A 72,089-nucleotide genomic window follows, 5' to 3' on the forward strand; every position below is an offset into this window, starting at 1 on the left:
TCATGCAAAAATAATGGATTTCTTTTTACTACACCTGATATATGCTCCTCTTGTTGCGCGATGAGCATTTGATGGTATAAGGCCTTGAAAGCCTTCAACATCTTCATTACGCCACTTTCCAGGAACAATATCGCCATCCTGTGATTCCGAGTCCACAAAATTGGGTGGGCAATAAAAGCGATTTCCTGTAGGTAATGCATCGTTTTCTGTTTTTAAAAAGTTGTGAAGACAAACACATGCCATGACAATCTTGTCGATAGTGACAGGGTTCATGCAAATGGGTTTCCTGAGCACTCTCTATCGTGAAGCAAGGATGCCAAATGTATTTTCAATGGTCCTTCGGGCTCGAGATAGTCGATAATTAAAAATTTTCCGAATTTGACTTAAATTTCGACCAGCATAAGGTTTCATCATGTTATTAGTTAACTGGAACGCGTCATCTGCAACAAAAAGCAAGATGTTCTTATTTCGCTTCCAGATAATTTTGCAATTCCTTGTGTTAAGTCCAGCTCTTGATTTCGCAGAGCATTGCAGAATTCTGATCGAGAGAACATTCCTGCATCGTTATTACTACCATAGGCACCGATGTCGACCAGAGTGAATTTATATTTATAATCACAGACTGCCATCAGTACGATACTAAAAGTCTTTTTGTAATTATAGTATAAGCTGCCAGAGTTTGGCGGAGCTTGTATCTGAATATGCTTTCCATCTATGGCTCCTAAACAATGTGGGAAATTCCAATCCTTCAAAAAACCATGACAAATATTAATCCACTCTTCTTGTACTGGAGGTCGAAGATAATCAGGCGTTAAGATTTTTATTAAGACGTCACACGTTTCTTTTATGATTTTGTATGCTGTTGACTCCCCTATGCGGTAAGCAAAAGCGATTGATAATACTTGATCTCCCGTTGCAAGATATCTGTAATAATTAGAAAAGTAGTTCAATCATAAACATGAAATGTATGTATTATATGTAGTTCGCTATATTTGCTTTTATATAGGTATAGAATGAGCTGAAGTTTGGAAAAAAATCATACCTAAGTGTTATAGTAAAACGTTCTTCCACTGTCAAAGCTCTGACTCTTCTTAGTTAAGAACAGTCTCATTTTTTCTAATAACTTATTAAAAATTGGAAGTGTTATCCTTGTATATCGGAAGAACATTTGTGAGTCATCTTTTATTTCTTGAAGTAGGTCTCCCATCAGTAATCTCCCATCAGGATGCCTACGATTAATAGGTCGGATCTACCATTGACGATTCAACCACTTTCCAGATTTTTTCCTCCGTAATGCTATCAAACCCATAGTCGCAATCAATAGTCCTGTAAATAATATATCCTCTTCTGTCATTTGCCAGTGTTCAACAAATTCCTTCAATAAATGACCTGAAAAATGGTTTTATTTATACGTATATACAATTACTTCTGTGCAATGTTCCTTTACAAGATATACGTGACTTAGGTTTGTTACTAAAACTGGCAATTTTTTTCCTAATTGTCATTGAAAGAAATATTAATAGAACACCTTACTAAAACAAAATCTAAATGATGCATTTTTTTTTATAAAACACTCTTTGTTATCAAAGTGTCAATGATTCTAATATTCATATATCTAAATACATTTTATATTATTGTAAAATTCGAAATTCAATAAAAAAGAAGCATACTTACTGTTTGGTGGAATGGTACTAACGTTGACATTTCAGGTTAAACTTTACGAAATGCAAAGGAATCTTTCTGCATTTTCCATTGGCTGACTTTTATGTTTTACGCTAACTGTGTGTCATGGACTTTACGTTTTACATCTTAAGTTTACGTCTTACGTTCTTACGGAATTTTATATGTGATGGCCTTAACACTGCTTACTGCCATTGGCTGCATTCAGCAGACTCAACAGTTGGACAACATTACTAGATTTTCCACTGAATCTCGCTCCTGATTGGTAAATACTTCTGGGTCTATGAAGAATCTAAAAGAATGCTCCAATCACAGACAATAATCACTAAGCGCTCTCTGATCACTTTGTTCTACTGAACGCGGCCATTGTAGACCACGCTTTATATTTAAGCCGTCTTAAGGCTCATCTACATTAGCTGTAAGAGTAAGGCCTAGTACACAATGCAAAGGCATAGGAAATAGGAACAGGGAATGGGAACATGAAATAGAAACCTGAATATACTGTATAATACTGAAACACAATTGTCTCCTACGTTAACCAATCATTTGCTGTTGTGCTTATGTGCATGTGCTGAACGAAAATCTGCCTACAATAATATTGAAACCGAATTAAAAAGTTTTATTATTTAATTTCGATTTTTGTCAGACGAGATTTAAGTAGTAAAGGGAATTGCTTTCTACAATCATTAAAGTCGTAAATATAACATAGATCAACATGAACAAAGTATTTAATTATTATGCATTTTTTGTGTTATATACATCATAATATTTATTCACTTTTTTTATAGAACAAAGATAATTTTATGTTATTTCTGGTTCATGTGCAAATATTTGGATTATATCCCATACAGCACAGAAGTTGCAGCAACATTGCTACAATGTTGCAACAATGTTGCAATGTTGTAATAATGTTACAATGTTGCAGCAATATTGCAACAACGATGCTATAACTTCTGTGCTGTACGGGATGCCATTTGGAAAAGAAGAAAATATAAGCGTTGGATCAATAGGAGATGGTGGGTGCGACCCATAAACACAAGACGAGAAGAATATGGTGATTTTACAACCTTTTTTGCGGAGTTGAAGGAAGATTGTGATCTTTTCTTTCGATATACACCAGAGCTCGGCAAAATATGCACGCGACGGCCGATTTTCGACTATCTCTGCCCACCGCTATTCCCTTTACTTCGCCGCTCCGCGCGCTGCCTACAAGCTGCTCGAGCTTCAGGAGCGTGTTTCCAATAGTTTTCACGTCACCCATGAGGTACTATTGTTGACGCGTTTTTTTTTAAGTGGTATCCCCAGCAGACCTCTTCATTTTTCAAAAATAAAATTTACAAAAAATGAGAAGTGTTTTTCTTTAAGCGACGATTCCTTACCACGTCTTATGCGGCTCGCTACATGCAATATCCAAATTGACGTTTCCACTCTTACCAATAAAAGACGCCGAAAATCGAATTGAATATTCTTCATTTAACATATTTTATTTCGCTTCTGTTCAATTAGTTACGGGTTATAGTCATCAGTGGATTAGGCTTACTGGGGATACCACTTAAAAAAAAACGCGTTAACAATAGTACTTCATGGGTGATGTGGAAAACTATTGGAAACACGCTCTTGAGACTCGAGCGGCTTGTAGGTAGCGCGCGGAGCGGCGAGGTAAAGGGAATAGCGGTGGGCGGAGATAGTCGAAAATCGGTCGTCGCGTGTACATTTTGCCGAGCTCTGATACACACGAATGGATGTCGAAACATTTTATGAATTACTGGAAATGGTGCAACCTTATCTACAGAAAAACAGTTTACGAGAACCAATTTGTCCAAAACAATGGCTTGTGATTACACTTAGGTAAGATAGATATATTATTCTAATAATACATTATAATAATAACAAAGTACAATATTCATTATTATTTAAACAATTTTATCATGGATATCTGGCTAGTCGCGACCAAGTATTGTCATTAGCTCTCGTTTATAGAGTAGGAATGTCTACTGCTCATAAAATAATAAAAGAAATCTGTGAAGTTATCGCCAGTGTTTTAATGGGAGTATATATGAAAACTCCTTCAGAAGATGAATGGAAAGATATGAACAGAGATTTTTTAACTAACTAACTGCGACGTACTTGATTGTTGTAATGGAGAAGGGGTTGTTCTTGGCATCGGCGAGGTTGATTGTTATAATGGAGAAGGAGTTGTTCTTGGCATCGGCGAAGTTGGTCGTGCAACGGAGAAGGGGTTGATCTTAACATCGATGAAATTGATTGCTGTGACGGCGAAAATGCTGGTATATGCAATTTTACAGGTGCTGTTGGCTACAAACAATTTAATAAGTAAGAATAATAATATGAATAATAAAATAGTAATTCAATGGTAACAAATGTATAGTTAAGAAAATTATACAAATGATTTATCAGAAATAGAAATAATAAGAGTATACGGCTTTGGCCGATAACACACTCCCCCTTCCTGGGCTGGTGGGGGGGGGCCTTGGGAGCAGTGGTTGAGCTGCACTAGGCGACACACAGCAGTTATGTGTCCAGATGCGGCTCCCCTCTCCCCGTCCCTCCGTCCCCCATAAGTCCTGTGGTGCGTGGGGGCCAAGGCGGACGAGGGCCCCGTAACTGGGGCCAAAGGGGGTGGCGGTTTGGGAAAGGAGTAAGGAATGAGTTCTCCCGGCCGCCAATCGCTTCCCCCTAAGATAGGCATCCCCCTGGAGTTTTAGTCGGTGCGAGTCCGACATAACCCACGGGCTCCTATCCAGGGTCCGTGGGTTATAAGAGGTTTCTCCAGGATCACAAAAAAAAATAGAGATAATAAAAATAAATACCAGAGACTTTTATATAAAATAGGACTATTATATTGTTAAAATATACTTTGGCAGTATGTATTTTAGCACTTCCCGTGGGTGCCACCTTGTCGTGGTGTCCCAATGATGTACAGAGCTGTACCGGCGGGGGTTTCGGCCCCTGGCAGGTTCTACCATGCCGGAGTGGTCTGTACGGAGGGACTGGACCAAGAGCACCCGACCGGGCTGGTAGATCAGCCTGGTCTATGACTAGACTGGTCATAAAGCGAGTGGGAGGAGACTATCACCTCTGGAGGAATTGCACGCCGGTGCTCCGGCAGCCGACAGGGGTGACCTCCTCAGCACTCGCTTCGGGAAGCGGACCCCTCTCTCTGAGGCATTGCATGCCGGTGCTCCGGCAGCCAAAGAGAGAAGACCCCTTCCTGCTCGCCTCGATCTGTCCGTTATGGATGGATCGGAGATGGAGGGACGTACCCGCACCCAGGGCTCCACTCCATGGGGATCCTTCCCCATGGTGCCTGGGATGCGAAGGGGTGCTCCGGGCTGCTCGGACGTTTCCGAGGTCAGGGCCGGGGTGCCCTAATGCGTCCTGAGGGGTCTCACCCTTGGAGGCATTGCACGCCAGTGTTCCGGCAGCCGACAAGGGGAGGACCTCTCTCCCTCATCCGTCCCGGCCACGGCTGGGCGGATGGAAAATCCCACACCCCGGTCTGCACACCATGAGGGATTACCCCTATGGTACCCGGGGGGTGGAGGGGTGTCTCGGGCCGCTCGGACTTATTCCGAGGTCGGGGTCGAGACACCCTAGGGCGAAGAAGGGAAAAGACCCCACCTTCAGAGGCATTGCATGCCGGTGCTCCGGCAGCCAAAGAAGGTGAGCCTCCCCGCTTTCCCTCACCCGCCTGGCTTCGGCCAGGCGGAAAGAGGAACCCACACCCGGGTCTGCACACCATGGGGGCTTGCCCCTATGGTACCCGGGGGGTGGAGGAGTGTCTCGGGCCGCTCGAACATATTCCGAAGTTTGGGTCGAGACACCCTCATGCGCCATTATAGAGGACCCCACCCGCGGAGGCATTGCACGCTGGTGCTCCGGCAGCCGAAGGGGGAGGACCTCTCCCTCATCCCTCCCGGTCAAGGCCGAGCGGAGGGAGCAACCTACACCCGGGTCTGCACACCATGAGGGTTTGGAACTCCTCATGGTACCCGGGGGGTGGAGAGGTTTTCCGGGCCACTCGGACGTATTCCGAGGTCGGGGCCGGAACCCCTGTGTGCTGTGCCCGAGGGAATGCGATCGCACCGCCCTAAAGCGGACCCTCGGGCGGCGCGAGCACGCTGGATGCCATGGGGGAGGCGCTCCCGGTGGGGTGTGACACCGGTGAGCTACCTCCTTCCATGGGGCCCCCACGTGGCGGAGCTCAGTGCGGTGCCTATGTTGTCGGAGGCATGGGACCCCCGAAAGCGGTCTGGCCGTCAGAAATGGTGGTTAGGGCGCGTGTAGGGGGCGGGAGGCCAGTGCCAATGATGTATATTCCATCGGCCAGAGCCATATGCTGTTCCTCTGGGGGAACTCGGAGGCTCCCCCCTTTCCGGGGGGATGCGGGCACGCCCGGGTAGCGGAGCCACACTGGGTTGTGGGTTTCAAACCGAAAATGAATGAACCTATTATTGAAATCACGGACCTGGACTACGTTGAACAGACCCTGGCAAATTCAAGGAACACGCATGATTCGGATACCACTAGTGGATCCGAAAGGGAAGAAGTGAGTGGTTTGGTTGCGAAGGACCAACCTGGTCCTAGTTAACTTGTGAGAAGGGAGGGACTCCGCAGCGCAAGTCAACGCGGGAAAAAAGATGCGGTCCCCCTGGGATCTAGATCCAGGTCCAGGTCGCCGGTGAGGATGGATGAATCCTCGTTAGATTCTAACTCGTCTGATGAGGTGGGAGGGAAGGTAACCCCTGAGATACCCCCCCCAAGGAGGGAAATGGGATTTACCCAGGAAGGCGGATGGGGAAATAGACGTCGATAAGTTTGTAGGAAAGGTGACTAGAACTCGTGGAAGACCCGAGACGACGGGGGAATATAAGAATAAGAAGATATTCCTCGAGAAGAAGGAAGCTCTCTTGAGAGAAATGAAGGAAAGGAGGCTCTTGAGAGGGCTGGAGAATCCTTCGGAGGACTTCCGGCATTGTACCAAAAACTGGAAGTACATGGCGCAGGTCAAGAGATTGACCGACCACCTGGAGGAGGCCACGTTTAGGGATGTTGCTGCTTCTATGCTACAAGCAGCAATGAAAATATTAGGGTTCTCGGTTCGCTCAAAGAACCTCAAAGGCACATATGTGAAGGTGCTCTGGGATGCCACGGCTGCCATTTCAGCAGGCACCACTCTGATGGCCAAACGCATGGCCATGAGTGATAGCGGCGAACAACAGGTCATCCTGGAGGAGCTGCATATAGCGAATGCGCAACTCCGCACCTCACAGGAGGTGATGTGCAAAAGGATGGAGGAATTGGAGGGAGCACTGCGGGGTATAAAGGAGGCATCTCCGCTCATGGAGATATCCCCCTCGCCCCCGGTGCAGGAAGGAACTAAGCATCGCGGTATAAAGGGGGTACCGCAGCCTATTGCGGTATCCTCCTTGCCCGCGACGGGCAGCGGATACGAACAACAGAGTATAAAGGGGACACCTCAGCCCATGGAGGTGACCTCCTCCGGTTTTCGTAAAGAAAGAGGACAGGAGAAGGGTGACGGGCAAGGTCATCATGCCTCCGGCCGCAGACACGGATGAGGAGGAACCCGTTCCGGTGGGGAGAATAGAGGTTAATCCTGCACAAATTAAACCAGGTAAAACCCGCCCCATCGGAAGGGGTACAGGGAAGGGGGGGACCGGTAAAGGGGGAAATAAGACCGGCCCCAGAATAGGGGAGAATCTTCCACTGAACACTAGGATCAGGCTGGAAAAACCGAATTTACCAGAGTAGACGGCAGTAACAAGCATGGAGGACAAAGTGACTTCCATAGTGCTTCATGCCATGAACACATGGGCATCACAAGGAGGGGGCGGGTATCAGCTACTAATAAGGAATGCCCAAAGGAGGGACACCCTGATCCAGAAGGATATGAGTAAGGATAAGAAGAAAAAGAAGAAAAAGGGAAAGAAGACATCAGCAAATGGTAAACCGGTACAACAAGGACAGGGGAGGATGACAGGGCCGCAACCCTTAACTCAAACCTCCCTCTGAGGGGAGAATTCCCACCCCTTTCGCAAGAAAGAGTTGAGAATAAGGTAAGGGTGGGTCAGGAACCCTGGAATTAGGTAGTCGGACGCAAGGAAAAAAGGAAAGCCAGAAAGGAGGAGGAAAGGAAACGAAAGAAAGGGAATATAGGAAAGGAAGGGAGAAGCCCGGGAACGAACAAGAAGAGTCCCAAGAGAAAGGTCCCAAATACAGCTGCCATATCCATCACGGCTGAATAGGGACAGTATAAAGACCTGCTCGGGGAGGCGAAGAGGAGGATCAACATCAATGACCTAGGGATCTCCAAGATCAGGACTAGACAGGGTGCAACTGGTGCCCTGATCTTGGAGATCCCTGGAGAAGATAGGAACGCCAGGGTAGACCTTCTTGCTGGAAGGCTAAAAGAAGTCCTGGAAGGTAGGCAAGAATAAACCGCCCTCAAAAACTGGGAGAAATTAGATTGAGAGGGTTAGAAATCTCGACTAGTGAAGGAGAAGCAGCGGGATGCATCGCAAAGGAAGGGGGATGCAGCGTAGACGAGATCCAGACGGGGAGAATAAGGATATTACCCACAGGCTACAGGTCCCTATGGCTCCGGTGTCCCCTGGCTGTGGCCAAAAAGATAGCCGAGAGTGGGACACTGGCTATCGGCTGGACGCAAGTGAGAGTAGAGCTGCTGGACGCCAGGCCCATGCAGTGTTACAAATGCTTGGAAAGGGGCAACGTCCAGCAGAACTGTAGAAGCAATATGGATAGAAGGGCCAATTGCTACAGGTGTGGAGAACCTGGATACTTGGCTGGGCTTTACTTCGCCCCCGCCAGATGCCAAATCTGTACGGAGGCGGGTGTGCTCTTGGGACATAGGATTGGGGGTCCCGCATGTCGTCCCCCGAAAAGAAGGAAGGAAGGAAGGGGACAGCAGATGGGCGGGGCACTCGCACCGAAGCCACCCGAACCTGCTGTCCCTCTACTGAGAGGGAAGAGGGAAATGATGGAGAGGTGAGCGAGGGGAATGACCCTTCACCATCACCACCTCCTGACACCCAATCCTCAACACCCTGTCCCGCCGATCAGCGGGAGGAGGGGGAGGAAATGGATATAGAAAGGAGGGGACAGAAGCGATCTCGCCCTATAGAGAGAGATGGGAGTGATGAAGAGGAAGAGCCGGTAGGCAAACTGATTATACAGTCATAATGTCCACACGCCTCCTCCAATCTAACCTGCACCGCGCTCGACAAGCTCAGCCCTTGTTTGAGCACACTATGACTGAACGTAGTGCGGGTTTAAGAGTGGCAGCGGAGCCCTACAAAGTTCCCAGTAACCACAATAGGTGGTTTGGGGACGAGATGGGCTCCGTCGCCATAGTTTGGAGAGCAGGCAAGAATTCGTCTCCCGCTGTCTAATTGGACAGAAGAAGAGGTTTTGTGGTGGCCAGGTGGGGTGCCCTCACCGTGGTCGGGGTCTACCTCCCCCCAACGAAGAGCCTGGACCTACCGTCCTTTGGGTCCAGGCTCCAGGATATAGGGAAGGCCGTGCAACGGTACCTCCCTGGACTTGTCATCATCGCCGGGGACTTTAACCCAAAGTCAGCGTTATGGGGTTCCCGGCGGGGTGATAGGAGGGGGGAGGTAGTGGAAGACTGGGCCGTGAGCCTGGATCTGCACCTGTTGAACGAGGTTGGAAAATCGACGTTCGTAGGGTCGCGGGGAGAATCGATCATCGATCTTACTTGGGCTACTCCCGCGGCCCTGAAACGGGTGCGGACCTGGCGGGTGGCGGACGAGTTAGAGTCTCTGTATGATCATGTATTGATCGAGATAGAGCTGTCCGTCACCCCCAATGGCCTGCGGCCACAGCACAAGGATGTGCCCCGACCGGGGAGATGGGCCTTAAACAGGCTAAACAGGGAGGCTTTGGAAGTTTCCCTGATGGTCTCCACCTGGCCACAACAAGAGGAGGGGCGGGACCTAGACTCTGAGGTAATGGAAATAATGGACATTATAGCACATGCGTGCGAGAGTTCCATGCCCAGAGTCAGGTCCTGCCTCAAAAGGTCCGCCTGGTGGTGGACGGACCAAATAGCGGACTTGAGACGAAGGTCCGTCCACCTCAGACGGACCTTTAGGAGGATCAGGAACAATCCTGATTCGAGCCCTGAGGCCGTTCTGGCCGCCCGCATAGAATTCTGCAGAGCAGCTATGAGACTGCGAGAGGCTATCGGGGCGGCCAGAGGAAGAGGGTGGGACACCCTCCTCCTCTTGTTAGATGCGGATTCGTGGGGGCGCCCATACAGGATGGTCATGCAAAAGCTGAAACCATGGACGCCCCCACTAACGGAGACGCTTGACCCCTGCATCCTTGAACGGGTGATGGGGACTCTTTTCCCGTTTCGGGAGGAGTCTGCCATCGACCCATATGTAGCCCCTTCCCTTGAGGAACAGGGGGAGGTACCGGGGGTCACTGAGGAGGAGGTGGCCGGGGCCATCAAAAGGGTCAAGAGCAATAAAGCTCCAGGACCCGATGGTGTCCCTGGCCGAGTCCTTACCCTGGCCTCAGGGCATATGTGAAAGGTTGGCGCGCATATTTACGCGCGCCCTTAGGGAAAGGAAATTCCCTCCAGTCTGGGGGAGGGCCAACGTGGTCCTCCTCCGAAAGGAGGGCAAACCGGAGGATTCCCCCTCCGCGTACCGGCCCATATATCTCCTGGATGAGGCGGGCAAAGTATTTGAGAGAATAATTGCGGCCCGCCTCACGGAGCATATGTCCCGGGAGGGTCCAAACCTCAGTGACGGCCAATATGGCTTCCGAGAGGGCAGATCGACCGTAGATGCGATCGAGCATCTGCGAGTCCTCTCGGGGGCCATAGTGGATGAGGGCAGGGTGGTGTGGCAGTATCGCTCGATATTGCAAATGCCTTCAACACCCTGCTCTGGGGTAAGGTCGTGGAGGCCATGAAGTTTTATTTTGGCTTCCCGCCTTACCTCACGGCCGTCATTGAGGATTACTTCCGGGGTCGGCATCTGAATTGGACGGACGCCGACGGCAAGGTGCGTGAGAGGGGGATGAGTTGCAGGATTCCGCAGGGGTTCGTGCTGGGTCCCCTGCTTTGGAACCTTGGATACAACTTAGTCCTCCAAACTGCCCTCCCCCCGGCTGTAGCATGATATGTTACGCTGATGATACGTTCATCTTAGCCGGGGGGAAAGACTGGGGGGAAGTTATCGCGATGGCTGATCTCGCGGTGACAGGAGCTGTGGGCTCCATTCGTGATCTGGGCCTGGTGGTGGCTGCGAAAAAGACCGAAGCCATCTTTCTCCATAGGAGAGGGATGAGGCCACCCCAGGCCCGGATACGGATTGGGACGGTCAGGGTCCCGATAGAGGCCCGATAGAGATGAAATATCTGGGCCTCACACTGGACGGCACTTGGTGCTTCAAAGAGCATATAGGCCGTCTGGTCCCCCGATTCAGGATCGTGTCGGCTAAGTTGGGCACAGTTATGCCCAATACCGGGGGACCGGACTTTAAGGCCCGTCGTCTCCACGCTGGGATATTAAATTCGGTTGCACTTTACGGTGCACCCATTTGAGCGGAGACTCTGGCCGTCAGTCGTCCGATGCAAGCGCAATTGCGCAAGGTGCACAGGACGCTGACGGTCAGAGTCATCAGAGGATACAGGACGGTATCCCACGTGACGGCGACGGCTCTGGCGGGCATGCCCCCCTTGGAGCTCCTCGTGTTAGTGTATAGGAGCATGTACATTAAAAAGCGGGAGCTCCTACGCGTGGGGGGAGCTGATGAAGAGCTCGCCAGAGCTATATGTAACATGAGGCATCAGGCTCGGCAGACCCTCCTCCTTAGCTGGCAGAGAATTCTGGCAAACGCCAGATACGGGAGGAGGACTGTCGAGGCCGTCCAGCTCTGCCTGCAGGACTGGATGGACAGGGAATTCGGGATCCTGACATTTAGAATGACACAGGTACTCACCGGGCATGGTTGCTTCGGTGAGTACCTGTGTCGCATAGGAAAGGAGCCCACAGCTTATTGCCATCACTGTGGCTATGACCGCGGCTCTGCGCAGCATACCTTGGAGGACTGCTCAGCTTGGGCAGCAGAGCGCGGAGTCGCGGTCCAGGAATTAGGGCGTAATCTCTTGCTCCCCACTGTCGTTAGGACAATACTGGGGAGCGAGAGAAAGTGGAACGCCTTTGCCTCCCTCTGCGAAGCAATAATGTCGTAGAAGGAGGCTGATGAAGAGATTCGCCGACAAGCGGAAGGGCGAGAAAGGAGAAAGAGGAGGAGAGAACGCCATAGGCGTTGGAGAGGGGAAAGGAGCAGGAGTAGGCAGGGGGATCTTAATTCCTCCGAGGAGGAAGCACTAGGGGTAGTGGTGAGACCACCATCTCCCCTCCCCCTCCCTACTCCTTCCCCTCCACAAGATAAAGGGCCCTAAGAGGGCGGGGTGCCCGTCTCAGAGTGCCTGCGCACAACGGGGCACCGAGGCGACGCCCAAGAGTAGGGGCAGCGACGGGTAACGCGCCGCTGCCTCCTGTCCCACCAATGGCAGCCGGTGGGGTGAGCAGGAGGGCGAGTCAATCGCCCCCCTGCAGACATCCACCGATCCCCCAACAGGGAATCGGATGAGTGTGAGGGGGGGGGAGAGGAGATGGCAGTGGCGTTGTCACTGACCAATGCACTCATCTCCCCCCTAACGCCCACCCTTGAGTGGGCATGAAAGAGGAGGTTTTTGACCCCCTCCCTTCCTCCATCGGAGGTGGGAGTGCCCGGCGGCTAGGGCACCGTTTTCCCCCCGTAACCGCCGGGCAGGGGGGGTGGGACACTGGGCGGGGATTCCCAGTGTCCCAACTAGCCCCCCCCCCAAACGTAGGGCGGCCGGCTGAGGAGGTGGATCAGCCGGCCGCACAACATTATACACTGGCGGCGCTCCGTCTGGCCAGGAACGGAGGTTGAAGCGGGCTTCAGTCGGCTTTCCCCTTTCCTGGCCCTAGAGACGGGGCGTAAGGGGTGGGGGGGAGAGCGGTGGTTGAAAAGGAGCTTCGGCTCGCTTCTCCCCTCCTACCCTTGGGGAATCGACAACGGTCGACGTTTGGACTCTGGACCTCGATTAGCAGTCACGTGCGGCTCCGGGGTCCCGACCCAAGTCCCTTCGCAGTGCCACCCGGGGAGGTTTTAGCCGGTAGGAGTCCGGCATAACCCTGACCCTTCCCCGAGGGCCAGGATATCCATGATGGATTTCCTCCTCGTAAAAAAAAGAAAAAAAGGGTATGTATTTTAGCAGTATGTATGTTTTGAATCCAAAATAATCACCAACGTATTTTCAGATAAATTGTTATTGCACAAGGTAACTGGAGTCCAATCAGATAGAGGGAGATAGAAGCCTCCAGGAGCAACGGAGGAAGGAAGCCGGCCAGGGTGGTGAACATCACCACCAGCAACAGCGGCGGGTCATCAGTCGCGGAGGTAGGGAGAACTACTCCCTCCCTGATACCCACCCCCAAGAAACGGGGCCGACCGGCCACCACGTTCAAGGGGGTGAGAATCAGGGAGAGAAAGGAGAAGGAGGCTAAGGAGAGAAAGGAGAAGGAGCTTCTTAGGTTGGAGAGGGAGGCCTGGGACCTCTTCGACAGGGGAATGTATCGATCTATGGATGATACGCGTCCTGCCAAGGAGGTCTATAGGGACCCCGCCTCCGCCGAGCTCCTGAGTGGTGCCAGGGCATCAGAGCTGGCCTCGAAGGTGGGCTGCGTGTTAGGCGGTTAAGATGATAGCGCGGAGGTCCCGGACCCTGAAGACCACGTTCGTAGGCCTCATCAACCGCGCAGTGGCCATCTCCGAGGCGGTGATGGCCACCCTAATTGCGAGGGTGGCAGTACAAGAAGGAGAGGGCGAAGGATCCTCCGCCCTCAAGAAGGAGATGGAGGGGTTGAGGGAGGAGAATAGGAGGATGTGGGTCGAGATGAGGCGGCAGGCTGAAGAGCTGAGAGCTTTAAAGGCTGCTGCCCCGTCGACCCTCGGCTTCCGTGAGTACCCCCTCTCCCCTCCAGTTTGAGTTCCAGGAGGAGAAAGACGTACGCGGATGCCACCGGGGGCTTCACGTCGACAGAAGACGAGTTCGGGGATGCCCGGACCCTGGAAAGAAGGAGGAGGAAGAAGAGGAGGGCGGCGAAACCCTCTCCACCTCTCCTCTCGGGAGAGGAGGGAAGGAAGGTAGGGAGAGGGGCTTCCTCCGAGGAGACGCCGTCGTACAACGACAATCTCCCGGAGGAGGCCCCTCCCGCATGGTGGAGACCGGTGGGGGCAGAAGGGGCCCTTGATGCCTTCCTGGGCGCGCCGGGCCCTTCTCGTGGCGTCGGTGCGGGGATGGATCATCATAGAGTGGTGGCGGCTCGTATCGACGTTGAGAGAAGAGGCAGCTGCGCGCCTGGGGCGGTGGGGGCCTCGATGCCAACGCCGGCCCCCAGGAGAAGCACGCCAGCCCCAGAGAGGATCCAGGTTCAGGCTCCACCACGGCCAGAGGAACCGGGACAGAGGAGCGAAGAGTTGGCGAGGAAGAAGAGAAGGGAAAAGGAGAAAAGGAGAAGGAAGAAGAAGAGGGAACGGGAGAGGTCAAAGGGCCTTCCACCAGGACCCCAGGCTGGGAATCCAGGAACCTAGGCCCGACAGGAACCGGTGATGGGAATCTCGGCGAAGAGGCTACAGGAGTGGGCCCGCCACCCTGCGGAAAAAGGGCTTCTTAACGCCCTCATCCCGGGAGCCAACCAGACACAGGCCGGGGAGGAGGTCACCTGGGCAATGATGACCAGAAGAGGGAAAAGAAGACCCAGGGGGAGGCGAAGGGAGGATCCCAAAATCCTCCCACAAAGGTAGGATTTGGGAGGGGGACGCGGACAGCGGGACAGAGCAGGCCGAAGCCGCCGAAATCGGCAGCGGTAACAGTCAAGTGCCCCGAAGGCCGCTACCATGAATTTATGGCTGAGGCCAGGCGCCGGATTCTACCTAAGGACCTGGGGATCGAAGGACCCTTAAGGATCCGGAAGGCCCTGAGTGGGGCCATGATGGTAGAGGTGCCTGGCCTCAAGTCAGGACCTTCCGCCGACTGGCTTGCGGGGGAACTCCGCAAGCTGGCGGCGGAAAAGGGCTCCGGTTTTCGGGTCCAGAGGCCGGAGAAATTCGCAGCGGTGCGATTATTCGGTCTAGACCCAACAACCGGGGCCGACGAGGTGGCGGCCGCAATAGCCCGCGCTGGGGGATGCGCTCCTGCGGAGGTATCCGCGGAAGGAATGAGTGTCTCCCAGCGGGGCGTGGGGGCAATAGTGGTGCGGTGTCCGTTGGCGGCGGCCGCGAAGGTCGCCGCTGCGGAGCGGGTCCCGGTGGGGTGGACCCGTGCCGGGGTGACGGCGCTGCCCGCTCGTGCACAGCCTTCCGCTACCTAGAGCGGGGGCATGTGCGCGAGCGGTGCACTAGCGCCGTCAACCGCAGCGGTCTTTGCTACCGCTGCGGTAACCCCGGCCACCGCGCCAAGGGCTGCACGGCGGCGGCCAAGTGCCCTGTTTGCGCTGAGGCGGGCAGGCCCTCCGGTCATAAGATCAGAGGGCCGGCCTGTAAGCCCTCTCCCAAGAAGAGAAGGAGAGGAGGGAAGGGGAAAGAAAGAGGGAAGAAGGCTGGAAAGGGAGGGGTCGAAGCGGAGGATGCCCGAACCCCCGTGGAGACCCCCCCAAACAGTTCTTACAGGAAGAGGGTGTCGGTCTCGACATCCCCCGACGAGGGATCCTGTGGAGGATGTCGGCCCTGACACCCTCCCTACGAGGGGCTCTGCGGAAGAGGGAAGACTGGAGGCGGCACGACCACCGTCGAGGAACCAGGAGGATGATGAGTTGGCCTCGACGGTGGTGATGTCACAGGAGTGGTGGGAGGAGCGGCACAGATGGGACTCATCCTCCTCCTCCCAAACGCAGATGGAAACGGCGCCCTTCGGAAGGAATAAGAGGCCGGGGCGGGAACGAGGGACCAGCCGAAGGAGTCGGACGAGGACCCCGGAATCGCCAGGAGGGAGAAGGTGAGGAGGGTTGACTCTGGAAAGGAGAAACCCCCAACACACTTAGAAGGGGATTCGGTGGGAATGTCACCCCCGACTCCCCAATTAGAGATAGCCCCCCCATACTCCCCAGGGGAGGGGACGATCTAGGTAGGGACCCCCAAGCTTCCGCGCAACATGAGGGACCCGCGACTGAGGCCACCGAAATCGAGGCCAATACCCCCTCAGGGGAGACCGAAGCTGCTAAGCCGACGGAGATCTCTCAAGAGGGGGTGGAAGTAAGTAGCCCGGAGGAGGTGGCGAAGGTTAGGACTTCTCCGGGTCCTACAGGCCAACTTCGGCACCGGCACTCGAGCTCAGGACCTGTTTTCAAACAGGATCCTAGAGCTGGGTGCCGGGCTGGGGGTGGCCACCGAGCCGCACTACGTGCCGCCGAACAATCCGGGCTGGTCCGGCAGTAGTGACGGCTTGGTGGCCATGGTGGCAAATCCCGCGGCGAGGACCCCTTCCTGTGAGCTCAGGAAAAAGGGGTCCTCGTTTGTGGCGGTCGACTGCGGGCCCATCACGGTGGTGGGGGTTTACTTCCACTACCGGAGAAACAAGCAAGGTCTGGGAGATCCCGCCCGTATTAAGAGGGTCCTAGACGGGATCGGGGAGGTAGTGCGCAGATACCACCCCCGACCCGTCGTAGTTGCCGGGGACTTCAACGCCCACTCGGAAGGGTGGGGGTGCAGTCCCCGGCAGAGGGACCCTCGGAGCGAGGCTCTTATAGACTGGACAGCGGGGCTGGACCTCTTGCTAATGAACAAGTGGTCGGCCAGCACCTGTGTGTGGCTGAAGGGGGAGTCGGTCATTGATTTGACCTGGACGACTCCTTCAGCCGCCCGGTTATTCCGGGAGTGGATGGTGGAGGTGGAGGGCGAAACACTATCAGACCACCGGTATATAGTGTGGGCCCTCCGCCTCCCCAGACCTCTACAGGTGCGGGCTCCCCCGCTGCCCCGGGGAGGGGGACTTTCCCCTCCCCAGGGCTCTCAGTCGACTAGACGCGGACAGGTTCAGGACGGCCGTCCTCGTGGCCACCTAGCACTTCGAGAAGGAGCCAGGTGAGTGAGCCCTCAGCCCCCTTCTGGGGGCTGAGGAATTAGTGGGTATAGTGGCGTCGGCTTGCGACGCCGCGATGCCCCAAGCCCATCCCCGCCGTCGCCGGGTGGCATACTGGTGGACGGAGGAGATCGCGGAACTCCGCGCCTCCCCCGTCCATGCCAGGCGATGTTTATAGCGGACCCGGCGAAGAGGCGGGGATGTCACGAGGGCGAAGGAGGGCTACCTGTTAGCCAGGAAGGCCCTCCAAGTCGCCATCGCTGAGGCTAAGCGAGCAGCTTGGGAGCAGATGACGAGCTCCCTGGACGACGACCCGTGGGGGCGCCCGTACAAAAGGGTGATGGGTAAGACCCGCCCTTGGGCGCCCCCGCCGACGGAGTCGTTGGACAGCCAGGCCCTCGAGGGGCTCCTTGACACCTTCTTCCCGAGGGTGGAGAGCCCCCCCAGGATCCCCGCCCCCGAAATGGGGGAGGGGGACTGGGAGGAGGACCTGGCTGTGGGACTAGAGGAGCTCGTCAAGGCCAGGGGAAAACTCGGGGCCAAAGGGAAAGCCCCCGGCCCTGATGGGATCCCTGGCCGAGCCTGGGCTCTCGCCCTCGGCGACGAGAACCTGTCTGCGGCCTTACGCGGGGTTTTGAGCGGGTGCCTCAAGGAGGGAATCCCCCCAGCTTGGAGGAGGGCCAAATTGGTCCTCCTCCCCAAGGAGAGCAAGACACCCGGGAGTGCGTCGGCCTACAGGCCGATTTGCCTGCTGGACGAAGCGGGCAAGGTGCTAGAACGCATTATTGCCGACCGCCTCGTCCAGCACATGTCCTCGGAGGGGCCGGATCTCCATGACCGTCAGTATGGGTTCAGGTCCGGGAGGTCGACGCTGGACGCAGTCCAGCACCTCCGGGACCTGACCGTGACGGTCGTGGAGAGGGAGGGCGAGGTGTTGTTGGCGGTGTCCTTGGACATCAAAAATGCCTTCAACACCCTGCCCTGGCCGGAGATAGGACGGGCCCTCGAATACCACGGGGTGCCCGCCTATCTCCGGCGCATTTTGGCGGCTTACTTTGAGACCTCGCCTTCCCTAAAGAAGGCGGGGTTCAAGGCCGGCGCGCTATGGAACGCGGTGTTCCGCAGAGGTCGGTTCTCGGCCCCCTACTATGGAACATCGCGTTCGACCGGGTGTTGCGTACCCCTCTCCTCCCGGGCTGCCACGTCGTCTGCTATGCAGACGACACTTTAGTGGCGGCCGGGGGGAAGAGCTGGGGGGAAGCTCACCCGAACAGGGCGCGGTAATAGGTGGCGGGCGGCTCGATAAATGAGCCTTGTGGCCGGGGTGTCGGGGAGGAAATACGGGAGTAGTTCCCCTGACACCCTACATTTCCGGTTCGACAGGTAGGTATCCCGCAGGGGTTTTAGTCGGTAAGAGTCCGACATAACCCCCGACCCCCCCAAAGGATTGGGGGTATCCATGGTGGATTTCCCCTGCGTCACCAAAAAAAAAGTCCAATCAGATGGCGATTCTTTATGATAATCCATGAACTAGGAATCAATAAATGTAAATGAGGTTAATATATCTTTCACATAAAATTGCATATGTGATTGTTATCTACAATACATATAACTGGTTTTGAAATTAAGTATTAATTTACTACAGTTACACACTATAATATTCTGCTGAATACATTTGAATTTGAATTTGCAATAATTATATTATACATATATGAAATAATTACATTATAAATTATGAAATAGGCAACTTGCAAATCCTGTTATGATAACATCTTGTACTAATACTGTTACTACAAAACAAATGGTTAAATGTATTATAACAGTATACGTTATTTATTTAAAAATAATAATCTTTCGTACCTTAACATTGTTGTCATTTTGGTAATTATAGTATTGCACATTTCGAGGCTAATTTGCTAAGATATTAGATGTTACACCAACATTACTCACACTTCTGAAATCATGATAATTACAGTATAGATATAGATAAAATGAAATATTGAAAAATGTGATGAGATTATTTTGCCAAATGGTCATTTTGTCAAATAGTCAAAGTGTCCATTACACAAAAATACAAAATCAGTTGCAGACAAGAAATTAGAAGAAACTGGTAAATTCGTTGGCATCATCAAAAATTAGTGCAGTAATGTAGTAATAAAGAATAAGCCTATTATAACATATGTAATATAACAGATGCTCTGTATTGACTGAGCCTATACCCACACAACACATGATATTATTCGTATATACTATTTTCATACTAAATATATTATAGATATATCTAATATACTGAGAATATCCCCATAATATTTTTCGTAGTATATTATTTTTCATATATTTTTAGAATATACGTAATTCATCAATAATATTCAGTTCATTTATCGAATATTCTGGAAATATTCTAATATTATCAACAATATTTTAATCATTAATCGGACATATCCCTTCTACAATAAGCAATAAGACGGAAGCAAATTGACCAACCACAGTTGATTATTTAAAAAATAATCAAATGTGATTGGTCAATTTGCTTACGGCTTTTGACTAATTGCTTTATATTGTAGAAGGTCTCTAACAACACAGGTATCCAAGAAACGTTCAGAGTACGCCCTGAAGATGACCTCGGGATGTTTCTTCATCCTCAGGACGTCCCTAGGATGTTCTTAGGAGATCTTGTGCTGTCTAGAGCCATCCAATCAGAATCGGACCTCCACCAGATTCTGATTGGATGGCTTTTAATGCTTCTCTACTCCACTCTCCGCTTTCCGTGTCCATCTGAACGCACGTAGTCACGTCGTATACGAAGATCTTAAGGGTCTACAGGAGCCTACTAGAGACCTCTTGCGGAGACCCGCGAACTAGGCAAAATTATATTGCAAATTATGAACAAAATACGAAGAGAATCACCTTATATGTACGATATTTGTAATCAGGAGGAACGTCCGCATGCTCGTACAGAGCGCTTTATTGGAAAAAAGGTCTGAATAAAAATCGAATAAAAATTTTGAACGAAAGTGCATCCCGCGGTGCAGCACGAGCCTATATTTTCATTTATTACAAATTTTCAAGAACCTAAATGCAAAATCAGGCTCTGTACCGACCTAGATACTAATATAAGGAAGATGCCTATGTAAGTCTGATAAGCAAATATGATGTCTGCGTGGCAAAATATGCTACACGGAAAAATACATGGAAAGTGTAGCCTAGCTGCACTATGGTGCAGTCTATATGACCTAACCTTCCTGCCTTGCGTTCGCGCGAGCAATGCATTAGTATTAGGGTATATATGAGCAGTGCATAAGTATTGCCGTGGATATGTGCATGAATACCTTCCAGCTTCCACTGTAAAACATAAGATATTTTGTTACGTTGACGATATATGTAACCACCAAATTGATATGGAATATTCCTTGAACTATTATCGAGGTCCCTACAGAGCCAGATTTTGCATTCCGGCCATCAAAAATTTATCATATATTAATAAAGCGTGTGTCGTACGAAACATCGCAGCGAGTCCCGCGAAATACCATGTTACAAGAAAAAATATTTTACCTCTTTGCTGTCATATAACAGCACTAACTTGTTATAATATATTCCACGATCTATCCCCGAGGTCTTTACAAAGCCAGATTTCGCAATCAGGCCATCTAACATTTATCGTATATAAAAGACTGTACCGGGCATTGCAGCATGTCACGTACAATACAATTTTGGAACATGAGAAATATTGCCTCGTTAACGTAATATATATAACGTAATATACCATCAAATTGTTCGGCCGTATTCCTTGTATTATATCTAACGTCACTATAAAGCAGGATTTTGATTATTAACACACACATATATATATATATGTGTGTGTTAATAATATATATATATATATAAAAAAAAATATATATATATATATTATAAGCGACTGTACGGCATAACAATAGGTAACTGTTAACTGTTAACTCCTACAAGTAACTGTAGGAACCATTAAAGTTGTAATATTAGAAGTTTATTAATGAATTTATCTTTATTTTTTATATTTCAGGACCGATTTTGTAAATATATATGGGAGGAGGGGGGTAGGGTACCAAATTTCAAACATAACAGGTAAAAAATCTCGAAAACTATGAAAGATATTAAAAAAAACTAAAACACGTGCCCCATAATTTCAAAGAGGAAACAGAATGGCATTATCAGTTTTTTATTTGGAGGGCATTTTCAAGATGAGTTGAAGGTCAACTTAATTTTTTTAAGTAGTAAACCCAATTTTTTATTATATTTTCTTTTTCTATCAATTAATTTTAACAACTTTTGTCTGAAACATTTTTTCATTTGTCTAATATTTTTTGAAATATTTAATATTTAAGGAAAACTTGGTAACTTTTCCAACATTTAACTTACGATATCTCGCTAACTATTCGTCGAAAGAAAAAATAGTATTAGACTTTTTTTACTTTATTTACTATCAAGAATATATTATTATAATAGTGCTCTAACTTTTGTTAACTTATAGACCTTTGGAAATTTCAGAATTATTACATTAACAAAAGTTAGGACACTATTAGAGTAATACATTATTCTTGATTATAGTAATATATTCTTAATAGTAAATAAAGTAAAAAAGTCTAATACTATTTTTTCTGTTGACGAATAGTTAGCGAGATATCGTAAGTTAAATGTTGAAAAAGTTACCAAGTTTCCATTAAATATTTCTAAAAAAATATTAGGCAAATAAAAAAATGTTTCAGACAAAAGTTGTTCAAATTAATTGGTAGAAAAAGAAGATATAATAAAAAATTAGGCTTTCAACTTAAAAAAATTAAGTTGACCTTCAACTAACTTTGAAAATGCCTTCCAAATAAAAAACTGATAATGCCATTCTCTTTCCCTATCGAAATCATGGAACACGTATTTTAGCTTTCTTTAATATCTTTCATAGTTTTCTAGATTTCTTACCTGTTACGTTTGAAATTTAGTACCCTATATATATATTTACAAAATCGGTCCTGAAATATAAGAAATAAAAATAAATTCATTAATAAACTTCTAATATTACAACAACTTTAATGGTCCCTACAGTTACTTGTAGGAGTTAACAGTTAACAGTTAACTGTTGTCCCGTACAGTCGCTTATAATATATATATATATATATATGTGTTAATAATCAAAACCCTGCTTTATAGTGACGTTAGAAATAATACAAGGAATACAGCCGAACAATTTGATGGTGATATATTACATTAACGAGACAATATTTCTCATGTTCCAAAATTGTACGTGACATACTGCAATGCCCGGTACAGTCTTTTATATACGATAAATGTTAGGCGGCCTGATTGCGAAATCTGACTTTGTAGAGACCTCGGGGATAGATCGAGGAATAGGTTATAACAATTTGGTGCTGTTATATGACAGCAACGAGGCAAAATATTTTTTCTTGTAACATGGTATTTCGCGGGACTCGCTGCGATGTTTCGTACGACACACGCTTTATTAACATATGATACATTTTTGACGGCCGGAATGCAAAAACTGGCTCTGTAGGGACCTCGATAATAGTTCAAGGAATATTTCATATCAATTCGGCGGTTACATGTATTACGCCAACAAGGCGGAATATCACTTGTGAAATTGTATTCGCGTGATCCACTTTGACGCTTGATGCATCTTTATTTATTTATAATAAAAGTTAGACAGCCCGATTGCAAAATCTGGCTTTGTGCGGATCTTGGGAATAGTTTTAGATATATGCTATAACACAATATCATGATGATATATTACATCAGTGAAGTAATATATCTCATTTTGTAAAATGGTATTGTACGTGATCCGCCCCGACGCTTCATAAATCTTTATTTATTTATGATACATTTCTCACAGCCTCACTGCAAAATCTGGCTCTGTAGGTTTCTCGGGAATAGTTTAAAAAAGATGCTATAACAATTTGGCGGTGAAACATATCGTCAAGGAGGTGAAATTTTGCATCTCCTACAATGATTTTTCAACTGATTCGCTCCAACGCCTACGTTGGAGTACGACGGGCGCTTTATTTATATATTATAAATTTTTGACGACCGGATTGCAAAATCTGGCTTTGTACCGATTTCGGGAATAGTACGAAGAAGATGCTGCAACAATTTGGTAATACGTATCGTCAAAGAGAAATATTGCATCTCGTAAAATGATATTTCGAGTGACTCGCAGCGATGCTTGGTACAGCGGACGCTTTATTAATGTATGATAAATTTTTGACGGCCGGATTACAAAATCTGGCTCTGTAGGGTTCTCGGGGATAGTTCAAGGAAGATACCATAATAATTTGGCGATTATATATATTGTCAACGAGGCAATATATCTGTTCTTGTAAAATTGTATTCCGCCTGACTCGCTGCGATTTGGTACAGCTGACGCTTTATTTATGTATAATAAATTGTTGATAGCCTATTTGTAAAATCTAACTCTGTAGAGATCTCGGAAATAGTTGTAGGAAGATGCTATAACAAGTTCATGGTCATATATTACGTCAATAGGGCAAAATATTGCTTCTTGTAAAATGGTATTCCACCTGACTCGCTGCAACTCCTGGTATGGCTGATACTTTATTCATATATTATAAATTTTGGACGGCCGGATTATAAAATCTGGCTGTGTAAGGTCCTCAGGGTTAGTTCAAGGAAGATGCTGTAACAAGTTAGGAATTATACGTATCGTCAACGAGACGAAATTTTGCATCTTGTAAAATAATTTTTGGAGTGATTCGCTGCGATGCTTGGTACGGCGGACGCTTCATTTATTTTTCATAAATTTTGGACGGCCGGATTGCAAAATCTGGCTTTGTGGGGATCTCGGGAATGATATAAGGAACATGCTATAATAATTTGGCGGTGATATATAACTGTTAGCTAGACAAAATACGTCAATTTGTAAAATGGTATTGCACGTAAGTCGCTGCGACGCTTGGCTCACTCACCCAAAAGCCTGAAAAGCATTTTCTCGCCGTGTATCGGCCGGGGAAATGCCCGAGTGAGTAAGACAAGGACAGTGCGATCGATTGTTCGTCCTTGTCAAACTGACTTGACCCAACCTTCCTGCTCTTGCGCTCGCGCGCACGGTGTTGGTTCGCGACCTCGCCGCACGAGGCCTCCAAAGTCAACGCTGGATTTGTCTCTGGCTCCTGTAGATCCTTAATATAAGGTAATAATTATATAATTATTTTATTTATAAAATAACATTATATTTTATTTATTTATATATTATTTATATATTATAGCTAGTATTTATATATTATTTTATTTATAAAATAAATATTATGCATTAATAAATTTGTACCTCAATAGCTATTTTGTTAAATAGGCCAATTCGTTGTATAAAATTTTATATTTTTTTCAACCTGTCTTTCAGGGTTATGTGGCACAAGAATAATTAACTTCAGGTTGTTACACTATTTTTCCTATTTTCTTGATAGTTATAAGTTATTCAGACTGCGTCTCAATTTTCTTCCTTAATCCATATAATAATGTTGCGTTTATCTCTTATTCTTTTTTTTCCTTAATTCTTTGTCGTACTTAACTTTTTCTTCATTATATTTACTGCACCACTATATCATATAGTCAATATTCTCTCTTTCATATCTACAGTCACACTTAGTGCTATCTATATATACTCCTTTCTGTGAAGAGACTCATTAAAATTATAATGGTTAGCTCTTAACCTGTTGATGAAAGTAACAAAATATCTTTTTTCGTTGAAATTCCTAAATCATGGTTACTTCTCTTCTCTGTTATAAAATCTCCCAAAATATTTAATATCTTTGAATCCTGAGTCTCTAATAAGACTCTTTTGTGTGTTAGACCATATTTCTTGTTTAAAAAAAACTCTTAAATCTTTAAAACGCACTGTTTCTAACAGCACAGATATCCAGGGAACATCCTGCATACATTCTAAGGATATAGCAATATCCTTAGAATGTTCTTGGGACATTCCCAGAAGTTCTTGTGCTGTCAGGGATTATATTTTCATTACATGGTTCCATAGCTCCTTCTTTTACTAACTTATCCGTTGCTTCATTACCCGGAATCCCGACATGTGCAAGAGACCATATGAATTTTATAGTCTTGCTTTTTGTTCCTAAATATTATAAATTTTCCTTTTAATTTTTGTAATATATCTACTTTCATAAACGTTAATAACATTGTTTCCTATATATTTAAGTACAGATTGACAATCTTATAATCTTATAATCTTATAATAATAATAATAATAATAATAATCTTATAATAATAATAATAATAATAATAATAATAATAATAATAATCTTATAATATTATAATCTGATGATATATAATAAAACATCCATGATCAGATGATATGTAACAAATCTTTTGTTATTTTTAGTATCCCAACAAAATGATTTTCCACAAGATTTGTTTCACAAGCAAACGAAGCATAATATGCAAACGGAGAATTATGTAATTAATAAAAATTACGAAAATTTACCGAGCACAAGCAAGCAACAAACTAGTGATCTAGACATTGGTAATTGTCAAGGTATGTTAGTAACTTTTATATATTTGTTATTTGATTTGGAACATGTGATTCATTTTTATCTGAGAATGCTTTTGTGGAAATGTTTCCGACTGCAGAAGTAAGCAAATATAAATAGAAGCATTATTATTACCTATTAATAAAACATGATCAGATAATATGTAATAAATAAATCTTTTGTTATTTTTAGTATTGCAACAAGATGATTTTCCACAAGATTTGTTTCACAAGCAACCGAAGCATAACATGTAAACGGAGCATTATGTAATTAATAAAAATTACGAAAATGTACCGAGCACAAGCAAGCAACAAACTTAGTGATCTGGACATTGGTAATTGTCAAGGTATGTTAGTAACTTTTATAAATTTTTTATTTGATTTGAAACATGTGATTCATTTTTATTTGAGAATGCTTTTGTGGAAATGTTTTCGATTACAGAAGTAAGCAAGCATAAGTAGAAGTATTATTATTATATATTAAATTATAATTTTACATTATCTCGACAGTTTATTGTTATCTCTTCTTTATTCAAATTTATTGATTTTGCGGCTTATCAATATATTTATATAAGAGTGTAATATTTTTATTAATTCATAGGAACAGAAAATTTTCACCGATTTGTTGTTGAAACATTAATATCTTTAAAAATGAAAGTCAATGCAGTAGACAGAAATGTAAAACTTCTTTTGCATAAGCGGTCAGTTCCTACTATTGACACAGAAGAAGGGGAAGATGACATTTTTCAGAATTTACCAGTTAAAAGTGACAATGAACTTGAAGTAATAGAAACAAAGTTAAAGAATGACTCAACTTATAGAAAAAATATGGTACTTTATATTTGTTTATTATTCAATATAGCTGTTAAGTAACGTAATAAAAATCACAAAAATATAGATTAAAACTTAAGTTGTATTTTAACACTTTAATTATATAACTATTCATTATCATAATAACAGGAAAATATTCGGAACATTTTACATATTTTTTTGACTCGATTGGAAGAGAAACTGTTGTTTAATAGACATATCTTTTTATTTTAACGTATGCTGTAATAATTTTTGTCGTGCAATTTCTTACTTTTGACATAATTAAATAAAGATAGTCAGAGAGGATCCATAGAGTCATAATATATATAAATTAATAAATGTCATTAGATGAAATATTGAATTAATATTAACTCTGTACTTACATTTCAGATTAAACAATTGGTTCGAGTTGTATGCGAGGATTTAAAAACATCGTGTATAAGATTAATGAGACAAATCTTCAGCAATGAATTAGCCATGGAATACAGCTAGTATGGAGCGAAAAAGAAAAATGTCTTCAGCAACTTACAATTGTGTAAAGTAATTATATGGAAGTAAAATATACAATCAGAATATATATACAGAATTGTAAATCTTAGTTTTTAATTAATAGCATAATTGATAATTATTTAGAAGAAGTACGCCGCCTCCGATTTTGCTAAAATTCACATATTTTATGTATTTTCACGTGTAGAAGCTGAATCTGAATTAAAAATCATTGCTCGGCTCTACAAAACGAGAAAAATATTGTTTAAGATAGAATATGATATGTTAAGAAACTTGTCATTGCAGGGTAAAGTCTGTTCGTTACACTTATTGTATTAGTGTAATGCAGTATAACAACTAATGAAAATACTTAAATTAAGAATATTTATATAAATAATTTTGTCACATGTCACCTTGCATAGGGGCCTTTGCTAATCTTTTCAGAATTTGTCATTTTAATGTATGGTAGACTCATTGATTTAGTAAGACGAAGATTTAAAGATATATTCTTTTATAATTACTGTACATAAAATAGGAATTATTTTGTGTACAATTCAAAATAAGACCTATCTTGTGTACAATAATTATAAAAGTTTAGTTGTATACTGCGCTACACTAATACAGTAAGTACAACGAAGAAACTTTACCTCGCAATGACAGGTTTCCTAACCTATCATACCTCTATATTTAACAATTTTTTTCTTGCTTTATAGAGTTGAGTAACTATTTTTACTTTTGGATCCGGTTTCTACGAGTCAAAATATATATGATACGTGAGTTTTAGCAAAATCGGAGGCGATATGCCTTTTCTAAATAATTTCCAAATGTTTAAACAATTAAACAAATATTTAAGTAATCTCTTTATTTATATATTTACATTAACATAAAATTTTTCAATTTTCTTTTAAGCAACTTAAATGAGAACAGATATTTATTTAAAGAAAACATACTCTCTCTCTCTCTCTCTCTCTAATTACACTGATTTTTAAGTATTATATTCCAGGTGTGATAAGAAAGTAGCATACAACTGCAACAGACGAACAAATTTCTGCTCCCATCAAGATCTGGCCGGCTCATGCAAAGGAACGTGCAAATAAACAAGAAAATAATTGAGTTAGTTTAGATTTTACATATATATATACAGGGTGTTTGATAGCTGATCATGCAAACGAAAGTTGGAGATAGATTGGGTGTAGCCGAGAAGAAAAGTCATGTATCATAATGTCAAATTGCCAATAGTTATCGAGTTATTAATTAAAACATGTGAGCCAACGAGCGCGTAGAGAGCGGAGGATGGCCGCAGTAAGCACGTAGACATTTGATACAGGCGGAGTCAGTGAGTGGCGGTAGGCAAACGTGCGCGGCGAGGGGCAACGTAAGCGACAAGAGGCGATCGCGCGCGACGAGGGGCGAGCGAGCTTTTTCTTTATAGCTTTTTCCTTATAGCTTTTTCCTTATAGCTCGCTCGCTCCTTGTCGTTTGCGCTCGCTCGCTCTTCGTCGCGCTCGCTCGCTCCTCGTCGTTCGCGCTCGCTCGCTCCTCGTCGCGCGCGTTCGCCTCTTGTTGTTTACGTTGCCCCTCGCCGCGCGCGCTCGCCTACCGTTACTCGCTGACTCCGCCTGTATCAAATGTCTATGTGCTTACTGCGGTCGCCCTCCGCTCTCTACGCGCTCGTTGGCTCACATGTTTTAATTAATATCTCGATAACTATTGCCAATTTGATATTATGATACATGACTTTTCTTTTCGGCTACACTCAATCTATCTTCAACTTTCGTCTGCATGATCAGTTATCAAACACCCTGTATATATAATTTATGAAGAGTTATAATTTATACAGTTTATAGTTTATAAAGGCAGTACAAGTTTGTCAAGAGTTCATTTATATGTATATTTATATATGTATAAAGAGTTCATTTATATGTTAAACTAATTTAAAAAATATATATTATAACATACACAGGGTGAGTCAATTAAAGTGTTACAGACTTATATCTTGGAAATGAATAATTTTAGAGAAAAATGTTTCAGACAGAAGTTGTATGGTGTCAAATGGGACATAAGAAGGTATCATTGATTAGACCTTGATTAGCCATTTGAAGGTTACGTGAAGGTCACCAACAATTTTTCAAATAGATAGCCCTACTTTTTTTGGCATATTCTTATAACGTATTGCAAGAGCTTCCCAAAACACTACAACAAAGTATCTTTTTGTTAAGTACATCCCGAGTAATAAAGCTTCAAAGTTGCAGTACCGCCGGCATTTGCATTATCCCCCCACTCCGCGGTCTCCTCTTGCGAGAGGACCTCTCTACAGAAGGAGGCCGCTGCATCCAACGCCTCCTCGCTCCCGCACATGGCCGCAACCATGCGCGGGAGCGAGAGCTCCCCCCTTCGGCACCTCACCACCCCTTCGAGGACACTGCGCTCCCCGTCCCATGCCGAGCATGCGGACAAGGTGTGATGCGCCGTGTCCTCGAGAATGAGGCAGTGGTGGCATCGAGTGGTGGGCTCCTTTCTGATCCGGTGCAGATACCGACCGAAGCAACCGTGTCCGGTCAGCATCTGCACCAGGTGGAAAGTTGTTCCATGTCCCCTCCTGCCCGTCCATTCGGACAGGCAGGGGCGGACAGCCGCGGCCGTTGCAGGACCGGACACCTTCGGATCCGACAGTTCATCCTGCCATTTCCGAATGGTCCGGTCCCTGGCCTGGAGTTTCAGGCCCTTCAAATCCCTGGCCGTTAGCGTCCCTTCCCCGCGAAGCTCCTTCACCCGCCAATAGAGGATTGCCCTCTCATCGGCAAGGAGCTCCACGGGCGGGACACCGGCCAGGGTGGTCGCCATCATATATGACACGGTCCGATACCCCCGGATCGCCCTTATTAACACCGGCCTCAAGGCCTGCCGGAGGGAGCGTTTTTCCCTCCGGCAGACCAAGAGGTTGGGCGCCCATATGGGCGTCCCGTATAGGGCGACCGAGAGCACGGCCGTGACATACAGGCGGCGTGCCATTCAACCCGGACCCTCCTGGGTGCGCATGAGGCTGGCTACCGCCAGACCCGCCTTGCGCACCCGGGGGGCCAGGTTCCCAAAATGGGGCCCGAAACTCCAGCGACTGTCCAACGTCAGGTCGAGATATTTTATCGTCGGCTCGACGTGGACGTGGACGCCATCCACAAGGACCTGGGTCTCCGGAGGCGCCCCTCGACCTCGGCCGTAGAAATATACGGCCTCGGTCTTTTGGAGCGCCACCGAAAGGCCCAAGTCCTTTATGGTGCCCACCACCGATACCAGTGCCGTCTCCGCGCGGAGGCGGGCTTCCCCCTAGTTCTCCCCCCGGCTACCACTAATGCGTCATCTGCGTAGCAGATGACGTGGCAGCCCGGGGGGAGCGGAGTTCTCAGCACCCGGTCGAACGCGATGTTCCATAGCAGGGGGCCTAGGACAGACCCCTGCAGAACACCGCGCTCCATGGTGCGCCGGCCCTGGACCCCGCCCTCTACTGGGAAGGCGAGGTCCCTGCCCCCGAAGTAAGTCGAAAGGATACGCCGGAGATAAGCGGGCACGCCGTGATGCACGAGCGCCCGCCCTATCTCCGGCCACGGCAGGGTGTTGAAGGCGTTGCTTATATCCAAGGAAACCGCCAACAACACCCCGCCGTCCCTCTCCACGATCGCCTGGGTCAGGCCCCGGAGACATTGGATTGCGTTCAGCGTAGATCTCCCGGGCCTGAACCCAAACTGGCGGTCGTGGAGGTTCGGCCCCTCCGAGGACAGGTGGTGGACGAGGCGGTCGGCAATGATGCGCTCGAGTAACTTGCCCGCCTCGTCCAGTAGGCATATCGGCCTGTAGACCGACGCACTACCGGGTGCTTTGCCCTCCTTGGGGAGGAGGACCAATTTGGCCCTCCTTGGGGAGGAGGACCAATTTGGCCCTCCTCCACTCTGGGGGGAATACCCCCTCTCTGAGGCACCCGCTTAAAACCCTGCGCGTGGCTGCGAACAGGTTTTCCTCGCCGAGTGCGAGGGCCCAGGCGCGGCCAGGAATCCCGTTGGGGCCAGGGGCTTTGCCCTTGGCCCCGAGCCTTTTCCTGGCCCCGGCGAGCTCCTCTGGACTGACCTCCAAGCCCCCGTCCCAGTCTCCCTCCCCCATTTCTGGAGGAGGAATCCTGGGTGGGCCCCCTTCTGCCCTCGGAAAGAGGGCATCCAGGAGCCCGTTGAGGGCCTGGTGGTCCATCACCTCGGACGGTGGGGGCGCCCAGGGGCGAACCTTCCCGGTCACCCTTTTGTAAGGGCGCCCCCACGGATCGTCGTCCAGGGAGCTCACCAATTGCTCCCAGGCCAGTTGCTCTTTATCTACACCGAGTATGTCTAACGAAAATCTGGCAGTTTTTACTGAAGGTTTGTTTTTGAAAATTTACTTGTTATTTTTAACTATTGTTTTTATTATAATACAAAATGTATTAATATAAAAGACAGGTTTGATGTTCTAATGTCTTATTATTGGTATTTTAGATTATCCCATACAGCATCGGTAGATTCTGAGTATATACTCAGTATATCGTGAACGTAGATTGCGTATATTCTACGAATATTCGAAATGTACTACGATATTCTGAGAATATACTGAGGATGTTCTAATGTATTCCATAGAAGCTACTCAGTATATACTGAGAATATCTTTTAGTATATTATCAGTATATCAACAGAACGTTTTGAGCATATTACTAGAATCTACTAAGAATATCTTTTGGTATATTCCGAGTATATTTATAGTATATCAAGTGTAGTAAAAAGAAATCCATTATTTTTGCATGAAATTGAAGGCTTTAATTACCAAAGTTAGAATGATCCGATTTAGGTCAAATATGCGCCGTTTTGTTCGACAACTTGTTGCCATTTTGAAGGTAATTTCATTATGGCTCTTTCATAGAAGCCCGCGTCCCTATTGGCAAAAAATTGAGATAGTTGATTTTCACAAGCCTCTCTTGAAGCGAATTTTTACCAGCAAAATTGTTCGCCATGGACAGGAACAGATGGTAATCACTTGGTGCCAGGTCCGGACTATAAGGTGGATGCATAAGAACCTCCCAACCAAGCTCCCGGAGCTTCTGGCGAGTCACTATCGATGTGTGTGGCCTGGCGTTGTCCTGATGGAACACAATTCCTCTCCTATTGGCCAAAGCTGGCCGCTTCTGGGCGATTGCTTCCTTCAGATGGTCCAATTGTTGACAGTACAGTTCCGAGTTAAGAGTTTTGCCGTAGGGGAGCAGCTCATAGTAGATAATTCCCTGCCAATTCCACCAAATACACAGCAAAACCTTCCTGGCCGTCAATCCTGGCTTGGCCACCGTTTCCGCCGGCTCACCGCGATTCGACCACGACCGTTTTCGCTTGACGTTGTCGTAAGTGATCCACTTTTCATCACCAGTGACCAACCGCTTCAGAAATGGGTCGATTTTGTTGCGATTCAGCAGCGATTCGCAGATGGAAATTCGGTCCATGAGGTTTTTTGCATTAACTCGTGTGGCACCCATACATCGAGCTCCTTTTTGTATCCAGCCTTATTCAAATGGTTCTAAACGGTTTTTTGTGCAATCTTTAGCTCTTGGGCAATCGAAACAGTGCTTACATGACGGTCGGACTCGACAATGTCCATGATTTTATCGATATTTTCGACAATTGGCCTTCCAGTGCGTGGTGCATCTTTGACATCGAAATTACCGGAACGGAATCGACGAAACCAAAATTGCGCGTGATTGGCTGTTACAGTATCAGAACCATAAACACTATTCACATTTTCAGCCGCCTGGCTTGCGTTTTCGTCTTTATCGAAGAAAAACTGTAAAATATAGCGTATTTTCTCTTTGCTAGTGTCCATCTTTGACGCGCGCTCAAACAAAACTGAGTCAATTAATCACAAAACTGTCAGAAAAGTTTTTTTACTACGAAAACTCATCTTTCTAACGCCATCTAGTGTAACCCGATCGGACTTATACAACGCGAGATACAGATAACTAAAACCATCTATTGGAAAAATAATGGATTTCTTTTTATTACACCTGATATTTATAGTATATTTATAGAATATTATGTGATATATTACAAAATAATTTATATATATAGGGTGCTTGAAAATTTGTGGCCAAGCCAATTTGTACAGATAGAACAGGTGAAATTGAACAAAAAAGTCCTTAACTATTTTGCAAATAAATACGCAAATATTAAAGTTTAATTAATGAAAATAGTCTCCAAACATGACTATTTTTAATAATTAATAACTTAATTTTGCGTGATTTGCAATATGATGAAGGACTTTTTTTTTTATTTTACCTGTTCTACCTGTATAAATTGGCTTGGCCAAAAGTTTTTAGACACCCAATGTGTGTGTGTGTGTGCGTGTGCGTGTGTGTATGTATATGTGTGTAGGATATATTTGGGATATATAGAAGTTTGGGATAAACAAAAACAGATTTTTTATGCAAAACCAGTAAATAAGAGTGGAATAATTTAGTTTTTTTATGAAATAAAACTTTAGATTGAATAAAACTTCAGATAATAATATGTTATTCCATACTATTTACTTATTTCTGTATAAAATATCTACTTTTTATCAAAAACACTCCTTATTTATATATTGCACATATATTTTAATATATACATATATAGTATATAGGGTGTCCCATTTAACCTGACAAATCGTAATATCTGGAAAACTACATGTCGGATAAAAAAAGTGGGTAATAAAATTTATTCGTCTCGAAGGGGGACATCCAATGATATCAAACTCCCACCCCACTCCCGGGGGGGTGGGGGTGGGGGGCAACTTTGAAATCTTAAATGGGAACCCCTATTTTTTATTGCAGATTCGGATTCTACGCCACAAATACGTAAGTTTCGTCTGAAACTTTTTTTTTATTCGTGATAGATCGCGCTGTAATCGCAAAAAATTAAATTTTCTGCAATTCTCCAGAAATGATCATTGGATTGAAAAATTAAAAAATACCTGTTCAATATTTTTAAAAATATTTTTAAAAAACATAATAACCGTTATTCCCCCCATCCCCTCGGGGTAGGGTGGGTGGTAACGTTCAAATCTCAAATGAGAACCCACATTTTTCATTGCAGAATTAGATTTTACGTGGTTTTTATGGAAAAAATTTTTTTCATTCGTGATAGCGTTGAATTTTTCCGAGAAACTACTTTTAGCGTTACCCAGGAACAACGACGAGGACGTAGTAGCCTTCTGTTCCCTTTGAAGCTCTATAACTTTTGTCTGAAATATTTTTCTCTAAAATGTTCTATTTCTGAAATAAAAGAACTGTACGGGTGGTCTGAATCACTCTGTATATACAGGGTGAAGAAAACACCCCGGGACCCCTGAAAATTTCGAAAAATATACACTTTATAAAAAAATGTTTCAGACAAAAGTTGTAGCGCTGAAAGCGATCTATTTACCGATCTTAACAATTTGACCTTGGGTGGCGTCTTCAAGGTCAGGACAAGGTCACCTCGGATTTTTTAAATGGAACCCCCAATTTTTTATTGCATACTCTTATAGCCCTTCTTCAGACCTTTTCAAAGCACTATAGTTTTATCGAATTTGAATAAACTGTTCCGAAGTTATCGAGTTTTTTATAGTAAGATATCTATCCAACTATGGCAAGATCGGAGGATGATCCAGCCAACTAAGGCAAGATCAGAGGATGATCCGGCCAACTAAGGCAAGATCGGAGGATGATCCAGCTAACTAAGGCAAGATCGTAGGATGATTCGGCCAACTAAGGCGAGATCGTAGGATGATCCGGCCAACTAAGGCAATATCGTAAGATGATCCGGCCAACTAAGGCAAGATCGGAGGATGATCCAGCCAACTAAGGCAAGATCGTAGGATGATCCGGCCAACTAAGGCAAGATCGTAGGACGATCCGGCCAACTAAGGCAAGGTCGGGAGTTGTCCGGCCAATTAAGGGAATACTGGAAAGCTTTAAAGTAATTGTTCAAAATGTCCGCCATCAACAGTTTGACAATAAGCTAATCTATCGTAAAAAGATGAAACGGCTTTTTGAATGTAATCAGCAGGGATGAGAGCAGCTTCATCAAGAATTCGATTTCGTAAGTCATCCAAATTTTGTGGTTTCGTTTTGTAAACTCTATCTTTTAAATGGCCCCACAGGAAGTAATCGTTAGGTGATAAATCGGGTGATCGAGGAGGCCATTCTATAGGTCCTCTTCTACCTATCCATTGATGAGGAAACACTGTGTCCAGATAATTATGCACGTCCCTTCCGTAATGTGGGAGGGCCAGGGTTGCCAGATCTTTTTTTGTTACGAGGAGGAAATCCATCATGGATACTCCGACCCTCGGGGAAGGGTCGGGGTTATGCCGGACTCCTACCGGCTAAAACCTCCCCAGGTGGCTCTGCGAAGGGATTTGGATCGGAGCCCCGGTGCCTACGTAACTGCAATCGGGGCCCCGAATCCGGATGACGTTCATCGTCGTTCCCTCGAGGGTGAAGGAGAGGGGGAGGCGAAGCCAAGGCTTCTCCTCAACCACCGCTCCCCCTCTCCCCTCATGCCCTGCCTCTAAGGCCGGAAAGGGGGAGCCAGCCAACGGCTCGCTCAACCACCGTTCTCGACTAGGCAGGGCGCCGCCAAAATATTGTGTGACTAGCCAGGCCACCACCTCGGCTAGTCACACAACGATGTCTAACGATATAATTTTCCTCTTGGTCTCAGCTAATAGATCTCTATATCTTCCTTCTTCTGCAGTGATGGAGATTGCCGCGGTGTTGGGGACTCTTCTTCTCGTCCTTCTCTCTATGTCTTTTCCATTACCTGTTCCCCTAATGGGGCTTTTCGGGGACTGCCTTTTCCTTTCCTCTTCCTTTTCCCTTCTCCTTTCCTTTCGTCCTACCACCCTCGACCATGTTTCCTGTGATTCAGGTCTGACCTGCGGTCCGTCTGGTTGAGGTGGGTCATCGTCCTTCTTGGGGGGTGAAGCACTAGGCTGGTTCTGTGGCTCCTGTTTTTGTGCCACAGGTTGATTGCCTGCCTTTGCCTTCCCCCTTTTTTTCTTCTTTTTCCCTTTGCTTTTAGTTTCCTGAGTAGATAATTTGCTCTTTTCATTTCTTCTCCTTGACCTCCCATATTCTTAGACGATTTCCGTTGCTCCATTGCTCTGAACACTATGGAGGTTACCATCTCCTCCATGGATTCTTTTCTTTCCATGTGTTCCCCTTTCGTATACCCTGGCATATCACTTTTTTCCAGTCTGACCCTAGTCTCTAACAGGATGTCTTCTTTTATTCTCGGGCCAGTTCCCTCTCTTCTCTTCTTTTCTTTGATGGGGTGTGGCTTTCCCGTCTTGACCAGTCCAGGTTGGACTTCAATTCTTCCCACAACCATGGGCTCCTCCTCGTCGGTGTCAGCCGCTGAAGGTAAGATAACCTTCCCCATTTCCCTCCTCCTTTGTCCGCAGCGCAGGCGAGGTCACCGCTTTTTTTTTTTTGATAACGCAGGGAAATCCCATCATGGATACCCTCCACCCCCTGGGAGGGGTGGAGGGTTATGTGAGACTCTTACTCATTAAAACCCCTGCGGGGTGTCTACCAGTCGGACCGAGATGGGGGGAGTCAGGGGAACTGCGCCAACATTCCCTCCCCGACACCCCGGCCCCAGGGCTCGTTGTCGAGCCCCACACCCAAGTGCCGCGCCCCCTTCTCCTTGAGGAAAAGGTTCATGGCGCGGCGCCCCAGTCGGCTAAGCCGACCGGGTTGGCCTTCCGGTGACTATTACGGGAGGGGGAGACACCCACCCCCAACTTCCCGCCCCCACCCCTAGAGTTCCCACTCTAGGGGGCGGGGGAGCGAGGCCCTTTCCCAGAAGGCCTCGTTCCCCCCCTTTCCTAACCTAACCCATGCGCGTGGGAGCGCGGGGGGAGGTCATTCACCTCCGTCCCCGCGTCCCTCCCCCGCGCGTCGGAAATCCCCGAAGACCCCGAGGCGGCCGGGGAGGCCTCGGAGCCCGGACTGCCGGTCTCCGCCGCCTCCTCCCGGCCGACACCACCTCGGAGTCGCTCTCATCTTCCCCCGAGGAGCGCCGCCTTCGACCCCCCGCAATCCGCGGTCCGGGCCACTTTTCGTCCAACATGTCATCATTATTTTTAATTGATGGTAACATGGTCTTTACAACATTAATTTCGTCGTATAACATATCTCTATCTAATGCTATATTAAAACATTTCGCAACGTCTACGATATTTTCATAATTAAAATTGTTACTTTTTAAATTAAAAATTTCCAATTTCTTATAAATACTTTCATCGTAATCATACAATTTTTGAAGGTAATTCAATGTTCTTTGGTACACTAATAAAGCTTCATTACAAAATATATCCTTATTTACGATATATTTCAATGCAGATTGTGCTGTAGATCCAAAAAATTGATTCTTTATTCTAATTTCCAATTTCTTTTTTAATGATCTCATTATTTCATTTAATTCAATGCATGTTAAAGTAGCTTTTTCAATTGATAGCAATGACTTTGTCATTAGATTCATGTAATGATGAATAAAATATAAATATAATTCTGGAAATGACAGTTTCACACCATCTTCCATCTCCACCTCATCTTCATATTCACCTACAAATTCCCAAATCACCTTATGGCAATTTTGCTTACCCAACTGTTTAAAATATGATTTTATTGCAAGCCAAGAAGAGAGTAGCCGTTCAACAGCTTGAAACAATGACAACCATCTTATTTTGGAATATCTAATTACTTTTTCGTACTCCATTTCCACGAAATCAAAGCATGATTTTAATTCTTCAACTTTTTTAGCTGAATTCTGACTATTGCTGAATTCTGCATAAACTTTTGCAACTAAATTTTCAACATCATATGATAACGCTTTGATTGCATGTCTTGCTGCATTATGTAAAATATGACAATGACAATTTCCTTTAATCAGGTTGTTATTTCCACTTGTTTTTAAATTCTGATACACAGAAGTATTTTTTCCATAGTTAACTGACGCATTATCGGCTCCATATGACACCAAGTTTTTAATATCTAAACCGGTTGTTTGTATATTTATTTTGTTATATATTTATTTTGTTAGTTATAGCTGCAGAATTTTCATGAGGATCTTCATAAAAATCTATAATTTTATGTTGGAGCCCTTTTTTTTTTAGAAAAGTAACGAATAACAAGTGGAAAAAACTTTTTATTTCCTTTATTACTAACATCGGTAGAAATAGAAAAAAGTAGATTCTGCGTTTCCTGTAAGACGATTTGTATAGATTTAGGAAAAAGTACATTTTGTACTATTTTTTCTATTTTCGTTCGACCGCAATGAATTTTAGAATACAGAACATAGGTGAATCCTTAAAAATTAAGTTATTTACAAGGATTTCACATTCTGTACTCAAGTAACTACGATGATGATTGAGTCCATGGTATATTTGTGCAAGTTCAGCGGCAGCAACTCTTAAATTGTCGTGAGAAAGGTTGGAAGTAGACGGAAAAATATTGGTAATAAGTTGGTTGGTTACTCTATAGCGTTTTGCTTCGTTGTGATCCTTACTACTGCAGTGTTTTTTAACAGCTTTCTCTCCATCATATTTTACGGTAAATGTAGTAGAACACCATGTACATTTAGCGGTATATTTGTCAATCTGGATCAATCATTCTTTATATTCCTTCTGTCGCAGCCAGTTATCTTGAAATTTTGTAGCATATTTTTTAACGACTTTTAATCGTTTAATTTCAGGCGAAGGCATGTCTTGGAATGAAGTGGAAAACATGAAATCTGTATGAAAGAAATATTGGGAATATGTAGGTACGCAGGGTTAGTAATATGAAGATGTAGATAAAGCATGCAGTGTGTGTGTATGTATGTGTATGTGAGCGTGCTGCGATGATGGAAATGTGTATACTTACTGTGAACGTAGTAATTGCTGTTTGTATTTTTACGTAAAGGCTTTAATTGGAGCGTTGCAAAAATGTAAAAGGTGATCGTAAAGTTGAATTTCGGAAAGAAACGGGTGAATAGTTCGTAAATGTGCAGGCAACATCTATTCGCAGGATGTCCGTGAAGGTGAATGCAAAAGTGAAGGAAGCATCGAGCACCGCTGACCGGTGCCGGTGCCTCAGCGTGGAATGCCGGAGTGTCCGGGAATTCTGTCGAAATCGAAAGCAGACGTTAACATGTTCATTGTCGGTCACGCGATATCGCGTGTTGCGGCCTCTCATCAAACGGCCGTTTATGTGATTGTTTTTTATTATGAGTGACAAACCAGGATTCTCGAAAAGACTCAGTTCAATGCCAGTTCAATCGTGCAAAAAACGACTAAAAATAAATAAAAGAAAAAATAACTTTGGCCACGACACGAAATTCAAATTTTCAGTCTGACAATGAACGTGTTAACCTCACAAAGCAAAGGTTGTGTGTTTGTAAAAAATACGTAGGATATGAATCCGTGTGAATACTGTAATGTGATGATTATGGAGTAGTGTTGATTACGTTCGTCGTGATGTTGCGTGACGAACGTTGCGAAACACAAAACGTATACACAGAAAGCCGCCGGAGATAATGTATTGCGAATTGCGAAGGCCGAGTGGACTGCCTGCAGTGGCGGTTATACGGATGGTCACGTGACCAATAGCAGTGAGGAGCGTATATAGGCTGCCTGCCTGCTGCCTTGCTGCGATTAATCCAATGAGTAGGCAGTGTACAGTGTAGCACCCTGGGAGGACGGTGTAGATGGGCATACGAATGCGAGCGGGGGGGGGGCATCTTCCAGCGAACGTTTGGCCGGAGTTTTGCTCTCTGGCTCAGAGACCCGAAGATTGTCTGCCAGGCCCAGAAACTCCGGGCGAAAACCGGAGACCTGGCAACTCTGGGGGGAGGGGCACCATCTTGTTGGAACCGTGTATGCTCGAAGTTGTCATCCATGATTGTTTGTATCGCTGGAACTATTTCGTTTCTTAGCACATTCTCATATTTTATCGCTGTTAGATTTCCGTCAATAAAGAGTGGACCTATGAGAACATTATTCAAAATGCCTACCCAAACATTCACTTTTTGTGGATACTGCGTGTGTGTTTCTTCAATCCAGTGAGGATTTATATCTGACCAAAATCTACAATTGTGTCGATTAACGTGGCCATTTAACTGAAATGTTGCCTCATCTGAAAATACTACATTTGATAGTTAGGATCTTCGGCTATTTTTTCCATCATCAAATCACAAAATTCAATGCGCCTATCAAAATCATCTTCATTTAGCTCTTGTACAAGATGGATCTTATAAGGAAGAAATTTATTCATTTTCAATATTTTAAGCACAGACATTTGATCTATTTCATGTTGCTGTCCTACTTTGCAGGTCGAATCATGCGGATTTTCGATAAAGGATTGTAGAACAACTAATGATTTTTCTACACTTGTTGCTGATACTGGCCTGCCTGGTATTGCACGATTTTTCACACTTCCAGTTTCCTGAAAACACCTTATCGTTCTTTCAACGGTAGATTTTGAAATAGCATTATCCTGATTACGAAAAGTTTCATTAAAAAGCCGTCTCACATCATTGTACGACCTTAGTCGATCATCCCATCCTCTCATCTTCAAAAGAGATATGCGTTCTCGTTCTGAAAGACTTGCCATGTTGACAAGCAGAAGTGGTAAGATTTAGTCTAATCGACTAAATTAATATTTGGATCAATTCAAAGTTATTCTAAAGACAGTGCTGAAGAATAATAATGAGCACGGAATGAAGTGCAATTAAGTCAGCTTACAACTAGCTTCAAACTGTTTCTTAATAATTTTCAAAAAAATAGAGGAATTTCAGTCGAGTTTGCGATTCACTAAACTGTAATGAGTATTAAATGAGTAAATGGGAGAAATAAACATCGAACAGCAGAATAGTTCAAATAAATAAATAACTGAAATAAATCAATCAACGAAATTAAGACAAGCCAATAGGAGCCAACGCCTGGAAGTTAGTCGCGCAATTATTTTCACGAGTTGGCTGGATCATCCGATCCAGCCAACTCCGATCTTGTCTTAGTTGGTTCGATCACTCCGACCTTGCCTTCGTTGGCCGGATCATCCTCCGATCTTGCCTTAATTGGCTAGATATCTTACTCTAAAAAACTCGATAACTTCGGAACAGCTTATTCAAATTAGATAAAACCATAGTGCTTTGAAAAGGTCTGAAGAAGGGCTATAAGAATATGCAACAAAAAGTTGGGGGTTCCACTTAAAAAATCCGAGGTGACTTTGTCCTTTCTTTTTTTTTGTTCACGCAGGGGAAATCCTTCATGGATACCCCCACTCTTTGGGGGGGGGTTATGTTGGACTCCTACCGACTAAAACCCCTGCGGGATGTCTACCTGTCGGACCGTGAGGGGAGTTAGGGGAACTGCTCCCGCATTCCCTCCCCAACCCCCTGGTCCCAGGGCTCTAAAACGAAGGGCCTCACGCCCCGTGTACCGCACCCCCTTCTCCTTTCAGGGAATTAGTGGGAGGGCGCGGTCCTAGACGGGTTGCCCCGCCGGTTGACCTTCTGGTGTCACTTAGGAGGAAGGGGACATCCACCTTTCCTCCTTATCCCCCTTCCCTGTGAATCCCAGGGAGAGGGGAGAATCGGGGAGGTGGGCCCAGCCCCAACTGGATTGTCCACCTCCCCTTTTCCCTACTTATCCGATCAGTCGGGGGAGGAGGATGGGTCTGACCCCCCCTTCCCGACTGACGGAGTCGAGCCCGAGGCGGCCGAGGGAGGCGCCGACCTGTATAGGTCAGCGGCCTCTCCTCGGCCGATGCCACCTCGGGCCCGCTGTGAATCCCTCCTCCCGGGGAGCGCCGGCCCCGTCGTCTTCTACGACGACGTACCCCGGGACGCTCCCACTCGGCGGCCTCCTTCCGGGACATCACGTCCCTGCTGAAGGAGGCCGCCGCTTTCAAGGCTTTCTCGCTCCCACACATCGCTTTCACTAGGTGCGGGAGCGAGAGCCCCCCTCTCGGCAATCCACCACCCCGGCCAGGACACGGTGCTGCTCGTCCCATGCCGCGCAGGCGGCATGCAGGGTATGCAGCGGCGTGTCCATAGACTCGGGGCAGTGGTGGCACCGAGCGGTGGGCTCCTTCCTTATCCGGTGCAGGTACCTCCCGAAGCAACCATGCTCGGTCAGTATCTGCACCAGATGGAAGGACATTCCACGTCCCCGTCTGCCTGACACTTCGGCCAGGCAGGGGCGGACAGCCTCGGCCGTTGCGAGCCCGGACCCTCGGGGATCGGCTAAAACGCCTTGCCACCGCTCCAGGGTTCGGGCTCTGGCCTGGGTCTTCAGGGCCTTCAGGCCCCTGGCCGTCAACTCCCCCCTCGCGGAGCTCCTTTACCCTCCAGTAGAGGATTGCCTGCTCCTCGGCTAGGAGCTCCACGGGCGGGGAACCGGCCAGGGTGGTCGCCGCCATGTACGACACGGTGCGGAACACCCTGATCGTCCTGATCAGCAGCGGCCTTAGGGCCTGCCGTAGCAGGCGTTTGGCCACCGTGCTGACCTGCAACTGGGGTGCCCATATGGGCGCCCCGTACAGGGCGATCGAAAGAACCGCACCGATGTACAGGCGGCGAGCCCGCCATCCTGGGCCCCCTTGGGCGCGCAGCAGGTTGGCGCAAGGCAGGGATGGCAACTGCCATCCCTGCCTTGCGCACCCTGGGGGCTAGTTGTCTGAAATAAGGCCCGAATCTCCATCGGCTGTCCAACGTCAGGCCGAGGTACTTGATCGTCGGCCCGACGCGGACGTGGACGCCATCGACCAGGATCCGGGTCTCTGGCGGCGCCCCCGACTGCCGTCATGAAAGTACACAGCTTCAGTCTTGAGGGGCGCCACCTTGAGACCCAGGTCCCCGATGGTTCCCACCACCGATGCCACTGCCGCCTCCGCTCGGAGGCGGGCTTCCCCCCAGCTCACCCCTCCGGCCACCACTAAAGTGTCGTCTGCATAGCAGACGACGTGGCAGCCGTCGGAGAGTGGAGTGCGAAGCACCCGGTCGAATGCGATGTCCCACAGCAGAGGGCTGAGAACCGACCCCTGCGGGATACCGCGTTCCATGGTGCGCCAGCCCTGGACCCCGCCCTCTTTGGTGAAGGCGAGGTCACTGCCCCCGAAGTAGTCGGACAGGATCCGCCGGAGATAGGCGGGTGCCCCGTGATACACGAAGGCCCGCCCAATCTCCGGCCAGAGCAGGGTGTTGAAGGCGTTGGTGATGTCGAGAGACACCGCCAACAACACCCCGCCCCTCTTCTCCACGACCGTCCGGGTCAGGTCCCGGACCTACTGGATAGCATCCAACGTGGATCGTCCGGGCCTGAACTCATATTGCCGGTCGTGGAGGTTCGGCCCCTTCGAGGACAGGTGCTGGACGAGGCGGTCGGCAATGATGCGTTCCAGCAACTTGCCCGCCTCGTCCAGCAGGCATATTGGCCTGTAGGCCGACGCACTCTCAGGCGCCTTGCCCTCCTCCAGTCTGGGGGGAATACCCCCTCCTTGAGGCACCCTGTCATGACCCTGCACATGGCCGTGGACAGGTCTCCTTCGGCCACGGCGAGAACCCAGGCGCGGCCAGGAATCGCATCGGGGCCAGGGACTTTCCCCTTGCCACCGAGCTTTTTCCTGGCCCTGATGAGCTCCTCTGGAGTGACCTCCAGGCCCTCTTCCCAGTCTCCCTCCCCCAATTCAGGGGAAGGGATCGTGGGAGGGCCCCCTTCCGCCCTCGGAAAGAGGGCGTCCAGGAGCCCATCGAGGGTCTGGGGGTCCATCGTCTTCGTCGGTTGGGGCGCCCATGGACGAACTTTCCCCATCGTTCTCTTATACGGGCGCCCCCACGGATCCTCATCCAAGGAGCTCACCAGTTGCTCGCAGGCTACTCGCTTGGCCTCCTTAATGGTCTTCTGGAGGACTACTCTCTTTGCGAGATAGTTCTCCTTTGCCCTTGTGGCTTCCCCGTCGTGTCGCCGGGCCCGGACATAGGCCCATCTGGCGCGACAGGCGGCATCGCGAAGCCTCGCGATGTCTTCCGACCACCAGTACGCGGCCCGGCGCCGACGGGAGTGGGATCGGGGCATCGCGGCGTCGCAAGCCGACGATACTCATTATTTCCCCAGCCCCTTCGAGGGGGCTGGAGTCCCACTCACCTGGCTCCATATTCATGTGCCAGGTGGCCACAAGGACAGCGGCCCGAAACCTGTCCACATCGAGTCGAATGAGGGCCCATCTTTTGGGGAGGGGAAAACTCCCCTCCCCTGGGCAGCGGGCCGACACCCGAAGTGACCTTGTCCTGACCTTGATGACGCCATCAAATTGTTAAGATCGGTAAATATATCTTTTTCAACGTTACAACTTTCTGAAGTGTTTGAAACATTTTTTTATAAAGTGTATATTTTTCGAAATTTTCAGGGGTCCCGGGGTTTTTCTTCACCCTATATGTACAATCCATACGCTAACATAACGTTTGGATATAGCGACGAGATACCGATACAGCGGCAGGATTTATACATATTGCTATGCGAGAGTTATCTCTATGTCGAGGGGAAGGTGACGAAACAAGTTGCAGTCGATGGTGCGACTGTAACGTTGGGATATAATTCCATTGCATTAATGTTTGATGAGATCCGTTATGAACTGGACGGTGTGGAGATTGATCGTAACAGAAACGTGGGAATAACTTCAACGCTCAAAAACCATGTATCGGTATCTTTAGACCAAAATACTATCATGAAAAATGCCGCATGGGACTGACACTATTTCGCCGGACGGATACTTCAACTTTTGTGTACCACTCAGCGTGTTGCTAGGATTCTGTGAAGACTACAAGTGTATAGTGATTAACACACGTCACGAATTGATTCTATTACGATCCCGCAGGTCTACAACAACGGTCTGCTAAGATCTGCAGCGCTGGATTCTAAGATTGAGCTATTCAAGATACGGACGCGAGATGTAAGCGAGCAAGCGAACGAGCAAGCGAAAAGAGCGAAAGAGCGAGCGAGCACGCGGCACGCGCGTGAAGGCAAGGATCGCCTCGGCGCGCGCAGCATGCGGCCGTCACGTGCCCCCGTGCCACGAGATACGGAGGGGGAACGATCCAGAGTCGCACGGGCGGCCAATATATGGCGCCGTGCAACTATTGACGGGGATCTTTTCCTTCCGACGCCTCGTCAGAGAGAAACAAGTCGCCCGAGAGTTCTCCGGCAGTCTAAGCGAGTGTGCTCGTGATTTCCCGGGGCGAGCGTGCTCGTGATATCTTGGGGCGAGAGTCCTCGCCGTGCCCGACGCGAGCGTGCTCGTGATTTCCTGAGGCGAGAGTCCTTGCCGTACCCGACGCGAGTGTGCTCGCCTATTTCTTGGGGCGAGTGTCCTCGCCATCTTACGAAACGAGTGTCCTCGCTGAGAGCACGGGCTAACCCGTACTCTATTTCCGCCGAAACGAGCGTGATCGACATCCGGGGAGCGAATCCCTCTTGTACTGAAATTCTCGGCAAGCGTGCCGCCTCGGGGCTTCGTGACATCCACGATTTCGCGCCACTCTCGCGCGTCGCGAATATCGCGATGATTGGCATGATCGGCCGCCCTCCGCGAGAAAAGACGATCCGTGAGCGAGCGATCCACAAGCAGGAAGCGATCGATGTTTCCTCCCGGAAGCGATCAGAGACGGACCTAATTAAGCGACCCGGCCACAGGACAAAATCACCGCTGCCATCTCGGCCGTTTTCGGCATATTATATTCCATTATATTGAGTAGTCTTTCAATAAAGCACTTTTAAATCACACGCCAAATCTTAAATTGAGCGCGATCCCTTCCCACCTCAGGACTCCGACGATCCGGGCCTCGACGGAGCCCTACCGCAAACATAGTTGCGGGAAGGATTCGTACGGACGCACGCCAGGCGTCACAATATAATAATTATATACATATAATATAAATATAATAATTATATATATATTAAGCGTGTAATAACTCGTATAGTACAAATCTTGAAAGGATGTTTTAAGAACGTTCTAAGGATATTCATACATCCTAAGAATGTTCTAAGAACATTCTTTGAAGATTTGGTGCTATCTGAGAAGTAATTTCGTATTTTTGTGGTAAAATTAAACAATACTTGTATGTTGTTATAATTTTATGAAGCAATGTATGCGAGAGATGGTAGATGATATTGGGTTGTTAAAAAAATCATTGCAGTTTTTTCAGTGATTTTCAAGACTGTTAATTTTATACAAAGAATTGACATGAATCAATGATGTTAATGAACGCAATCACTTTGTGAGGAATCCAATAGTTCTATATATCGCATACATTGTTTCATGAAATTATAATGACATAAACATACAATTATTCCATTGTACCTGAAAACAAAGAAATTACTTATTATTCAACTAAATATATATATTTTTTTGTGGTGTGTGTATGTGTGTGTAATAGGGTTCGCAAATTTTATTAAAATAAGCAGTATACAATTTTCGTCTTACAAACGTATTATGCATATATATTTTTTAGTTACAATAGCATATATATATGTAGTTTAATGAAATTATTTATACAGTTCAATGAAAAATAATTACAATGAATTTTATGCATCAAATTTTTCCCGTCCCACTTGCAGACTGCGGACTGTCAGGTCGGACTGTCTTCTGCCATATACCTGGTGTGGTTAAAAAAATTTGATGCATTAACAACCTGCATCATACAGGATCATCGAAAAGTATCGGATCCCCCTAACATCTTCAGTTAGAACGCATTTTTGAGAAAATGTCCAATAGCAAAGTTATATGGTTTCAAGCGGGGAGTAAGATGATGATCTTAACTTTGACCTCGACCATGTCCTTCAAGGTCATTTCAAGATCAACCTTATTTTTTAAATGGAACTCCCAACATTTTATTGCATATTCTTACAGCTTATCTCGAGAGCTTTCCAAAACACTATAACAAAACATTTTTTCATTAAGTATTTCTTGAGTTATAAAGGTTTGAAGTTAACAATTTGTTAAGTGGTGTGTGATTCCGGCCAGTTAAGGCAAGAGTGGTGTGTGATTCCGACCAGTTAAGGCAAGAGTGGTGTGTGATTCCGACCAGTTAAGGCAAGAGTGGTGTGTGATCCCAGCCAGTTAAGGCGAATTTCATTCCAATTGGTCAGCTTGGGCAAAATATTCAATTGTACCAAACAATTCACAACAAATGTTCAAATTGTTGCCCTTCAACAGCCTGGCAATGTGCCAATCTGTTATAAACAGCTGAAACCGCATTCCGGAACGTTTCCAGCGGTATTAGTTCTATCTCTCGAGTTATTCTCCCTCTTAAATCATCTAAATCTTGAGGCTTGGTGGCACAAACTTTATTTTTCAAGTAACCCCACAAAAAAGTCAAGTGGGGTCAAGTCCGGAGACCGAGGTGGCCACTCAATATGACCCCTTCGCCCTATCCACCTGTCCTGAAAGACCTCATTCAAATATTGACGGACAATGACACCATAATAAGGTGGAGCTCCATCCTGTTGGAAATAAATTTCATCCATATTTCCACCAGCTATGTCTCGAATAGCTGGAACAATTTGTTCGCGAAGCATGACTGTGTATATTTGTGCTGTCAAATTGTCTTCAATAAAGAAAGGGCCAACTGGTCTACCATTAAGAATACTAGCCCATACGTTAACTTTTTGTGGATATTGGGCATGATTGTCTCTTTTCCAGTGAGGATTAACGTCACTCCAGTATTTACAATTATGTCTATTTACATTTCCAGTCAGTTCAAATGTTGCCTCATCAGAGAAAACAATATTATTAAGTAATAGAGGATCGTCGACAATTATCTCCATCATAAGATCACAAAATTCGATGCGTCTATCAAAATCGTCTTCGGACAACTCTTGGACCAAATGGAGTTTGTATGGATGCCATTTATTCAACTTCAGAATTATACTGACAGATGCATGACCGATTTCGTGTTCTTGTGCAACGCGATTGATGGAAATGTGGGGACTTTCAACGAAAGACTGTAAAATATCTAATGCCTTATCATTATTTGTTGCTGTTTTACGTCTACCAGATCTTGGGCGGCTTTTAACGCTACCAATGTCCTCGAAACGTTGAATAGTACGGATTACAATACTTTTGGAGATCCTATTATTTTCATTCCGAAAATTTTCATTAAATAATCGCGTTACTGTTTTATACCCTCTTTGTTGATCTCCCCATCCTCGCATCATTAACAGTGTTATTCGATCTCTTTCAGAAAGCTCCGCCATTCTTAATTAGAGCAAAGAAGAATTAATCAGGTAAGTGATAGGAAATTGATCTAAATAATTAAGTAGAGAAAAATACTAATTATTAAGTGTTTGTCAACCAGTGACTGCTGCTCGCTAAGAAGAAGACAGCACTGCATCAAAGATTCAAATCAGTGATCCGCATTGTTTGCTCAAGAGCTTGTATTACTATTGGTGCCTGCGAGAGTGAGACAATAAAGATCGGTCCCGCCAACGCTTTCGGGCAGATTCCCGCTAACGCCTATATTTTTACTGAAAATATTAGGGGGAGCCGATACTTTTCGATTAATGTATTTTCTTTAAACTAATTAATTGGTCTCATTATTTTGCGCACAAAAGTATTAAGGTTATAATTACTGAAAACTAAATAATATTTTACAAGATATTTTACATTTTGTGTCAAAAAATGGTTAACTTCACACCTTTATAACTCAAAAAGTACTTAATGTAATAATATTTTATTATAGTGTTTTGAAAAGCTCTCGAGATAAGCTATAAGAATATGCAATAAAATGCTGGGGGTTTTATTTAAAAAAATAAGGTTGACCTTGAAATAACCTTGAAGGACATGGTCAAGGTCAAAGTCGAGGTCATCATCTTACTCCCCGCTTGAAACCATACAACTTTGCTATTGGACATTTTCTCAAAAATGCATTCTAACTGAAGATATTAGGGGGGCCCAATACTTTTCGATGACCCTGTATATGTGCATCACTGCACAAGCATTCACACATTCACTCTTAACATCGATCTACAAATAAATTATTAAGGTATGTAACATTTAAAATAGTAACGTATAACATATATCAAAATAAAAACATGTAGCGAAACATGAAAAAATAAGATATACAAACATACCATATATTCACATGCATTCAGAGACAAATTTACAAACGTACGACATGCATTCAGAGACAAGTTTATCCACCGAGTACAATTTTCGCCTCTCCTCCTCAAAGGCATACCTTCTATATAGAAAGCATGACTTCTTCGAGTTGGATTTATACACATATTCATTCATACAACCCTAAAAGATGAAATAAACAAATAAAGGCAGATAGCAGTAAATAAAACAATAACAGGAAATTAAAACTTATATCAGTTAAATTTCTTATAATGAAGGGATAACGAAATTGTGTGTCCCTAACAATTTACAATCTACAAAGCCATCAATCAAAATCTAAATATTTCTTTACATTTATTTAAAAGTCTTACAAAATGTAGATAAAGAAATGTGTTAAAATAATTTCTAAATTTTGTAACAACTGTATGCATTTCCATTTATATACAATCAGAACATTACAGCTAATTAATAAGAATGATATCGAATATATGATAAGGAAATTGAGAAATAGGAACTAATAGTAAATAATGCAAAATTAAAGTATTTTAGTATTGCAGCAAATATAGAAAATCTAATATTTTGTAATAATAAGGAAATGACTGCATGTGAAAAATACAAATACTTGAAAATATATACGTTCAAAATAAATAAAACAATGGCTACAAGTTACAATATACATTTGAAAAATGAAGATTCATTTAAATAAATAACAGAGAAGTTACAGCGACAGATATTGACGTAATATAATTAATAAAAAAAATTTTAAGAATGGAGAGGAAAAGAAAGAGAGAATTTGACAACATATGGAAATAGAGGTAACAATAATAAATGACATAACACAGAAACGATCAATATAGTACGGACACATGCAAATGAAGAATCATACATGATAAATTATCTAGAAAATAAATGGAGTGGATATTTTTAAGAAAACGAAAGAGAGAAAAATCGAGATAAATATATATGGATAAAGAAATCAATTAGTGATAAAATCTAGGCAGTACTAATTTCTGAAGGATACGTCTAAAAGCGTATAAAAGAGTAACGTCTTGCTTTTAATGTCTTTTAATATAAGTCAAATATGTTTAAAATATTTGTGCTATCTGAGACCTTAGGAAAGATCAACGAACAACGTTATGAAATGATTTTAACCGATTTACATATTTACATATAAATATTAACTTACAGAAATAGAAATATTTTATTTCCACACGCTCTCTCTCCTTGCTCGGTTCTTCTTCCTGTAAATAACCTGTAAATAACCTGAAAATAACCTGTAAATAACCTGAAAATAAACACCTCTCACTAAATTAATGATCACTTGCTATCACTTGCTATCGCACAAAATGCACAAAATTTCTACTGTTTCAGAAAACTGGTAAATGGTAAGTGTCCAATATTGCATCCGACGAGTGGTAGTGGGGAACCGACTTTGTTGCCCTCGGCCTACATATCGAAAAAATAAGCGAACTAATCACTTCCGTCACCACTAAAATACGAGGAGTTTGTACTCCCTAGCCCATGTACAGACAGGATTCCCTCCTTAATCGGCATTTCTATTAAGGAGAAAAGAGAAAAGCGTGATACATGGCTATTAGAGTGAGCGAGATACCTATAGAGATAGCCCAGAAAACAACGAGGTCTTGTAGATGTCTAAAAGATATCTTATGAAAGATTTCTTTAAGATATTTCTAAAAGATATCTACAAGTTGTCTATAAGATATCTAAATAGATGTAGTGGAAGATATCTTTGTAGAATTTATAAAAGATATCTATAGACATCTGAAAGATATCTTAAAAGATATCTTCAATATATTTGTAATAGATATCTAAATGATATCTTTTAGAAGATATCTTTAAGAGCCGATTGTTTCAACTTCTTGGTAAGTTAAATAATAGTTTAATAATAATTTGTCTGTCTAATTTAAGGAAGGAATAAAAATAGACAAATTAACTAATTACTTTAAACTTGGAACAACCGGCCCTAAGGCCGGTATTCTATAAGAAATTGTTTTCCTATGGGATATATCGTATCATCCGATCTCGTGTGAATCTTCAATTATATTTAAGACATTCTGAAGTTCATCTTGGCTGCATTCCCTAATTCACGGCCAATACTGAAAATCTGTAGTTCATGTAACGTATATAGAATTTCAGTGCTGTTAGTGAATTACAGAACGCAACCCTTGAGATACTTCGTAGCCAATAAAATAATCCGTGCAACATAACAACAAACAACAGACAAATAACAACAAAGAACAGCCCAGATAGCAAAATGTGCGCAAACATGTCTTTTAGACTTCTAAAAGATGTCTAAAAGACGTCCTACTTCTTTTAGAAGTCTTTAAACATCTTTGTAGACATTGTGCTATCTGGGAGGTAAACAAAAACAGATCGATTGCGTATCTTGAAACGTGGTGAATTCTAGTAAATTCACTCACTTTTGTCATTCACTTGTTTCAATACACGCAATCGACTCCCAGACCTCGTGACTTCCTACCGAAAAGAAACCGTGCGGTTCAAGAATCCGATATTTATCAAAGGTAATCCTCGAAATCCTTCAAATTTACAATTGTATCTGTCTTTATACTTAAATCCTTTTGCCATTCAATGTTTAATATTTTCTGTGCGATTTGTATAACTAAGAATATTTTAATATAATTTACTCTATCCTAACCTTATGTTTTGCTGGAAAATTAATGTTAGTAATAAATGTGCTACATTTTGTACTTCAATGAACATTAGGATTTTAATCAATCACATTTTATGTTTAGGTTTACAACGGAATTGACACAATATTCGGACTGTACCAGTAGTACTTGGTTGTTGTCCTTCGTCTTCACACAATTATCGCCATAGAAATTATCTAATTTAATGAATTACTTGCTGATAAACTCCTCGATAAGGTATTCAATGATTACGATTCTTTGAAAAATTGAAAATTAGAAATAGCATAACAAGCAAATAACCAAACCTGTGCGAGCAATCTATTAGCAGTATTTGTGACACAATCCTCCATTACATTTAAGACCTTCTGAAGTTTATCTTGGCTACATTCCCTAATTCACTGCCAGTACTGAAAATCTATAGTTCATGTAACGTATACTATAGAATTTCAGTGCTGTCAGTGAATTACAGAACGCAGCCCTTGAGACACTTCGTAGCCAATGAAATAATCCGTGCAACATCTGATTAGATAGTTCAGCAGTGCAATTCCAAACAACAGACCTCATGACTTTCCACCGAAAAGAAACGTGCGGTTCAAGGATCCGATATTTATCAAAGGTAATCCTTCGAAATCCTTCAAATTTACAATTGTATCTGTCTTTATACTTAAATCCTTTTGCCATTCAATGTTTAATATTTTCTGTGCGATTTGTATAACTAAGAATATTTTAATATAATTTACTCTATCCTAACCTTATGTTTTGCTGGAAAATTATAATGTTAGTAATAAATGTGCTACATCTTGTACTTCAATGAACATTAAGATTTTAATCAATCACATTTTATGTTTAGGTTTACAACGGAATTGACACAATATTCGGACTGTACCAGTAGTACTTGGTTGTTGTCCTCCGTCTTCACACAATTATCGCCATAGAAATTATCTAATTTTATGAATTACTTGCTGGTAAACTCCTCGATAAGGTATGTTCAAGTAATGATTACGATTCTTTGAAAAATTGAAAACTAGAAATAATATAATAAGCAAATAACCAAACCTGTGCGAGCAATCTCTTAGCAGCATTTGTAACACAAAGGCAATAGAGTATGTATTAATTAGGTTTTTATGGCAGATTCGTGATATATTGCGTGCAGAGCCTGCTAATAGACGTTAGCAAGATCTGCATTCTGCCATCAAGCTGCTGTCAGAGCTGTCATAGATTGTGTTAGCATACTCTGCCGGCAGTCTAACAGCAGATTGTGGACACAGATGTCTGTGGATCTGTCGCCAATCTGACGTCAGTATGTGCACTGATTGTTTCAGATTTGAGGGTTTCATGGTCGGTGAATTTCTTCATTGTAATAGTTTCCGGTTGAGTACCGCGTCCTGAAACAGTTTTATGTCGACGTTTCGCTAACATTGCAGTTTGCATCTTCAAGGCTGAGAGTCCTGATATTGAATTTTCCTCTTTCGTGAGTGTGCTTAGGTATCCCTTTCCTTGTGTTGAAGAAAGAAGAGGAGAGAATAATTAATATCAAAGCTCTCAGCTCTTAAGATGCAAACTGCAACGTTTCTGAAACGTCGATATAAAGCTGTTCCAGGACGCAGTACTCATCTGGACGCTACTACAAAGAAGAAATAGGACATGATGTTTCTTTTTTAATCTATACGAAATATCTTTGTAATAAAATCATTGATATTCATTCAAAGATAAAATTAAAAAATATAATAGTTTAAAAGATATTTCATACTCTGGCATAATTAATATAATAATAGTAAATATTAAATATCTAGAATAATTTCACTTTTTCATATATTCGATATTCGATTTTCGTATTTTTATATGTGGAAGAACTACATATTATTTATTAAATATTTTGCCTTTATATCATGAAATTTTCATCATTTGTATGTAGGTTTCAAACGATATATAATAAAAAAATTAATAATGCCGAAAAGAAAAAGATATAACGATTTGAGTCGGTCTCAACAATGGCGTCGGCGACAAAATATTGATTGTGCAGTACATACTATTAATACAGGCGATACATATAATATTAATTTAGACATTGAGATTCCTCATGAAATGTCTAATGACAATATTCTTATTGAAGAGAATAGTAACAATTATTTGAATAATAATAATATATATATGTATGGAGATGTTGAAGAATGCAATCAAAGAATTGATTCTTATTCAAATTGTAGTTATTCAGAATCTGATATGGAATTGATTGCCGAATGCAATAATCAATGTTATAAAGATTTGAGTTTTAATGTACAGAAAGAACTTGCATTATACAAATTTCTTCGGACATGGAGTCTTGAGTATAATATTACTCATGTGGCTCTAACAAAATTGGTTCAAGGTCTCAAAATCAATGGATATGAAAAGCTTCCTTGTAATGCGAGAACTTTATTGGGAACTCCGAGAACAACATCAATAATTAAGAATCATTCTGGTACTTTTTATTATCATGGATTGCAGACAGCATTGAAGAATCATTTACGATATAATAAACCTCTCCATGAACGTTGTGAAAATGAAATTAAAATCAACTTAAGCATTGACGGACTACCATTGGCAAAGAGTTCTAAATCGCAATTTTGGCCACTTTTAGGGCAAATTGTCCACGTTCATTATAGAGAAAAACCTTTTGTCATTGGAGTATTCCACGGATATTGTAAGCCGAAGAAACCGAATGAGATTATTCATCAATTTATTGAAGAATATAGTGAAATTCAAAATAAAGGATTCCAATATCGAGGAAAAAAATACAAAGTTTTAATAAATGCTATAATATGCGACGCCCCGGCAAAAGCATTCATGAAATCTATTAAAAGTCATACAGGATATTATAGATGCAATAAATGTGAAGAGGAAGGTGAATGGAGGAACAATCGAATGTTATTCCTTAATGAAAATGCTCCATTACGCACAGATGCAAAATTTTTATTACGACATAATGAAGATCATCATGTGGATAATTCACCTTTTGAAAATATTGGATTGAAAATGGTAACACAGTTCCCATTAGATTATATGCATCTTGTTTGTCTCGGTGTCATGAAAAGACTTATAAATATGTGGATCCGAGGAATAAAGGGCATTAAACTGCGTGCTTCTCAAATTGATCAATTATCTATAGATTTAAAGCAGTTAATAACATATATACCTAGAGAATTTTCTAGGAAACCAAGAGGTTTAGATGAATTAGATCGCTGGAAAGCGACAGAATTTAGACTGTTTCTCTTATATACTAGTCTATCAATTTTATGGTCATATTTGCCAAATGATTATTTGAGACATTTTTATGTTCTACATTGTGCAATTTATATTCTTTGTAATCCTGCCGATTGCGAATACAATAACGAATATGCACATGAATTATTAGTACATTTTGTACAAACATTTAAAATGTTATATTCTGAGAACTACGTTACATACAATGTACATAACTTGGTTCATTTACATGTTGATGTTAAGAATCATGGGGGTCTGGACATGTTCAGTGCTTTTCCATTCGAAAATTATTTTCAAGAAATGAAACGAATGCTACGAAAAAATGCACAACTGTTACAACAATTGCACAGACGATTAATGGAAAAATGTCAAACTGTAAGAAATATTGGGTATAAACCTGAAGAATATCCCATTCTTCAAAATGCCAAGAACGAAGAATTATTGTTTGGATGTACACAATCTCATAAAGAAATAATATTTGAAAAATTTACACTATCCTGCATCAAAGAAGCTGATTCTTATTGTTATATGAATAACAGAAATGTTCTCATGATTGAATATATTGGAAAAAAGAATGGAGAAACAGTAATACTTAGAAAAAAGTTAAAAAATTTCGATAATATATCTTCATATCCATGTGATTCGCGAAATTTGAAAATCTATGTCGGAAATGAATGGTCTGAAATTGGAATGTATCCAATAAGTCAAATAAGCGCAAAAGCAATGCGACTTCCTTACAAAGATACATTTTGTATAATTCCTATTCTACATACTAATGATTGAAGTGAGTTGTTATTTTTTATAAAAACAACTGTAATAATTTATAAATAAAACTAGTAATTTATAAATTATATTATATCATACATAAATATATTATATTATACAAATAATATTGTTTAATCCAATTTGTAATTATGACAGATATTTATATAAATAATAAGTTTTATATATATAAATATTTTTTAACAATAAATTATGACAAGTTTGAACCATAATTTGGATGCTTTAGGATAGAAAATCATAATAATTATGAGTGAAATTATTTTCATTTATTCTCTTAAATACTTCATCATTACTTAATCAGTATTTATTGTTACAGATGTATTACGTCGTATTTTGGGACGAATACTGCCAAGTCGTTCCCGATTCTTGAGTAAACTTTAATGCAAAAACATTTACGTTTCCATTGTCTAAAAAAAATATTACTAATACAATAAAGAAGAAGATAAGTCCTGGAAATGATTGGAACATCAGTCATTTTCATAAAATTTTAGGACCTTACAATACATTTGATAAGGCTCGGGAAGCAGAAAAATCTTGTATTGATATATCTACTTCGGATGATATTCAATTTGCTTCTTTAAATGAACCAATCCAAACATTGCCTCTGAAACGTTTGATAACGAAAAAAAATTTTATGACGATGAATCGAATAATTACGTGAATGATTGTAAGTTTCAAATTCTATTACAGCAAATTACAAAATATAATATGATAAAACGTAAAGTAGCAAATTGAAAATGAGTAACAAAACTAATTTACTAATATAATTATATACTATATATAAGTATATAATTATAAAGATAAGTATATAATTATAAAGATAAGTCGTAAATCGTTGAAAAAATTAATTTTCTATAAAATATAGGTAATATTTCCAAGAAATATAAATCAAATCAACATCCCCCATCAAATTATAAAATATACGAAGGGATTGGAGCTACATCTACAAATGTTGAACTTGAGAAAAATTCATTACATTTTAGATCAGTGAGTTCGGAATATAACGTGCAGAAGCGGGTGAGTACTACAAATATTAATGATTAATATATAGAGAAAAATAGCGCTAATTAGGACGTGCTTTTATTCAGACATCGATTATTTTTTAATAATTTATAATTGGAATAATCGTAACTATCAATACATAGCTGCAAAATAGACATTTCACACGCATTTCTATGTTGTTCAGTGAAACAAAATAGTAGCATTTGATAAAACCATTTATATATTTATTACAATACGTGGATAATTATTACTTAATTAATAGTATTTTATATTTTTATTTATTTATATGTAAATATAGATGAGAGTTGAATAAATTCGGACAAAAATCGTTATTTAATTTATAAATACATACATAAATATATATTTGTACACACACACGTATATGTTAGATTTACACACACATACAATTTGTATATTAATATACTTTGAATTCCAGGAGGAAGATAAAATTTTATCCGTCAAAAATAATCCATCTAATTGCAATGTCCCTTCACCTTTAAATGAACACCAATTTTCAATTCAAGTTTTTCATGAGGATGAGCAAGATGATGAAGAGATGACGGATGATACTAATTCTCGTGATTATGATCGGAATATCGATAATAAGGAAAATGAGATAATTGGTAATGACAAATTATATAGCGGTATACTTTTTGTCATGGCATATATTATATAAAGTTAGTTGAATAAGTAAATTCAATAATCTGTGAACCTATTTCTATTATTTTATTTGGCGATGAAGGCTCTCCCAATTACAGAAATGAATGTAGACGAGGATATACATGTAATTATAAATAAGATACATTTTTCTTTCATATAGATGAATACTTTCTTTCATATAGATGAATACTAATTGATTGATCATACTAATGAATACTAAACAGTGAAAATAGTAAATCATTTCTAAAAATTTGTAAATTTTAGTAATGTATTGTTTTAGTATTGTTTTAGTATTGTCATCATATATAATATAGTTATTATTATATTTCCAAAATACTTTTATCGTATATTGTAGTGTACAAAGTTATTAATAACATTAAAAAATTAGTCTCTGAAGATGCTTACAGTAAAATATGAATGATGAAATATAAATAGTTCTTCTTGCAGGTTCTTTATATGAAAAAGTAGATACTTTACATCAAGACTTTCAACAATTCAAAACAGAGATAAAACACGAAGCAGCTAAAAATAATACAAAATTGAAAGAAATAGTTGCTATTTTAAGAGAAAGTTTCCAAAAAAATGAAGAAAATGAAGCAATAACTATGGATTTAATGCCTGAATTTCCAATGACATCCGTCGAGGAATACGTACAATTTAATGAAACATTGAAAAATGATGAAGCAATTCGTAAATGTTTTGTAAATATATTTTGAATAATGTGCAATTCAATCAGTGATTCATTGACTGATATGAAGAAAGTATTTATATTCATATGTGTGTGTGATATATATATATATATATCACACACACATATGAATATAAATACTTTTTTCATATCAGTCAATGAATCACTGATTGAATTGCACATTATATATGTGTGTGTGTGTGTGTGTGTGTGTGTGCGTGTGCGTGTGCGTGTGCGTGTGCGTGTGCGTGTGCGTGTGCGTGTGCGTGTGCGTGTGCGTGTGCGTGTGCGTGTGCGTGTGCGTGTGCGTGTGCGTGTGCGTGTGTGTGTGTGTATACAGAGTATTTGTTAACTAAAGGATCATATTCAATGCAGGCATAGAGCTGATTAAGATAAACAAAAGTCAAATATCTTTTTGCAAAAATCATAAAAATTACTGAGTAATGCATGAATAAAAATCGTGCATCGCAGCGGTAGTAAGAGTTTGGTCGCTGAAGCTCGCATATCGAATCAAGTCGTCTAGCAATAGTTATCGGCGCGCGGCAAGAAGAAGAAAGGATTATTTCTGCACATTTTCCCTTCTGCTTGTCACGTGCCGGTAAGTATCGTTAGATGATTTAACTCGATCTGCGAGCTGCAGAGACCGAACGTGAGTTCTACAACCAATTTTTGTTCATGCATAAATCGGCTATTTTTATAATTTTTACTACATGATATTTGACTTTCTTGTTTATCTTAATCAGTTCTATGCCTCCATTGAATATGATCCCTAAACAAACACTCTATATATTCATACATATGTGTATGTGTACAAATACTTTCTTCGTATCCATCAATATATAATTTTATGCCCGATCGAAAACATTGTCGCATATGTGAAAGTAGTTTGGTAGCAGGATTTCATATATCTTGCATCAAATTTATTGTTTACTTGCGATCTACTGTTGATGATATTAGATTGCACTCGAAATCTGCTCACATAGATTTGGCCATATGTATATAGTAATATCGAAATACGAATAATAATAAATAATAAAAGAAAAAAAGTCACGTATACGAACATTAACGTCTATATTAACATTATTCTTTGCAGGAAAAGAAAATAAAGTGTATTGGTGGTGACTCTACACAAAAAATGATCTCCAATATACTCACATATTGCATAACATTTGATGTAGGACACAAGTTGACTTGGACTGGTGCAAAAAATACTATCGCAATCGAAAATATAACTTTTGCAAACATTATAGTTAGTACGTATATTTTAACAATTACAAATAAACTATATATATATGTGTCTCTTAATTTTTCCAAATGTTAAATTCTCTTTTATATCATTTTCAAATATAGATACAAAAAATACTTTTAAACATTAGTGATATGTAAGGACTATAACTTGTCATAATGTTTAGAGTACTATTATTTTTGTTTATATAAATAGATATGAATTTTTCCAACCAGATATATCTACTAGTACTAAAAACATATAAATACTATCCACAGGTACTGTCAATCGTACAAAAGGAAATGGACCTGACTGTACCATTGCATTGATTGTCAAGCATGTAAAAAACTGGCTGCAACATGCAGGTGATAAAATGAGATATCGAAACAAAAAAGTGTAACAATAAATTACTCTGTAATTAGTATACAGAGTGTCCGATAATTCCGCTAAAAACCGCGATATAAAAATAGATTAAGTGAAACTGAAAAAACAATTCCTCTATGATTTTGCGAAGAACCACGTAAAATTGTGTTATTAATTAAAGAAATTAGCTAATGATCAATTAATTAATAATTCTATATTTTATGTGGTTCTTCGCAAAATGATATAGGAATTTTTTCTTCAGTTTCACCTAATCTACCTGTACATCGTGTTTCTAAAGCGAGTTACCGCACAGCCTGTATACTTAATAATAAGAAATTAATTAATTATATCTTGCATGGGCGTTGCCAGGAGGAGGCAGAGGAAGACCACGGTCCCCTAAACGTAGAAAAAAATTTATTTTTTTATACGAAGGCGCTGAAGTTTTTTTTTTATTTTTTACCGGCAATAAAGTGATAAAATTTATATAATTTTTTTGCATTGAATGCTTAAATTGAAAGAGGTGGCTTGTGTATGGTCTGCCTGAAAAAAAAATTCTGGCTACGCCCATATCTTAACAAGCAAGTAACGTTTTAACGCAAACAATGTTGTTACGTTATATAATTTATATGAAAACATATTTTATTATAAAACAGTCAAATATAAAGTGTAATAATTATAATATTTAATATATAATTAATAATTATATATTAATAATTAATATATAATTTAATATAATTTTTATATAATAATTATAAATATAATAATTATATATATTTATAAATAAAAAAATATATACACAATATATATATGTATGTGTGTGTGTGTTGTAATGTTAATATAATCGTCAATAAATATAATATTAACGCAATGCTATTATTTGTTATTCATTTCTCAATATTTATGTTTTTTAAAATATATTGAAGACTTCTAAAAGATATTTGTTAGACATCTTTGAGATATGTGTAAAAGAAATCTTTTAGATGTCTTTTACATTTCTGCAAGATGTTTTTTAAGACATCTTTTAGATATTTAGAAGATATATAAAAGAAATCTTATTAGAGATCTTTTAATACTCTATAAGATGTCTTTTTACATTTCTGCAAGATGTCTTTAAGACTTCTTCAGGATTACTTAAGGATATCTTCAAGACATCTTTAGATATCTAAAAGATATCTCAAAATGTTGCGTAAGACATCTTTTAGATCCCTAAAAGAAATCTTTTGGGGAAAAAAGTAAGATATCTCAAGACATGGCGAGATATCTTTTAGAAATCTAAAAGACATCTTTTTGGCTATTTGGGAGCGCGGTGTCTCTAGGGATGCAACGATAAATCGATAATATTGAAATATCGATATATCGAGAGACAAATATCGAATATTTGTCGATATTTTTTTATCTCAGATAAAATCGATATATCGATATAAATTTTACTGATATTTCGTATTTTTCAGTTATAGCTCTGGGGGCCTATTACGGTTCTACGACCGAGATGAAAATGACAAAACTGAGTGAATTCACTGGAATATATATTATGTAATTAGTCGATGTCTAGTACATTCGCTCATTTTTATCATTTTCACCTCAATCATTGAATATAGATCTCCATAATAGATCTCCTGCTCCATATATGCGGTGATCTCCGGCAAACGACTGCGGTTTATTATATATTTTCTAATAAGAATATGACAATAAATTATATGAAGATAAAAATTTTTAAAAGATCTTTTCAAATTTTTTGTATATACTTTTTATACGCATGCTCTTATATGTATACATTTTTTTATATAAATATCGATATAAATATCGATATTTTTCAAAATTATCGGTATTATCGTTATCGATGATTCTGAATGACAATAATATCGTTATCGATATTTTGAGAAATCGTTGCATCCCTAAGTGCCTCTATAGCTGTCTCACTCATATTCCCTGCATTCAAGTGTAGAGTGAGTGAGACAACTAGTGGGGACACCATTAACCGTACCACGTCTGGTAATGCTTTCTCTTTCAATCGTGCGACATGCGATAAGGATGCAACATCCCACTTCTCCTTCGCTCTTTCTTCGCTTCTTTCGCGCTGTACAGTACGTCCTGCATATATGCCTGTCATCGCTTTCGATTGTTTTACAGGCGTATACAACGCCGCCGAGGGTCACCATACCTGCCTCTGAGTGTACATTCGGTGTCTCTCGGCGGTGTCATATACGCCTGTAAAATAATCGAAAGCGACGACAGGCATATACGGAGAGCGTACTGTACAGTGCGAGAAAAGCGAAGAAGGAGTGAAGGAGAAGTGGCGGGAGGCGTTCCAATGTTGCATCCTTATCACATGTTGCACCATTGAGAGAGAAAGCGGATGCTTTCCAGCAACGGAACACAGTCATACACTGTGTGAAACTAGAAGTCTGTTTTTTATAGCTGCACTGCTGAACTGGAGCAATAAGTTAAAATGAAACAACTATATTTTTTCTCACTCTAACTTATTGCACTAGTTCAGTAGTGCAGCTATAAAGAACAGACCCAGCGTTAAACCTTGTGTCCACGATGCTAAATCTCGGTTAGATTTCTTGGATACATTGGGTTGGCAAATAAGTATAAATCGAATTAAATATTCTTCATTTAACATATTTTATTTCGCTTCTGTTCAATTAGTTACGGGTTGTTACAGTCATCAGTGGATTAGGCCTACTGGGGATACCACTTAAAAAAAAACGCGTCGACAATAGTACCTCATGGGTGACGTGGAAAACTGTTAGAAACACGCTCCTGAGGCTCGAGCGGCTTGTAGGCAGCATGCGGAGTGGCGAGGTAAAGGGAACAGCGGTGGGCGGAGATAGTCGAAAATTGGCCGTCGCATGCATTTTTTGCTGAGCTCTGGTTTATGTAATTGAGATACCTTTAATAGAATCGCATGACTTTCATTTATATCATGCTATTTTCCTACCTATCAAGCAAAGCGGGGAGGATGCGTACGCCTTTATAAATCCGTCGTACACACACTACAGCCTCAGAACAGATAAACAAATATATACCCCTTTCTCTGAAGACAGTATATCAAAATGTAAAAAAATTAATGATACATTGACTTGTAAACAGACTGACTTGTTATATCAAATTGCAGGAACTCATAATTGCGAATCGGAATTATTAAAGTCAGCTAGACTAGAGAACCTGTTAAAGGAATGTAATGTCAGATTGATGAAAATACATAATACAGATTGGTTCCAATTACATACCGCTAATTCGTGGTTGTTCACAGCTTCGCTCCGCGCGAAGAAACATTACACATATTATGCAAAGATGATAAACCACGTCAAACTCAATTGATTTCAACTGGATTAATTAAATTATTACCCGACTGTGATGTAATCTCAGATAATGCATACATAATATAATAATGTTACATAGCCAATCTGTAGCTATAGTGTCCACTATGAACAGAGATTTTGTACCAAAAGTTAATCTAAGTACTAACAAATTGTGCGAAGATATAAAGGAACATAGCGTAAATATTTCAGAACTTCGTCTGTTAAATATTGGAAAAATGCCTCGTTTAGATGTTAATTTGTTAAAATCAGCTAGTCCTAGTTTGAACGAACTGTACAAAGAAGCAGAAGAGATGGGGAAACATCACCGCGCTAAAACCTTATATGAAAAAACAACGAGTTGGTTATATTATATAGTGTGTACAATTATCGGATTAATTATCATATATTTCGTTCTAAAATGTAGTTTGATAAGGAAATGTATTAATGTCTTTAGGCTATGTTGTATACCTAAGAATGGTTGTTCTCAATATTTTCATGGTTGTTTCAACACCAAGATTAACACTCACGATGTTCATTTACCAGAATTATGGCGCGATATAACAATTACTCCAACACTCACTGAAACCACAGAATTTATACAGAATATAGATATAAGTAAACAGGCGCATAATAGAAATATAGAAACTAGACGTTCTCGTTCGCGGAATAACCGATTATCAAATCTATAACGTAACACATACAACGCCATTCTATAATATTATCTTTTAATGTAACGAACAATTTTTATTAGAATAATAATAAATTTGTAATGACTACAGGTTATATTAGGTGTACAAATGAATAATCCAAATTATTTTAAGCAGTTATGAAATCAATTTGAAATTGAATAGATTTTCTCGCTCTTTTGTGATTATGCAATGTTGACATATAGCTATTAAAAAGAACATATAGTTTGGCGAAAGGCCCAACATAACCTTCAAAAGTATTCAGTTCAGTACAGTCGAAAATGGCAACAGATAAGGTGCATTCTTTACGAATTCCAACAAGGAAAAAATGCTGTAAGAGCGTGCGAATCGATTTGTCTCTTTCTCGGCGAAGGTGTTGTATCGTACGATGTGTGCGCATTTTGGTTTAAGCGGTTTAAAAGCGGTAATTTCAGTCTAATCGACAAATGCCCTGGAGGCCCTCCGAAGTGCGATAATGATGATTTGGAATAACTGCTCGCTGAGAATTCGGCACAAATACAAAAAGAGCTTGCAGAACAGTTAGGAGTAACGCAGCAAACGATTTCCAAACGTGCTTAATAAAGCATGCTCTTGATATCCTACCAAATCCACCAAACTCATAATAATGAGTTGTTGGAACCGGATAAAACAGTTATTGCGGACTGCTATCAACGTCAATTAATCTGCTTGAGTCAAGAATTGGAACGAAAACGCCCATATACTGGCAAAGGAGAACGTCCAGTGAAATTGTTGCATGACAGCGCCAGGCCACACATTGCTTCCAATACAAAAGACACCATAATGAGTCTTGGCTGGGACGTCTTGCAGCATCCGGCGTATTCATCAGACATTGCTCCATCCGATTATCACTTGTTCTGGTCGATGCAACTCGCCTTGTCCGATATGCACTTCCAATCAGTGGATGACATCCGAAAATGGCTTGACGACTTTATCGTGTCCAAAGACGTAACATTTTTCCGAAATGGAATTCATCAGCTGCCTGGGAGATGGCTTAAAGTTATAGAAAGCAATGGCGAATACTTTGATTGAACAATTTAATTTACTTTCTTTTAAAACAAACCTTGAATGTAGCTGAAAAAATTCGATTATTCATTTGTACACCTAATAGTATAAGGCTATGATACAGGATATTCTAAGATAAGAATTTATATTATACTCTAGCTTTAAGGAAGTATTGTAAATCGTTGAAAATATATCCGGGGTTGACGCCAAAATATGGGCATACATGGACAGCAGGTCTTAAAGGATAGCAACCTTTGACTTTGAGAGACACCAGCTTGTACCACTAGTACAGCTTGTACCGTACCCAAGGGGTTAATTATGCGCGATCTTTATGAGTGCAGTGCGCCGGTCGACTACCGTTTATTATCCTTGTACACTTCCTTCCGAGATTCAAATCGTAACAAGCACAGCTACTTATTTGTACTACTACTCGCCGGTGAGGCAAACGTTGCCTGTCGGAGAGAATTGGGACGACACAACTTACTCTAGCGGTGATACGGACCGACTTGGAGCCGGTGACAACACAGAAACTTAGCTTCTAGAAATTCTACCCGCCGGTGACGAAGACGTTGCCGGACGGAGAGAATCGGGACGGCACACTTACGCTAGTAGTGATACGGACCGACTTGGAGCCGGTGACAACACAGAAACTTAGCTTCTAGAAATTCTACCCGCTGGTGACGAAGACGTTGCCGGACGGAGAGAATCGGGACGGCACACTTACGCTAGTAGTGATACGGACCGACTTGGAGCCGGTGACAACACAGAAACTTAACTTCTAGAAATTCTACCCGCCGGTGACGAAAACGTTGCCGGACGGAGAGAATCGGGACGGCACACTTACTCTAGCGGTGATACGGACCGACTTGTCGCCGGCCGGCGATCTGTAGACAGCCCTTCAGCTTGATCGCCGTTCCTTTCTGTTGGTTGGTGAGGAAGATGTCGGTGCTTCGTGGATTTCGCAAATCCTTCGCCCGTTTCCTCGGTCTCCTCCTGGTGATCCTTCCTCGGTCGCGATTCTCGGTGATCCTTGTCGATGATGCTTCTGGATTCTCCCGGTAATACTGGTCGAAGACGACTAAATTCTCTCGGTGCTGCTGGTCGAAGACGACTCGCCGCAATCTCTCGATTTCGCGGCGAGAGCGCGGAATTTATACCTAATCTTTCGTAATCGGGGGGTTCGATTCACCCCCCCAGATTCCGCGTACCGTCTAGGGGGGGATTTCCCCGAGCGCCTACGGCCGGTTCTTCGGGCCGCTTCGGCGCTTGCCGCTGCTCGGATCGTCGGACTAATCGAGGGTGTCGCGGCGAGGTTCCTCGGCCGACGACTGCTTGACGGTCGCCGACCCGTTAGTAACGGATGGGAATTCGCCACCAGATTCCCCTTCGTTACAAATAAAAAATAAAAAAATTTCTCAAAATCATCGTATTAATGTTCACAGTAATGAAAAATCATAGAAAATTAATATTTTATAAACGAAACATAGGCATATTTTCTAACGCATTTGCTATTCTTTCTTTTACTAATATATTTTTTTTCAATAATTTTAACTTTTTTCTATAATATTTTCTCCTCATCTCCTGGTCTTCTTTTGTCAGATCTACTAAATTATTAGTATATTCGATTGTTCTCTCCAATCTTTCGCTTGCTACTGTTCGTTTTTGCTTACGTGATTGCTCTATATTTTGTGTATTATGTATTTCATTCATATTTTTTACATTCTCAACTTCTTTATCTTTATACTTTCTTCTGTTATTATTAGCCATTTCTATATTCTTTCTATCTTCTATTAGCTTAGCTTCATTGTCCGTATAAGAATTGTGTATATTACTTATTGTAGCTTCTTTATAATTTGTATTCATATTTCTAGCTTCCAAATTTCTAGATTCAGGCCGTAATAAATGTGTATATTCGTCTAAATATTCTACATCTTCAAACGCCTATACATAAAAATATATTTTAATATTGTGTGTGTGCGTGTGTGTGTGTGTGTGTGTGCGTGCGTGTGCATGTGCGTGTGCGTGTGCGTGTGCGTGTGCGTGTGCGTGCGTGTGTGTGTGTGTGTGTGTGTGTGTGTGTGTGCAATTAAAAATATGTAAAAACAAAGAAATACTTACAAATGAAGCTCCTGTTTCTGTAACATCATCATGGCCACTAATAACTATTGGATTCAATGTTTCCAAAACATATTCTTCTGTACATGTTAATTGTTCCGAATTTGATATAGAAGGACCACTACCTGTTTCTTTTGTGTGCTTCTTTATTTGACTATATTTTGTTTTTGTTTTTGAACAAAAATCGTGCCAAGTCTATAACAAAAATATGTTATATTAAGTAATAAAATACTATTAATTGCATTACAGAAAAATTATATATTAGTATAACATTTGAAAATATCATGTTACATGTTACTAAGTTTTTAATATGTTCATGTACTTACTTTTCTCCATTGTTTCCAATCTTTTGCTGCTCCATTAGGGATTTTATGTAATTCTTCGGTAAGAGACATCCACATTCCTTGTGCATCTTTTGCAGTAAATGTAGCTGAAAATTTTGCTGACTAATTCTTTATAAATGTTATAAGTGTTTTTATAAATTCAATAAGAATTTCTTTCTGTTCTGCAGTTATATATCCTAATCTCGATTTAGTACTCATTTTCATATAATTAATAATAGATTAACCTGTCAAAACAAATTTTATAAAATAACTGCTATAAAAATTTAATAAAATTAATCAAATTAATAAATAAAATTAATCAAATTAATAAATCAAATTAATCAAATTAATAAATCAAATTAATCAAATTAATGAATCAAATTAATCAAATTAATAAATCAAATTAATCAAATTAATAAATCAAATTAATCAAATTAATAAATCAAATTAATCAAATTAATAAATCAAATTAATCAAATTAATGAATCAAATTAATCAAATTAATAAATCAAATTAATCAAATTAATAAATCAAATTAATCAAATTAATAAATCAAATTAATCAAATTAATAGTAGATTGCTTATCGCAATCTTTTATTGTCAATGCGATAAATATATTATTAATTTTCTTAATTAATTTCATTTAATTTAATCTAATATATTATTAATTTACTTACCGAGATATGAATTAAAGCTTATATGAGTCAATATGAATATTTCAATAACGTATTCTCTCTTTATATTATATCTAGCATAAGGTTAGGTTTTCATCTTCCAGTGTAGCTAAATTCTAATTGGTTGAAGTATTTGTTTTAAACTTGGCAACGCTGTGGGATTATCTCATACGAAAATTTTCACTTTATAATTTTCATTATATTTCGGGAATAGAAATAAGAGTCTTCCATATTATGTATGCGATATTAGTCATGCGATAATTATCGCCTACGAAATATATCGTATTGTTTCAAGAATTAGGCCTCCGGTGACACCGCTCGACAAGTACGGCGAGTACGATCCGCCGCCGGCGCGACGGGACGGGAACGATGACGAGGATGGGTGTACCTGTAGTAGTAGGAAATAACAATAACCGACTCGTCGTGGATACTGACGCGTAGGTGTATCGTTTAATCGACCTCTTTCCTTCAGGTGCATGTGCATATAAGTGCATATACGTGCGTGTGTTACAAAGACGCAAAGAGATACGGCGCGCGAACGCGCGCTCGATCATCGAGGTATGTGCGACGCGGCGCGAGAGCCTGCCGCTACGAAACGATCGTAGTAGTAGTAGTAGCAGTAGTAGTCCAGATGAGATTTCGCGTATATTTCTCAGAGCGAGCACCAGGATCGAGTTCAGACGTTTGAAACGTTCTCGGGCGAATCGCAAAACTCGGCGATAGGGTTGAACCGCAAGCCGCGCGGACATTCGACGACCCTCGGTTTCGCCCGCACACTTTGCTCAAGCGTCGGCGGTTCCATAACGGCGACGGTTGTGGTGGTCGTTCTCGCGGTCGTCGCGAATGACAGTCGTCGCAATCGTCGCGAATGACGGTCGTCGCGTCGAACCGCAGACGGGGGACGCGGCTGTCAATAGTGCAACGATCCTAGTGGTAGCGATCGATGTCCTGCCCATGGCGAATCGCGCACCGTGGCGTTTGTTCCTTCAAGCGTGTGTCGACGAGAAACGCACGTACGTACGATTGAGAGTCGATGATTTTCAGTCACGTCGCGAACGCTCCCAGCTCTACATGACGCGCGGCGCAACATCGCGACCGCCAGCCGACGACGTTGCGCCGCGCGAACATCAAGGAACGAGATCGCGCGGTCGGAACGCGCGAACACAGCGGAACCTCGCGCGCGCGTTTCGCGGAAGCGATCGCTCGCGCCGTTTCCTAACGACGAACGCTCTTGTGCGCACAGATGTCGAACGCGAGACGCGGCGACGCGGCTGCGGCGACCGAGAGGCGCCATCGTCGAGCTTCGAGACGCGACGTTGGGGTCGACAATGGTGGTGATAACGGCGACAACGACAGCTGTGACAACAGAGACGGCGCCGACGCGAGTGAGGACGACGTCGTCGATCGTCGCGCGGTCGCGATCGATTGTCGGCGCTTGCGCACCCCCGATCGAGTGGCTCTGGTGCGACTGTGGTATCGCTGCGACGGTAATGTGAGACGCGTCATGTCGCTTTGGAGACGGTCACGCGACCGTGACCCCGACGGGAACGACGCGCCGAGTCGTCGGCGTTCGGTGTGCAATCGCACCGTTCTGGCCACGGTGCGACGTTTTCGCGAGCTGGGCAGCGTGCGCGATCGACCGCGACCCGGTCGGCCGCGCAGTGTGCGTACCGACGCTACCATAGAGCGAGTGCGCGACAGCGTGTCGTGCGAACCCATGCTCTCGACGAGTAAACGCTCGCGGGCGCTGAATCTGTCGCGCTCCTCTCTCATGCGCATTCAGCGACTGGATCTGCGCGTGCGAGCGTATAAGGTACAACTGGCGCACACATTGACGCAGCCCTACACGGAGCAACGACTCGCGTTCTCGCGGCGTTTCCTGCGACAGGTCGCGCGCGATCGTTCGTTCGTGCATCGTCTCATAATGGGCGACGTGGCGCATTTCGATCTCTCCGGCGCGGTGTTCAATCGGCAGAACCTGCCGTTCTGGGGCGCGCAGAATCCGCGATTGTGGCGACCGCGAAGCGCGCACTGCGTGCACGTTATCCTTTGGTGCGTGTGGTGCGGGGTGTCCAGCAGCGGCGTTCTCGGCCCGTACTTCTTCGAGGACGCGGCGACGCGACGCAGCGCGAGCGTCACCGGCGAGCGATATCGCAAGATGATCGAGAATTACGTCGTACCGCTGCTTCGAGACGATTGTCGTTACGATCCGCGTCGGCATCGCCGAGACGACGGTTGATGGTGGTGGTGGCAACAGGACGGCGCCACCGCGCACACCGCTCGGGACACCATGGCGGCGTTGCGTTGCGTCTTCGGTCCCAGTCGTCTGATCTCTCGCGGCTCCAGATTCCCATGGCTGCCGCGATCGCCCAATCTCTCGGCGGCCGATTAGTTTCTCTGGGGCTATCTGAAGGATCGCGTGTACGGCGATCACGTCGAGCACCGACGCGCCGGTGACGTCGACGGCGACGATCGGCGCGGCCGACGACCGCGCACGATCGACGAGCTGAAGGCAGTCATCGATCGCGAGGTTGACGCGCTCAACGAACCATCCGTGCGATCGTTGCTCCGCGCCGTGATGGAGAATCTGGTCGCGCGAGCGAGAGAGTGTTCGCGCAAACGTAGCAGTCACTTGCCAGACGTGATATTTCACACGTAACGCGACGGCGGGACGAACGATCGCGGTGGCGCGTACGACGCGATCGGCACCGTCGCTGCGGACTCGACGCTTGGCGCCAGAAGGCGCCACGCGTACACCGCGATCACGAGCGCCAGGATAAACAGCGCACCGCCGAATAACCACAGCAGAACGCTCGCGCTGGTGGCTAAACTGTTCTTCGCTATCCCCGCGATCGACGCGACCGCTCCGAAGGCGTTGTCCACCGTGGACCCTACGAATTCCTGCAGCGCGTTCAAAGCGTCCATTTTCTCGCAGAGCACGTAAGCGTTCTCGGCCAATTTCTCCTTGTCCACCAAGACGCTGCACGGATCGGTCTCGTTCCAGTCGCAATGCACGCAGTACGGCGCTTTGCGCTCCGCGGCCGCGTGATCGCACTCGTTCTCGCGGACTCGCATCTTCTCCGACAGATCGGCGTCGCGACACGCGGTCGCGAGCGGCTTCGTCGCGAGAGCGCGCCAATTCGCGCGATCGTACTCCACCGTGAGCGACACGGGACAGGAACAGCCCGTGACTCGGCACTTGCTCACGCCGTTAGTGAGATCTCGCGTGCACACGAAACATCCCGTATTCGCGGCCGCGTGCTCGACGGCCACGCGCGCCAGATACGACAATCTGACGCCGGCCGCAATCAACGAGCCGCCCAGATAAAGAATCTTCTTCGTTCGCGACGTTTTGCTGAGAAGCGCGTTAGCTCGATTCAGAGTCGTTGCCGCTTCGAACGCCTCGACCGATCTGGCGGTGCGCAGCATCGCCATGAACGCGCAGGCTTCCACGCGACAGCCGAGCATCACCAGTTCCTCGCCGTTCTCGGCGACGCGTTTGGTCGTCGATAGCGACGAGAAGCGCGCGGCGAGGGATCGCACGCGCTTTTCCAGCGTTGATAGCGCGGGCTTCCAACGAGTGACCTACACTGCAAAGGAAACGCCCACGCGCGAGTCGCGTTCGCTATGAAACAGCGCAGAGCCGTATCTACGGACGACATGGTGCTCGCGATTCACCGGATACGGATGGGGAGAGGAAGATCGAGAGATCAAACGGACGATCGAACGAAACTATGTCGCGTTTTTCCCTTTCTTTATTCTCATTTATCGTACACACGCACACTCAGGTCTCGAATTTTCTCGCGAGTCGCGCACTTATCAATCCGAAACGCCGATGTCGCTGGTTTCTCTACCACGGACGATCCGTCGATCGCGACAGACGTCGCCATCGGTCGCCCTCGTTCTCGTTCGATGTCGAAAACCGAGGGTCGCTGCGTTCCTCGGGGTCTCGCTCGTCGAAACGATCATCCTCGAGATACGGATATTCGGGCGATCGAATTACGATGTCCTCGGTGAGCGACGTGATCATCGCATCTTCGAGCCACGACGACGGTTGAGCTCGCGAGCGCGACGCGTCTTCGCACGACGCGAGCGCGTAATCGCCCGTTATCGTCGCGGCGACGCGAGTGTAACGACGTGAAAATCTTTACGCCGTTACGCTGACTGCCGCCTAACAGCACGCGGCAGTCAGCTGAGCGCACACCCCCCGACCCGCGCCTAAACGTCGCGCTCAGCCGAACATGCCCGACCACCAGGCAACTACGCTCGGGCACGGTCGGCCGCCGAGCCGAGCTAGCGGCACCGCCGAAGCCATCTTCGGCAAACGCCGCATAATCACGATTAATTCCGATTAAAAATCGGAATTATCACCGATTAAGGGCGAAGGAAACCGAAGCTCCAAAATCTCGGGTATATAATCCCGGCAGATTTTGACGA

At 43.4% G+C, this 72,089-nt stretch overlaps 2 protein-coding genes and 2 long non-coding RNA genes across 8 annotated transcripts in view; 3 read left to right on the plus strand and 1 right to left on the minus strand.

The window, feature by feature from the left end:
* Window positions 1–859: 859 nt before the first annotated feature.
* On the minus strand, window positions 860–1,866 carry LOC109504246 (uncharacterized). Its single transcript, XR_002162939.2, has 3 exons — window positions 1,675–1,866; window positions 1,043–1,389; window positions 860–924 (listed from the first exon to the last, which is right to left on the minus strand). It is a non-coding gene; the product is annotated as an uncharacterized LOC109504246 (long non-coding RNA).
* A 22,112-nt stretch (window positions 1,867–23,978) lies between these two features.
* LOC105190412 (uncharacterized) lies at window positions 23,979–27,784 on the plus strand. Of its 3 annotated transcripts, none has more exons than XM_025305843.1 (6): window positions 23,979–24,073; window positions 25,274–25,426; window positions 25,614–25,767; window positions 26,022–26,251; window positions 26,621–26,765; window positions 27,720–27,784. In XM_025305843.1, exons 3-5 carry the CDS (start codon window positions 25,710–25,712, stop codon window positions 26,720–26,722), a joined length of 390 nt encoding a protein of 129 aa, XP_025161628.1. In that variant the 5' UTR covers window positions 23,979–24,073; window positions 25,274–25,426; window positions 25,614–25,709; the 3' UTR covers window positions 26,723–26,765; window positions 27,720–27,784. The 3 variants fall into 3 exon arrangements, 2 of the variants coding, with proteins under 2 accessions (XP_025161628.1, XP_025161627.1); XM_025305842.1 differs by having other exon boundaries at window positions 23,980–24,073; window positions 26,621–26,770; XR_003114012.1 differs by lacking the exon at window positions 26,022–26,251 and having other exon boundaries at window positions 23,984–24,073; window positions 26,621–26,770.
* Window positions 27,785–50,892: 23,108 nt separating this feature from the next.
* Window positions 50,893–60,075, plus strand: LOC109503984 (uncharacterized). 3 transcript variants are annotated; one of them, XM_025305831.1, is made up of 11 exons: window positions 50,893–51,433; window positions 51,665–51,796; window positions 52,087–52,175; window positions 52,410–52,541; window positions 55,902–56,252; window positions 56,451–56,602; window positions 57,024–57,210; window positions 57,330–57,371; window positions 57,695–57,948; window positions 59,029–59,188; window positions 59,439–60,075. In XM_025305831.1, the coding sequence occupies exons 7-11, from the start codon at window positions 57,144–57,146 to the stop codon at window positions 59,558–59,560; spliced, it is 645 nt and encodes a 214-aa protein (XP_025161616.1). In that variant the 5' UTR covers window positions 50,893–51,433; window positions 51,665–51,796; window positions 52,087–52,175; window positions 52,410–52,541; window positions 55,902–56,252; window positions 56,451–56,602; window positions 57,024–57,143; the 3' UTR covers window positions 59,561–60,075. The 3 variants fall into 3 exon arrangements, with proteins under 3 accessions (XP_025161616.1, XP_025161617.1, XP_025161618.1); XM_025305832.1 differs by having other exon boundaries at window positions 52,091–52,175; XM_025305833.1 differs by lacking the exons at window positions 50,893–51,433; window positions 51,665–51,796 and having other exon boundaries at window positions 51,938–52,175.
* Window positions 60,076–72,060: 11,985 nt separating this feature from the next.
* LOC112590107 (uncharacterized) overlaps window positions 72,061–72,089 on the plus strand; it is a 1,148-nt gene continuing 1,119 nt past the window's right edge. Inside the window, exon 1 of the long non-coding RNA XR_003114002.1 lies at window positions 72,061–72,089. This exon is cut by the window's right edge and continues 78 nt beyond it. This is a non-coding gene — a long non-coding RNA (uncharacterized LOC112590107).

This window comes from Harpegnathos saltator, unplaced genomic scaffold (genome assembly GCF_003227715.2).
Source record: "Harpegnathos saltator strain DR-91 unplaced genomic scaffold, Hsal_v8.6 scaffold718, whole genome shotgun sequence".
NCBI lineage: Eukaryota > Metazoa > Arthropoda > Insecta > Hymenoptera > Formicidae > Harpegnathos > Harpegnathos saltator.

Excerpts from the sequence above, each read along its gene's own strand:
- LOC105190412 (XM_025305843.1), top strand. The coding sequence starts at position 25,710 with ATGTACCGAGCACAAGCAAGCAACAAACTTAGTGATCTGGACATTGGT. Across the intron at positions 25,768-26,021 it reads GGACATTGGTAATTGTCAAG|GAACAGAAAATTTTCACCGA; the intron begins GTATGTTAGTAA and ends ATTAATTCATAG. Across the intron at positions 26,252-26,620 it reads CAACTTATAGAAAAAATATG|ATTAAACAATTGGTTCGAGT; the intron begins GTACTTTATATT and ends CTTACATTTCAG.
- LOC109503984 (XM_025305831.1), top strand. The coding sequence starts at position 57,144 with ATGACGGATGATACTAATTCTCGTGATTATGATCGGAATATCGATAAT. Across the intron at positions 57,211-57,329 it reads TAAGGAAAATGAGATAATTG|GCTCTCCCAATTACAGAAAT; the intron begins GTAATGACAAAT and ends TTGGCGATGAAG. Across the intron at positions 57,949-59,028 it reads AAGCAATTCGTAAATGTTTT|GAAAAGAAAATAAAGTGTAT; the intron begins GTAAATATATTT and ends TATTCTTTGCAG.